This window comes from Cornus florida, unplaced genomic scaffold (genome assembly GCF_030987335.1).
Source record: "Cornus florida cultivar Cherokee Brave unplaced genomic scaffold, ASM3098733v1 CherokeeBrave_3.0.0_Hap2_Chr03, whole genome shotgun sequence".
Classification (NCBI taxonomy): domain Eukaryota; kingdom Viridiplantae; phylum Streptophyta; class Magnoliopsida; order Cornales; family Cornaceae; genus Cornus; species Cornus florida.
In genome coordinates this window covers 6,029,662-6,084,164 of record NW_026775573.1, presented here as the reverse complement: position 1 = coordinate 6,084,164, position 54,503 = coordinate 6,029,662, and the positions used below count along the sequence as shown (strand labels likewise).

At 34.3% G+C, this 54,503-nt stretch overlaps 5 protein-coding genes and 1 long non-coding RNA gene across 9 annotated transcripts; 2 read left to right on the top strand and 4 right to left on the bottom strand.

Moving 5' to 3' along the window:
- Positions 1 to 4,070: 4,070 nt before the first annotated feature.
- LOC132299196 (putative casein kinase II subunit beta-4) lies at positions 4,071 to 9,273 on the bottom strand. 3 transcript variants are annotated; one of them, XR_009480036.1, is made up of 6 exons: positions 8,707 to 9,273; positions 6,673 to 6,891; positions 5,644 to 5,753; positions 5,375 to 5,540; positions 4,701 to 5,123; positions 4,319 to 4,457 (listed from the first exon to the last, which is right to left on the bottom strand). XR_009480036.1 is itself a non-coding variant. In XM_059795683.1 (5 exons), exons 1-5 carry the CDS (start codon positions 8,957 to 8,959, stop codon positions 4,327 to 4,329), a joined length of 879 nt encoding a protein of 292 aa, XP_059651666.1. In that variant the 5' UTR covers positions 8,960 to 9,267; the 3' UTR covers positions 4,071 to 4,326. The 3 variants fall into 3 exon arrangements, 1 of the variants encoding a protein (XP_059651666.1); XR_009480037.1 differs by having other exon boundaries at positions 4,341 to 4,477; XM_059795683.1 differs by lacking the exon at positions 4,701 to 5,123 and having other exon boundaries at positions 4,071 to 4,457; positions 8,707 to 9,267.
- Positions 9,274 to 10,351: 1,078 nt separating this feature from the next.
- On the bottom strand, positions 10,352 to 16,224 carry LOC132299197 (uncharacterized). Its single transcript, XM_059795684.1, has 3 exons — positions 16,047 to 16,224; positions 11,777 to 11,853; positions 10,352 to 10,655 (listed from the first exon to the last, which is right to left on the bottom strand). The coding sequence occupies exons 1-3, from the start codon at positions 16,222 to 16,224 to the stop codon at positions 10,608 to 10,610; spliced, it is 303 nt and encodes a 100-aa protein (XP_059651667.1). The 3' UTR covers positions 10,352 to 10,607.
- Positions 16,225 to 19,665: 3,441 nt separating this feature from the next.
- Positions 19,666 to 24,035, top strand: LOC132299194 (rac-like GTP-binding protein 5). 2 transcript variants are annotated; one of them, XM_059795681.1, is made up of 7 exons: positions 19,666 to 20,058; positions 20,363 to 20,450; positions 21,351 to 21,460; positions 21,606 to 21,669; positions 22,286 to 22,350; positions 22,946 to 23,011; positions 23,692 to 24,035. In XM_059795681.1, the coding sequence occupies exons 1-7, from the start codon at positions 19,957 to 19,959 to the stop codon at positions 23,788 to 23,790; spliced, it is 594 nt and encodes a 197-aa protein (XP_059651664.1). In that variant the 5' UTR covers positions 19,666 to 19,956; the 3' UTR covers positions 23,791 to 24,035. The 2 variants fall into 2 exon arrangements, with proteins under 2 accessions (XP_059651664.1, XP_059651665.1); XM_059795682.1 differs by lacking the exon at positions 22,946 to 23,011.
- A 2,101-nt stretch (positions 24,036 to 26,136) lies between these two features.
- LOC132299193 (uncharacterized) lies at positions 26,137 to 33,445 on the bottom strand. Its single transcript, XR_009480035.1, has 4 exons — positions 33,077 to 33,445; positions 30,922 to 31,034; positions 28,345 to 30,838; positions 26,137 to 26,600 (listed from the first exon to the last, which is right to left on the bottom strand). It is a non-coding gene; the product is annotated as an uncharacterized LOC132299193 (long non-coding RNA).
- A 1,375-nt stretch (positions 33,446 to 34,820) lies between these two features.
- Positions 34,821 to 36,251, bottom strand: LOC132298621 (E3 ubiquitin-protein ligase AIRP1-like). The gene has a single exon (XM_059795023.1). The coding sequence runs from the start codon at positions 35,922 to 35,924 to the stop codon at positions 35,193 to 35,195; it is 732 nt and encodes a 243-aa protein (XP_059651006.1). The 5' UTR covers positions 35,925 to 36,251; the 3' UTR covers positions 34,821 to 35,192.
- Positions 36,252 to 38,284: 2,033 nt separating this feature from the next.
- On the top strand, positions 38,285 to 39,085 carry LOC132300998 (uncharacterized). Its single transcript, XM_059798299.1, has 2 exons — positions 38,285 to 38,492; positions 38,544 to 39,085. The coding sequence occupies exons 1-2, from the start codon at positions 38,285 to 38,287 to the stop codon at positions 39,083 to 39,085; spliced, it is 750 nt and encodes a 249-aa protein (XP_059654282.1).
- The last annotated feature ends 15,418 nt before the right edge of the window (positions 39,086 to 54,503 follow it).

Here is a 54,503-nt window from a genome sequence, read left to right as displayed (position 1 = left end):
TTTTCTTATTGATTCAATCATGGATTATGGTGGATGAATGATGTGAGTCACATACCAAGTTTTAGTATAAGACAAGGGTTCTTGTGTTAGAATTTGCGGGGCGTGACATTTCCTCTTTCTAAATTAATATTCCAGATAAATCTATATTTAAGTAAAATACTACTCAAATATCAGGCAATCGTAAATCAATAAAAATGTTTTCAATTCCAATAGCAATAGTCCATTAATAGAAAGAAAATATGTGAAATAGAGCATTCTAGAGAGAGATTGAGAGAGTAGCATGTAGAAGAAGAAAAAAAAAGAGACTCAGAAAGGGAAAGAGAGAACTAACTGTAAGGTTGATGGAGGTCGACGATTGAGTTAGGTGGAGGCGATGGTGATGGTGGTAGAAGATAAGAGACTGAGGCTATGTTTGGTACGGTGGGTTTGAAATGGGAGGATAAGATTAGTTATGAGGGAAAGGGAAGGATAATTTTAACCCTCCACTGTATTTAGTTGGTTAATGAAGGAAAAGAAAGGGAAGAATAATAATTATATTAGGGAAAAGAAAGGAAAGGAAAGAATAAAAATAAATTTACTATTATACCTTTATTATATTTAAAAAGATATATATATATATATATATATATATATATAATCTCTTATATTTTGCTACAAAAAATAAAAAATAAAATAAAAAATGATTAGGGCAAATCATTTCAGCCTCCATCTCTAATCTCGTTCTCAAATCTGAACTTGCCCTCTCTCTCTCTCTCTCAAATCAAAACTCACATCTTTTAGTTTCCATCGCTGTTCCAGTTCGGGTTCGCCGTCCGCCTCAAAAAATCAAAACCCACATCTTTCAGTTTCCATCCTGTTCCAGTTCGGGTTCGCCGTCGCCGTTCGCATCAAAAAATCAAAACCCACATCTTTCAGTTTCCATCGCTATTCCAGTTCGGGTTCGCCGTCCGCCGTCGCAAACTTCCCGCGCTGAATACATGCCCAATATCAAGTGCAATTTTGAGGGTAAAAGTGGCATGACAAATATTATATGACAAATATTATATGAGCCATTACCTGCCATTGCCTTCCCTTTCCTTCCTTATCCTCCCATTTTTGGAAGGTTAAAAAAATTACTGTACATTGTTATGAAGAACCCCTCCAAACCCTTCCCTCTCATTCCCTTTCCCTCCACTCACTTTACCCGAACACAATTTTTTTATAACCCTCCATCACCTTCCCTTCCCTTTCCCTTCAAACCCACTCTACCAAACTGAGCCTGATTGTGGATCGATGTTGACGCCTTCTTTCAATTCTCTGTCTTAGGTTTCTCTAGAAAGAGAGGTGAGTGTGAGGAATTTAGGGCAACAAAGTTATATATATATATATATATATATATATATATATATATATATATATATATATAATAATGGTCGAGATTGAAGTACAAGAATGGTAGACGGTGGAGATTGAAGCACAAAATGGTGGATTGGAGATTGGTTGATAATTATAGAATATATCGTATTTTCATACATTTTTTAAAATAAATACAAAATTAATATAATATATTTGTAAATAATATATAATATATAAATGATGAAGAAAACATATTTTTTATATTTAATATATATCACCAATTAATCACATAAATTTTGTCCATACTATTATTAAATCTATCTATATTATTTTATTATTAAAGATACAAAATATTTTAAATCATTTCAACTATACACCTCAACATCAATAAAATTAATATATCACATCAACAAAATTAATACACTCATACTAAATTAATAAACTCTTATTTCAACTATATAGTATATACTTATATCAACATTTTCATACTTCAATTAATAAACTTCTATATCAATAGTGGAGATTTGTTTTGTGCCACTAAATTGTGATTTATTTTGCAGCTATGAAGAATTGAGAGATATCTAAAAATGTAATTAGAGTGGTATGTACCTAAGTCATTCAATTATTTTGTATTTAAATTAGGGCAAAGTAATAAAAACACCCTTAATGTTTTAATTTTGGGTAAATAATATCCCTATCATTTATTTTGGGTATATTATTATAGGGCAATGTGAGAATGTATTAAGGAATGTTTTAGTCTTTTCAGCATTCTACTCATTGTTTGCACCAAAATTGAATGTTAAGGAGATTTTAGAACATATAAAGGGTTATATACTCTATATGCATATTATAAGGGTGTTTTTTGCCCACAACCCTATATTATATATATATATAAGAGGGACAATTTAGTTATTTCATATTTAATTAATTTGTTTCCCTATTTTTTTATTCAGTTATAGAATATCACTTTAATCTTTTCAGTATTCAAGTCCTTATTTTTTGCTTTCAACCCTTTTAATTAATAATAATATTTGTATATCAGGAAGTTTGCTAACTTAAACACATTTGCAAGTTCTTATGAAATTAAAATTTTATTATTCCACAATTATATAATAGCCTTTTGTATTTTATAATAGCTAATGAAATCTTTTTGAATTTTATTTGTTTTATAGGATTCAATTTATAAATTTATCTTTCGAAACAAATACCCTTTTAAAACATATCATATAGTTTTCAAATAAATGCATAAATAATACATTTATAAGTAAAATTAATTGTGAATAATATATATGACAATTCACTACCATATTGAGTGATAAAAAATTGTGATAAGAATATTGAGGAGCGTATTGACTGAAAGTTATATAAGATCATCTTTTAATTTTTCATTCAAATAGAAAGTATCTTTTTGTATTCAATATATATCACAATCAAATATTACATTTTTATGAATAGACTTCTATACAAAATATAATCATATATAATGATAGATTATTCTTGAACATTTTAAAAGTAATCACTTTCATTGTATATTTCAGAATCTATTAGCGTGAATGAGTTTTTATTTTATTTTTTCACATTGTCCATCAATATTTAATCATATGTGTCACACTTGATTTTTTTAATATTAATATAAATATATAATATAAAATTTATACATACTTATTTTATTATATTAATTTATTAAATATTAGTATTTTATTGTATTTAAAATTGCCTTTGATAATCTATTTAGTATATATATATATATTAATCAATGTTCTACTCTGAAGACACAAATTGGATTAGTGGGAATGAGCTTGGGTTGGGTTTCGGGCTACATGATATATTATAACCCAAACCCGGATCGAATTGAATTCAGGCTAAATAAACCTAGCCCAGGCCTGGGACCAAAAAAATCATTATCCAAGCCCGTAAAATTTGGACTGGGCTCGGGTAAATTTGGGTTGGGCCCACCCTAGATGCAGCCCTGATATATGACAGTTGCAAGATTTTTATATTTCAATTTTGTGTTTGCAATTTCCATTTATCCGCTTCAAGTAAGTTTACCTTACCCGTCGAGTGAATCATTTTGTCCCGGTTGTCTTTTTTTGCTTGGAATATTTGTCCCAATTTTCGTTGCATTGAGTTTTTAGAAGATAAGGAATCTTCATCAATTTTAATAGTGTAAACTTCGTATCGATTTATGCAAGTTGATCAAAGTGTGTAAAATGTTTAATAAATTAAATTTAAATAACTCATTGTTTATCAATGGTTTTTAAACTTTAAAATTTAAAAGGTTAGTTTATAATTCTGTAGCAAATTAGATTTTCACACATACGTGCAATTTTAATACTTAAAGAAAATATTGAACTACCATATTAACAAATGGATCAAAAGCTAAACTAATCAAACTTTTTGCATATGTTCCAATAAAGTGGAATCCCTAACTAACCAATCACACGCAACCAACACAAATATATATATATATATAGGGTTCAATGTTCGGGCTCCACAAATTTTGTAATTCGGGACAGGCTCGGGTTGGGTTTCAGGTTGCCCGGCACAGTAACCCAAGCCTGGAAAATCACTTTTCAGTCCAAGTCCGAACAGAATTGCAATTTACACTACCTAAGCCCAAAAAATATTTGGGCTGGGCTTGGGTTGTCTTTGTTGGTTCAGCCCGAGTTGCAGCCTGAACAATGACAATTAAAGTACTTGAAGAAAAAAGAGAGGATAAAAGATGAACAAAGAACTACATGGGAACACACTTCAAATGATTCTCAACCCGGGAAAAGAAATAAGCTTACAAACGCTGTGTTAAATTCACCTATAAATTTGAAAGGCAAGTACAGTCCAGAATTGATTTTTCATCAATTGATCAATTTTCACATTTTAGGAACTACTGCACTTTACCTCACTTGTTAGAACCACTCCATCGTCAATGAAAGCAAGACGAGAATCAAGACTGGTTAACGTTTGAGATCCCAACACAACGCTGCAGGAACTGTGTCACGGCTTGTGGATCTTGAAGCCAAATACTCTTGGAATGTAATTCTGTGTTGCTTTCTGCGGTTTGACGTGCCCATAAGTCATCAAGAACAGGTGAGGAAATGTGGTTCCAAAATAAGCTCCATCAATATCTTGCCAAGGTCAAGGAAAACTGTTAACATAGAGCGGTAAATATTATGTACAGAGTGCAGAAAAGAAAATTTGTATCACAGCTCTACAAGTTCAGAAAAAACCTCTCTTCATATTCTATTCCAAAGTGGCTCATAGAAGACCAAATTAGACCACCACTTTATCTTCTTTCTTAAATGTTTAATTGGATTTCAAGGGAATCATTGATTTATTTATGAAACTAGCAGATGGAAGCCCTGACCTACCTCCTTCAATGTTGTCATCTTTCCATAAAACCCGTCAAGCTATAGAGCGTGCTCATTAATCTAGACAGTTGACGCGCAAGCCTAGGAGGCACCATATAACCCAATGTTGAATGGGATGTTTCAAACCGAAAAACTTAACAGCCTTCAGATGTCCTTCAAACTTTGAACAGTCAACAGATGTCCTTCAATCTCTGAATATGTAATTCTTCAGATATTCATGAATATTTCCTGAATTTTTTCTGTTTTTTTTCTTAGCTGGTACTCACACACACGTCTCTTCTGAGACTTGAACCCCTGACCTCCCTTTGGAAAGTAAGAGGCTGATGATGTTTAGGACTATACCACATAAAAAGGTAATTTTTATCTAAGTTCCCAGAATATAACCTGGGAAGTTAACCACAACTAATTTGTTTCCAGAATTACCTATTCAAAGATTAAGGACATCAATTGATTGGTAAGGTTGAAGTGCAACACCCAGATATTGCTGGGATGTGGTTTTGCCTGGTTTATGCTAACCGCAAACCAAAATGCAGACACAATATATATAAGGCCCAAAGCTAGGGAAAAATGGGAAGTGGTTTTGCCTCGTTTATGCCAACCACAAACCAAAATGCAGACACAATATATATAAGGCTCAAAGCTAGAGAAAAAATGGTGATATGTAAGGAGGATACTGCCTTGGTACTTGGATCGGGGATAGTAAATATCTTCGCATTTCGGACAGTAAATTTTTACAGTACTTGAACGGGGAATGTCGGATTGACCGACGGGAAGGCAAGGTTGTCCGCAGCAGTAAACTCGTGGGCATCTCCCGAAGTCGTAGTTTTTGTATTTCTCTAACTGTAGAAGTTCCCACAGCAAAATTTTAATCAATACAACATGAAATATGTAAGGCACAAAATAGAAAACAGAGAACAGAAATAACCTAACCTAAGACTCTTACCATTGCCGCCATACCCTTGCTAGTCAATATGTACCGGACATGAATCAGACCATACAACATCTCTGCCGCCGATTCAACCAACTCATTCTGTTCTTCAGTCAACATATCACCTGCATGTCCATATAGGGATAGAAAATTTTACTAGCAGAACCTAACTCTGTGAGAGAGAAAGAGAGATACTATATTATTTATGTGCAGACTTATCACATAAGGGCTTCAAGGTCACTTAAGACAATTCCTTGATTCAAAAGCTGTGCAGTTCCTAATTCTGGAGACTGTTGACTGATCCCGGCAATTTGAATATCGACTGGTTGGCTTATATACCATACCTAACAATCACATGGCCAGATTGCAAATTTAAGTCAATTCTTGCAGCATCCTTATAAGCCACTGTCATGTTCTTTATTTACGTTCAACATAAGGAAAGAGCATTCTCAATCATCTAACGGCACTTTAGGACTGCTCGCCCAATCAGAACCTAAATAGGTTTGAATTATGAAGTGCCGTTAGATGCTTGAGAATGTTCTTCCCTTATGTTGAAATTAAATAAAGAACACGACAGTGGCTTCAAGGTGTGGATTATAAGGATGCTGCAAGAATTGACTTAAATTTGCAATCTGGTCATGCGATTGTTAGGTATATAAGACACCCATCAATATTCAAATTGCCGGGATTAGTCAAGACTCGGAGTCTGCAGAATTAGCAGGAACCTTCACAAACGCATTTTTCTCCAATTAGGAATTGCACTGCTTTTGATCCAAGAAATTGTGTCTAAATCAAAATGTATAAGGTGTATTTTTTTTGGCTAAGAAGTACGCCTTTATCCGATCAGGCAGCCTCAACACCGAAAAAAAAAAAATTAAGTGACCTTGAAGCCCTTATGTGACGAGTCTGCCCACAATATAGGAATAGTCCGACTTCGTCTTAAGCACGCATTGGCATATCTTTCATAGCCTTCATATATTCAAAAGACTGCACCAAGAAATGTGGCTTTAAAATAATTCAACTTAAGCATAATAAAATGCTTACTGTGAGAGGACTCGACATCCAAAATTAGATCGAGAGCATAATCATAATATGGAACTTGACTGCTTAACCCGCAAAGATTAAAATCATCTTGGATGTATTCATCATCAACTTCACAGAAAAATTCATTTCCTCGCAAATTGCAAAACCATGAGATCCAAGAAGTGTCATCTCCATCAGAACCACTCACGTCCGACTCTTCACTGTCTGTTTCAGATTCCTCTACAAATGAGCAAAGAAGAGCATCATCAATCATGATGAGGTATGAATAACTTTCCAATTTCCAATTAGCGTATTTCACATACCCAAAGATACAAGCATTTTTTGTTTTTCTTAATGAATCAGGAAACATAATTAACAAGTGTGAATGAGAAAAACACTGCACAAGACCAACTGCGTACATTAAAAAAAAAAAATCAAGTGATGTGAAGAGGATCTATTACAAAAAGTAGACAAAACAAACATATAATAAAGTCTATGAGCAACGGATAAGCAGACCCTAAAATCTACTTAATATCAATGGAACGAACAGGATGTAGTCAAAATTAGAAGTGTGCCATATGCATGAACTACAAAAAAGTTGAAATTTGATGTCTAAAAATAACCACTTGAATTTTAGTCACTACTGTGGCGAGTTTGGCGACCTATGTGAGCAGGTGCAAGGCACTGGCAGGCTACCACTGGGAGAGCTACAGGTGCACAATCTCACATCGCCTGGATCTTGAAAGGGCAAGTGCTATATGTAGATTCAACACCCTGAAATAACACGTTTTAAAGCCGTAATGGCCGTAAACCTATCAGAACTCTGGAGTTGAGCGTGCTTAACCTGGAGTAGTACTTGGGATGGGTGACCTCCTGAGAAGTCTTTAGTTCAGGGGAGCCAAAAGCGGACAATATTGTCTGGGTAGAGTGAGGGTCGTTACAAACTATTATCTAAAAGAAACTTATTACTCTTCCTATAAATAAAACGTAAACACTTGACGACAAAAATTATTGTAACATAATTTAGATATATAATTTACAGTCCTTAGTATAATCTACAATTTTGTTACTCAGACACAATTGAGATAACCTACCATGATTGCTCGTAAAAACTATTAAAGGGATCACTACAAATAACATAGTTGAATCAAGTACAATTGTTCAATCCTTACATTACATTCTTTCCCAAATACCCCATCGTGATTGTTCATCATGCCAATGCGCTACCACACACCTCTTCACAACCCCATAATATATTCTCTGCTAAATCCCCCACACTTCTGTCATTTACTCACTTCTTCACAACCCCATAATATATTCTCTGCTAAACCCCCCACACTTCTCTCATTAAATTCCTTCCCAAATCCCCCATCGTGATTGTTCATCGTGCCTATGCGCTACCACACACCTCTTCACAACCCCATAATATATTCTCTGCTAAATCCCCCACACTTCTCTCATTTTCTCACTAGTAATACGTTAATAGCAAAGCACCACTGGTTTTATTCTTATCCGCCCATAAAAAGCAAACGACTATATCCTTCATGATCTCAAGCAGTTTATATATTCAACCAGCATTTTTACTTGCAACTAGAAGTTCACCGCGGTGCAAAATGAACCTATAGGTGGATGGTTAAAAGAACTAATCATAACGAGCATGAGCAATTACAAACAAGCATAATACTCTATATATTAAATATCCATTTATTCCCCACATTTAACAGGGCTCAGAACAACAGACCATCAATTTACAGGGTGAAAAAAAATAATAAAAAAAAAAAAAAAAAAAAAACCAAATACAAAATACCATCATTAGGCTTCAAATTTTAAAAGCACCCATAATAACTAACCAAAAAATAACATAAAATAAAAATAACCAAAGATTATGTATATGAAAAAATTTAAAAAATAATACTAATAATAAATAACATTTCATCATAGTCACTATCAAACCCAGGAAAAAAAAATTATTATTTTTTTTTCGGGAAGTAAAAGAAATTAATTTTAGGCCACAAATAAATCTGCTTAGCTCAAAACTCAGAAAACAAAACTAACCATCTGAGCATTTGTCCTTGGCGGCAAGAGCCGACGATGACCGATGATCGAGCTGCTGCGATTTTCCACCACCAACAGCGGCTGAAGTAGACGGTATAGATAGTCTTTCCTTGTCCTTGCCGTTCAAACCCCTCGACGTCGACGGCGACGACTTCTCCAGGTGCTTATCTAACGCATCGTTGATTCGCTTCCGATCCAACGGTCCACCGACAAGCTCAGACTTGGACGATCCACCACCTCGATCTCTATACATATCCTATATATACACACACCACTCTCTTCAAATTCGATTACAAGAGCTCTTATTGGAGATTTCAAAACCTGTCAATGAACATCATATGAATAGAAACAGTGACAACGCTAAATTTTCAGCGATACTGGATAGGGGAGAGATGGAAATGAAGAATTCATAGATCAAAGAGATGCAGATAGACGGTAAAAACTAGGGTTTCGACTACATAGGGAGAGAGGGAACCGCTAGCTCCACTGAGCCTCTCTCTCTCCTCTCTCTTGTTTTCTTCTTATTGAGTTTTAATTATTTTCTCTCTCCTCTCTCCTCTCTCCTCTCTCCTATGATAAAAATACGATATAAATATCCAAAAATATTAAAATAATATATATGAACCCATATTCATATGCAGTATTTTAATTAATGTTATTAATAATCATAACATTGTCACTGTGTTTACAATTATTGGACTATTATTATTTGAATGCATGTAGATATTCTCTATGATTTATTGGGCTAAGGTTACATTATACTCCGTAGTCAATAATTGTTGGTAGCTGACTAGCTGTAAATTGGTTCATATGTTATATATATATATATACACACACACACACACATAGTTATATACATTGACCCATAAATCCCATCATTCGAATCATTTCCTACGAAGCGCCCTCACAAATCTAAAGAATTTTACATGGTTCGTTTTTAATTTTCTAATTTTTTAAAAATTTTATTTGCAATTTATTTTTATAGTTTTTAAAAAAGAACAATATAATTATATTTTAAAACATTCCAATGCTCCATAATTATTTCAAAAAGTATTTTATATGTTGATAAATATTATTTTAAAGTAATATGTTATGCAAAGGCGTGAGCAGAAAACAATGTGAGTTTTGTTTTTCAAACTCAAAACAAGAATTGAAGTATAAAGATGAGAGTTACAAGAAAATATCTCATCAATGTGTTTCATGAGGTGGAATCACATTTATGTTTGATAAAGACTAGAATTGTAAGGACCACCTTATAGAACTAAATGAATTGACATGCGTTTTTTTTTTTTTTTTTAGGAAGTTACTCAGAAGCAACATGAAATGACATGTTTTGTTTAAAGACCTGGATACTTTGTGTCATTTTTTGTTTTTTCTTTTTTAAAATTTGCTTTTATTTCCAATTGTACAAAATAACAGACTAATTAGATGTAAACAACTCAATCTCCACACACACAACCTATTTTCATTTTAAACCACTCACATCTTACATAAGCGATGTAAGCTCCACATGCATAAAGACGAGAGATTTTAAGTCGCAATGAAAAAACTTTACTGACTTTTATGTCACAATGAAAAAACCTTACCGTATATAGCTTCGAAGAGTGCAATGCATGGCATTTGTTGCAAAAACAGTCCGAATATGTAAAAAGCAAAGACAAAGTCGACCTTGTAATATAGCTTCAAGGAAGAATACAGTACATCTCATTTGCTGCAAGAACATTACTAAATTTATTGACCTTTTCTATGTTCTAACACAGCAAGTTCTCTAATTCATGTCAGAGTTTAGGAAAAAGAAAAAAAAAATTATGCAACATGACTAGGGATCGGCACTCCCTGTAACACACTTCATCGAACTTTCCACTCGTAGGAATGGTAAAAATTTCTTGAAGAGAAGAAATTCATGAGAATAATGACCTATTCTTGTTGCGCTCCAACCGAGCTTCCCTCTGTCAACAAAAAAATTAAACATCGTTCAATACAGATCTGTAGTAGGTAGCATAGTCTAAGCAAGAAAAAGAATCATCTAATCCCATTCCAACGATTTTACCTTAAACCAACAAAGGAGGTGAACTAAAAGTTGCCCATTTGCAATAATCTATGAAGTATGATCTCATATTACATGCTAAGTTTTGGTGAACCAATTCATCCGAACACACAGATATATGATTCTTTCAACAAAACATGGTAATTGCAAAGTAGCATTAACTAGTCTACCTTTATCCTAGTGATTTCGGATCTTTAACTCCCAATCTTTAAATTAAGGTTTCGAGATTGCTAAAGAGAAGACAGAAAAGAAAAATATAAAATTGCAAAGTAGCATTAGGCACATTTTGAGCTGTTTTCCACCTCCAGTCTACAGGTGGTGCAATGTTCTTTTGTAAGAAGTGATACCATTGCGCGGAGAGAGAGAGATTCAATTTGGTCCCATATGTTTGCCAACAATTTATAGAACCATGGTCCAATATGTAATATGTCATAGTTGTGGACTAGAGATTCCCAAACAATCAGCAGACGCTATATGATGTGATCTACCAAACAAATCATACCACATTTGTTGCAAAAGAATTTTTCCGAAACTTCATTTTTTAGCATACAATGCCCACGTGCACACCGGGGTGCTTAAGCTTCTTTGAGGAAGTAGAAAGAAGGAATAAATGCAAGAATAAATCAAGATTTTAAGAGTGAGTTTTAAGCTATCTGCAGAGGGAAAAGACACTAATGTAGCATTTCACAACGTTCAAATAATGGCCCAATCTTGGTAACACTTGACTCTCGGTATAAGTCAAAATTTAAGATTATTAAAAATGCTCTTCTTTTTTCATGGTGGAATTAATTTTCTAAAATTATATAATCAAATATTAACAAAACAAATTTTGAATCAGAAAGCTTCATTGGCTTTCCACTTATACTTTCCCTCAATCTACATCCCATGTAAATTCTAATTCTATGCATAAATATTTCAACGGGCAAGAACATTACAAACATGCAATTAAAATGTTTTGTGTTGAAATTGGGACTATGAAATCTGCAGCATACAAGAGAGAGAGAGAAACAATGAATTTTATACCTCCTTTTTCTTGCATTCCTTGTAAACATCAAATTGTTCTTGGCATTTACTCTTGTCTGAGTTAAATTCTTCTAAACCTGCAAAGTTTTCATACAAAATTAATATTTCTACCAATGTTTTACGGGGAAAAGGGGGATCACATTTCTCAATAACGGGTAAACAAAAGGGTCAACTCCAAAAGGAATAAAGGCATAGATACTAGCCATCCTTCAAATTGACATACAAGCTGTGTAGAGCCTTAAACTGTAATTCTATATATTAATGATAAATTTCAAAAAAATAGCTGCAACTATAATGATGGAAAAGGGGTCGTCGATCAGGAAACCTGACTCAATCTGGACAGGTTTAAGCATCATGTATTTGGGGGTAGGGGCAGGTTTGGGAGAATATTAAAAAAACTTGAGTCTGGCCTGAGGCGGAATCACTTTGTATTCCACCCTGCCCAGCCTCAATCCACCACAATATGCCTCCAATTAGGTTTCAAAGAACCTGCCTCTCCTCCCACTTGTTCTCGTCTTTATATTTCTCTCCTCTTTTTTTTTTTGTCTTTCTTTTTTTAAACTATAGCACTTAAAAGTTAAAACAGTTTTCTATGTGGATTTGTTTAGTGATTGAGCCTTATTATCAGACTTTTTACAGTTTTCTATGTGGATTTGTCCAGTGATGAGCTTTATTATCAGACTTTTCGCTTCCATTCCATTTGCTCACCATGAATCCATGTGGAAAATGCTCAGAAGGCTTGATCTTTCTGCCATACTGAGTTTCGACCTGGCTAAGTTCCTTTTCTCATATTGATAAGCCACAACTCGAGGTTCTGGTGGTTTAGGATGAATTTTTCCCCCATGTGGCGGAGCTAGAGAGGGGCTACCACACGTCCCTTACCAATCCCATTGCGTCCCTTATGAACATATAAGCTAAGATAGCAATTCCCTAGAAAGCCCATGAACAATTCTATCACGGACACATTTGTACAGAATACAAGGAATAAAGTTCATGGCTAAATAAAGCACTGAATTTTGCGGACATGTCGAGAAGTGTGTAGTAGACAAAAGTTCGCAACTAAATAACATGTTTTTCTAGTAGCAGGCTTATGGAAGGAGGAACATTGGAATTAAAAAATTAATTGTCCGGTAACATGTTTTGAGATGATGGCATTAGGTTTGTGCAACAGTGTAAGTAAAAAAGAGGGTCGTATACCATACTAAGGGAAACAAATTACATCTTTAAATGCACAAGAAGGACCACACACAAAAGAGAGTAACATGGAATCTTGGCAGGACTCATTGCGAAATTTCACTGCATTAAGTTTCCTACTGCATTTCTAGTCTTTGGATCAGTTTAGACAGACCTACTGAGCTTTTATTGGAAGTCATACCTCAACCTGGCTTAGGAAAAAAGTTGCCTTCCAAGCTTACTTGAGCCCAAGATTCCTTAACTTTTAAGCTTAACACCTCCATATACAGTAGCAGTATTTTGAAAATGAAGGAATAAAGACATCTTTGAAGCATATTACTAATGATTTTGTGATTACATCCTCTTTTGAGTGTGATGACCGATGAACCCTTGAATAGTTGTGTACATTATTCTTAGATCAAGATGTGTGAATCTTTTCTTTAGTGAGGTATGACACATCAACATATTCCTCCACTGTACAGAAGTGTTTCAACCCATATATTTCAACTTCTTTCTACACAAAAATTCAACCCACCTACTCTTAACACTCACACTAGTTAGGCAATATTTAATTGCTTATGAGCAAATCAAAAGGAACAAAGGTAAAATATATGGAAAAGACATCCCTGGGGAAATGAACGGGACTTTCCTTCTTTTTCTTTGGATTAACAGGAACAAAAGGAGAGAGGCAACAAAACGATGTTACCAATTTTATCATTATACCAAACAAAATAAAGAATTTACCATTCTTGGAAGGGCAAAACGTTGAAAGAGAAAAAAGCCCTCCTCCTCCTCTTTTCCTCCCACTTTTGGGAGGAAAGAATATGGTGAGCCTGGAGAGGCCCAGCCCCATCTTTCTTTCCCTTTCCCTTTCCCTTGTCCTCTCTCTTCTGCCAAAGTACAAAAAACATATTCATCCCTCACATTCCCTCTGTCCCGCCCCTTTCAACCACTATTCTCTACTAGCAAACAGAGCATTAGAGACAGCTACAAACATTAGTTTAAGAGATCTAACATCAAAACCATGACATAGTTAGCCTACTTTTAACCAAAAAAAAACACACATGCTGAAAAGTCACTGAAAAGTTGACCACTGCAAGCTACAATTGGAGTAAACTATGTGAGTGAAAAGCCACTGATCACAGAATCAAAACTTCAATGCTCTAGGATAGTAAGGATATATTTAACAAAAAAACATGATGATGAGGGTTGTAACAACCCACTCCACCACATGGTATGATATTGTCCGCTTTGGGCCTGAGCCCGCACGGTTTTGCTCTTGGGCTTCACCCCAAAAGGCCTCATACCATTTGGAGGTGACACACTTACATATAAGTACTTCACCTTTCCTCTACCCAGGCGATGTGGGACTGTGCACCCGTAGCTCGCCAGTGTGGTAGCCTGACAGTCTTTGGGGCCCAACGTCCTCGTTGGCCACACTTCCGGCTGGGTCAGGCTCTGATACCATTTGTAACAACCCACTCCACCACATGGTATGATATTGTCCGCTTTGGGCCTGAGCCCGCACGGTTTTGCTCTTGGGCTTCACCCCAAAAGGCCTCATACCATTTGGAGGTGACACACTTACATATAAGTACTTCACCTTTCCTCTACCCAGGTGATGTGGGACTGTGCACCCGTAGCTCGCCAGTGTGGTAGCCTGACAGTGTCTCTCGCACCCGCCCACGGCACACCCGCCCACAGGGTCATCACAAGGGTCTTATTCATCACCATTCTGTTGATTCAATGAATCCTTTATAGCTCTTACATAAAGAAGAAAGCGGTCTTAATTCACAAAGGTATAGAAATAATTTAATGTAATGCGGATATGATCACTCAAAAACATTAAAAATAATAAAATAATAAAAATAAAATAAAAAAGGAAGAAGAAGGAGATCAATTGAGAGAGAGGGGGGGGAGAGGGGGAAGGGAGTTGTCTCCCCATTAAAAACATTTGTATTTTCCCCTCCAGTCTTATTCCAAGCACAACATGGGCTTATTTGCCGACCTAATGAAACCAAAACGCAAAATAATCTATTACCCTTATTATAAAGTAGGGGCCATTTTATCATATAAAAAATAATAATACTAATTTAAAAAATAAATAAATTGGAGCCGTATCATAAATAATCACCTATCATAACTTCCATAGATGAACTCCAATAATATAACACCCTTAAAACATTCTAGATGATAGAAGACTATGTCTAATAACTGAACAACATACTTTTAGTGAGATAGGATGATCTACCAAGCTTGATTACAACAAGCATCAGAAAAAAAAAAAAAAAAAAAAAGCTTTGTGAAATAAATTTGTGTCCCCCATTGATGTTTTACATTGAATTTTATAAAATAAATCTACCATCTTAAATGGAGCTATTAGACAGAATAGAAGCCATCCATAAACTATGTCAAAAATGTTTTATTTTTCCTTTTTCAGGCCTAGAAAAAGGTTACAATAATTCCATACCAAGAAATATGATAAATTTAACACCATTTTGTCCAATTTCATTAGGTATGAATGTGTTAGAAACTTGTTACTCTGTTTGTGAAATAATATTTTCGCCCAAAAAGCTTTTTCCCCAACTAACAATGAAGAAATTGCAACAGGACAATTCAACTTCAAGGAAGCATCCAAATGCACCGTTCACAATTTCAAATTTTATGCGGACCCCAAAACAAAACATTTAAGATATTTTCGAAATTTCAAGCATTTGCAGTTATAAATTTTACAAACACAACTCAGCAAATCGATTTCAGACATGCATCTATGAAAAATATACATAAAAATAAATTGAACTATTTTTTGGATCACGATATTAAAGAGAGAAAAAAAAACTTAAAAAACAAAATGAATTAAATCAAACAATCTGATCGAATGCTACACGAGAATCACTTAAGACAACACATGAGAAGAGTAACATATTACATGAAGAAACAATCTCACACAAGAAATGTCGCAATAATACAAATTTCATTTCAAATTAGGATTTTCCAGGGTTATGCATAAAAAATAGAAAAATGGTCAAAGCTGGTTACGATATTATTATATGTATATATAGAGAGAGAGAGAGAGAGAGAGAGAGAGAAAGAGTACATTTGAGAGAAGCAGTATATTGAACGTAGCACGGAGAATCGGCGATCCTGGCGGCACTGGGATAAGGCGGTGATTGAGTATTCGGAGACGCCATTTCTTTCTCCTCTCTCTCTCTTTTCTTCCGGGAAGTAAATGGGTTATGTTGGACCGTCGTTATTTGGATTTCGGGTTTTCTCATGACTTGACGTGGGGATGGCAATTTATTTCGATCCGTTAGATCTTCACCCGCCCGTTTTTAATGGGATCGATTTGATAGTGGAATGATAAAATAATTGAAAACTCTAAACGAATCGGGACAGAGGTGGTTTTAGCAATGAATTCGTCCCGCCCAATTAATTATTATATATGGTCTTTTTAAATTAAAATATGAAAAAATATATTTACTTTTAATTATAGCTTTTGGATCAAACTTAAGAAAATCAATCATTCTTTTCCTACGAAGAAACTTACCATTATTTTTTATTACCATTAAACATAATTAAAATAAAATGACAAAACTACATCATTCATTAAAGGAAACAAATATGAAAGAGACCATTATTTTTTATTACCATTAAACATAATTAAAATAAAATGACAAAACTACATCATTCATTAAAGGAAACAAATATGAAAGAATTTGCAACTCAGTCCCTCAATTACTCAAATCAAAGGATTTGGCAGATGAGTTAAGATTTCATTAAAAATTTATATAGAAAATTTGTATAGAAGAAACAGGGTAAAAAAGAAGAAGAAGAAGAAGAAGAAGAAGAAAAGAACATGACAAAAGAATGTTACTGAAAAGATAGGCTGATAAAAATTTTAGAAATCATAAACAACGAGAAATTTCATAATTTTAATACATACAAAATGAAAGCATAAAAAGAATTAGGCGAGGGCAAGTGTGGGGTAGTTTAAATTTTTTTTATTAATACAAGATGAAAATATAAAAATTATCGAGGAAGAACACCAGCCCCACATAACTTTAGCAATTGGATGGATGCAGAACCAATTGCTGTCATGTCTTTTCATAACGTTTCTCCTGTATAAAATTTGCTCCGTATTCCTTCTCGTGATAATGGAGATGACAAAAAAAAAAAAAACAGGCAAACGAGTAGTCAAATTCTTTCTTTCTTTTCTTTATTTTTATTTAGTAAAGGGTCTAGTTTCGTCATTTTATTTTAATTATATTTAATGATAATGAAAAGAATAAGTAAGTTTCTTAAAATAGAGAAAAAAAAAAAAGGGCTAATTAACTCATTGCCATCGGATTTAATCCCAAGGCTATAATTAAAAGTGATTATACTCTTTTCTGCTCACTAGGGAGTAGTTGAACACTACTAATATTAATACTCATACTTAATAATTTAAAAGTTGGGGCAATTATCTCAATTTGAACACATTGGGCTAGGTTGTTGTTGGCTTTTTTTTATTATTATTATTTTTAACTCGCTCCATCCTGCAATTAAAAATGACATTGAGCTAGTTTATTTATTTTATTTTTGGGTTAATTACAACGACACCCCCTGAGGTTTGCTATATTGACAGCCATATACAATTTAGTCATTTTTTAGACAAAGACACCCCCTAAGTTTACAAACTTGAACAATGACACCCCATTTTAAAAAAACGGAGCCAAACACAGCCTTAAGTGATATGAAATGTCTAATATGCCCTAAGATATATTTTAATCCTCACCTAAAATGACCAAACTACCCTCGCATCTCATCTCTCTCTTTCAACATCTCATCATCTCATCTCATCTCATCATCTTATCTTTTTCTCTCTCTCAACCCAGTTCCTCCTCTTCTCCCACACCCTCCGAATCCATAAATCAAACCCAAATTTCTCTCTATCTAACACACACACACACACACAGAGTATATCTCAAACCCCCAATCTCAATTCTTGCCCGCCAATTCCATGTCGTAGTTCCTCTCATGGCTGAGCCCTCCACCAGTTGAGCCGCCCGCCGTCATCGAGTGTCGTGGAGTTGGGTTTTAGATTCGTGTGATGGGTGACTATCTCAATTAGGAAAGCACTTTTAGGATGACCGTCGGCGAGCAAAATGGAGTGCTCAGCCGGTGGAGAGCTTGACTGTGGATGGCTAAGTCGCGGAGGACTCGCGGCGGCCTGTGAGGGCTCAGCTGTGTTTAAGATGGCCTTGGCTGTGGGCTACGGGAAGACGGCCTCGGTTGTAGGTGACGGGCTGTTAACACTGAACGCCGGTGGATAGCTTGGCTGGATAAAATCGGTAACAGTTGGCTCGGTTAACTTCAGAACGGTGATGACGGGCGCGGTTGACTGACAGCGGCGGTGACGGGCGCTGACTCGTCAAAGTTGGACTCAGTGGTGGCAAAGCTCGGATGAGGTGAGCGAGGTTGGTTCAGCTCAGCGGCGGTGGCGATGGCAGTGAGCAGACGATGGAGGAATGGACTGCGATTATGCATGGCTCGGATAAGGGCGACGGCGGGACGGTGATGGGCTCGGCTGTGGGCCTGTGGCGGCTTGATGGACTGCGGCTACGGATGGCTCGGATGAGGGCGACGACGGGACGGTGATGGGCTCGTGGCGGCTTGATGGACGGCCGGGAAGAAGGGCTCACAGAATGAATGGGAAGATCTAAAAATTAGAAGAAGAAAGGATATTTTGGATGAGGGTAATTTGGTCATTTTACATGGTCAAAGGGTAAACATGTACTTTCATCATTTTTTGGATGTCATTGCTCAAGTTTGTAAACCTATGGGGTGTCTTTGTTCAAAAAATGGCTAAGTTATATATGACTGTCAATATGGCAAACCTGAGAGGGTGTGATTGTAATTAACCCTTTATTTTTTATCTACAAAAGTATGGGCGAAGATGGTATACCAATTATAAATTCGTTCCGGAATAGGAGCATAATTGGTGTGATGAATTTTCTAACGAAGCGAAGTAAGGTTTAGTAAAACACTCTTTACTCCGTTGCATTGCCATCTTGATGGATTGTCGAATTTTTTTTTCATTTTTTTTTTTTTTTTTAAAAGTGAAAATTACCCACAAATCACACTTTTCTTTTCAATCCTATGGAAATTTTTAAAGATCTTTACTTTTGATTTTTTTGTATTTAAAATTTTAATTCGCTAAATCTTCTATTTATGGACTTCTATACAGAAGTAACATTCATTCAGGACTAATAAGGCAGCATAGAATAAAATCCTTTCTTATTTCTTTTTCCAGCGGAGTGCTATCAAGGAAAATTTAAAAACTATATAAGGAAGAAAAAATATATCAGATTAAGTAGTTCGTACATATTTATTTTAACTTGTTTAATAAATAAGTTGAGCCTTAATCATTTATGGTTTGACTTGTTAGACTCGGAAACATGTTTGTTGATAAATATTCACCAAATCGAACATGAATATTATTGTATGAGTTCGAATCAAAACTCAATTTAAAATTTTGAAACTCAACTTTGCTTGTTTGCAGCCATGTCATGGGACAAACTGGATTGGGGGGAGTCCTTGTCATGGAACATATCATATCCCCCACAAGCATGTTCCAATATTGGAGCCCATGTTATAACGCGTGCACGCTACGCGCATGGAATTAACCTCTACCTTTTTGGGGCTGCCTTTTGTTTCCTCCTTTTGCCTCTCTGACAACTCAAAATAAAGGAACCTACAACAACTTTCCTAACCCAGATAAGCTCTACAAATTTTGTTACTTTTCTTGCTCTCTTCCTCCACTCTCCTTATATAAAAAAATAAATAAATAAAAATTGACACATAGAGAAACACAGAGTTCTCACAAAAGGGTTTTTGATTTTCTCTCCATTTATGCAACTTCGTACAAAATTAATAGCAACCCAAGTCTCAATTGATAAAGTTCATTAGTGGGTGTTCTTGCTTTTTGGTACTGCATTTGGGTGGTGTTTGTTAGGGTATATGATGAGATGGCTACCACAACAAAGTTCATTAAATGTGTAACTGTTGGAGATGGAGCTGTTGGGAAGACTTGCCTTCTTATCTCATACACCAGCAACACATTTCCAACTGTATTTATCTTTCTTCCTTCTTTCAATTTTTTATTTTATTTTCTACTTTTATCCAACTCTATGTGTTTGGTGTGTGTGTTTGTGTGTGATATTAATTTTCCCCCTGTGAAGTGCTTTTGATTTCTTATAGTTATATCCTTTTTTTTCTTTGGGTTTATGTTCCAACTGTATTTATCTTCCTTCAAAACGTTTTTATTTTTTATCCAACTCTATGTGTTTAGTGTGTGTGTGTGTGTGTTTTTTTTTTTTTTCCTGTGAAGTAGTGCTTTTGATTTCTTATAGGTATATCCCTTTTGTTTTTCAGGATTATGTTCCAACTGTTTTTGATAACTTCAATGCCAATGTGAAGGCTGATGGGCAGACTGTGAATCTGGCTCTCTGGGATACTGCTGGTATGATTCCTGATTCCCATCCTCCCTCTACATACACATACACGTGTGTGCGTGCGCGCTTTTAGATATTTGATCCTTCACAAATTGCTGTCTCTTTTGATTGTTCAAGGGTGTCACATTAGGCTTTAGCTATTTCTCAATTATGTTGATAAATGATGAATGGATATGAAAGATTTTGTGGTTGAATTCAAATGTTGAGTAAGGGTTTGCTGAAACTAGTAAAACATTGTTTTTTTTTGGGAAAAGTCTGGTTTTTCCATGTGACATTCCTATTTTCTCTTTTCATCTAAGAGAAATTAGTGGACTATTGCTGCTTCAATTTGAAAATCGCATTGGTGCATCCTATTTTCAACTTTTCTTTCTGACTTTTCTTCAACCAAACAAAGCATACAAGTCTTTTATGCTCTCTAGCTGGATTTTGATGGTCATTTGAAACTTGAAATAAATTGGTCAAAGCCCGGTAAGCAACGTCGTTATCTTCCTCTTTTCAAAATTATTGAAGGGTATTACTTGTGGAGTTATTTATCCCCATCTTTGCAGTTAGTGTAGTCTTATTATCAATTGATCATCAATATATGCATTATACACATTTATCCAACACTAGGAATGACAATGGTCATTGGGGTATGGGAGGGTCAAATTTATGCAGCCTTACCTCTACACGTTGTTTGCTGTTTCGGACGTATGACTTCTAGATCATAAGGAGCAACCTTATCATTGCGTCAATGCCCGCCTTCAATGTTGTATAAAACTATTCCCCTGTTTTAAAGAAAAAAGCTAAAGAAATGAAAAGCCATCATTCTTGGAGTAAAGAGTTATTGGTCAAGTTGTCAAGTCTTCTAGATGATGTTAATAAAGTGATTGTCAAGTTATTTTTCAAATTTTCAATTATTGACACAGGTCAGGAAGACTATAACAGGCTGAGGCCTCTTAGTTATAGAGGAGCTGATGTTTTCATCCTTGCCTTCTCTCTCATAAGTAGGCCTAGCTTTGAGAACATAATGAAAAAAGTAACTTCTTTTTCTTTTATCTATCAATTTAATCCATCTTATGGTTTATTCTTTCATTATATAGTCCAGTACACTTATTCACATTTCTAATCATATCTTTGTGTCTTCTTTAATTTTCTTTCTGCTCCTTTTTATGTTGGAGAAGTGGGTCCCAGAGTTAAGGCATTATGCTCCATCAGTGTCCATTGTGCTGGTGGGGACCAAACTAGGTCAGTATTCTTTCTTCATGCACAATTTTGTTACCTCTGTAAATTGTTATTGCTGAAAATGTGCCTTTGCTTTTCAATGACGTTTTCAAAAATGCTTTCAAAAATGTAGTGCATTTTTCTGAAAAGAACTAAAAGGCGAGGTGTGGTAAAATTTTCTTTCTCCTTTTTGAATAGCAATCATTTTTTTTTTTCAAATTTAAGGAAAAGATTTTGAAAGTAGTGCTTGTCAACTTCAGTGATTCTGCATTGCAATAATTATGGGAAGAAAAAGATTCCTGCATGCAATATTTACATATATGTGGGCACATACATACATAAAATACATATTTGTAAATGTGTGTATATATATATTCATGCTTCATGTATTATTGTACATATGTACATAAAATTAACCCCTAATTGTTGGGATCAAGGCTTTTGAATTGAGTTGTAGTCCTTATTGTGTACATTCATATGAACTGAAGTAGGGCGCAAACTAGCTATTACTAAATGATAGGTTTAATAATCACTAGTAATTACAAATGTTAAGTGGAGGCTGATTCTAAGCCCTTTGCTCCTCTTCCCCTCTCTCTCTCTATTACCTTTTTGTGTCCAACAAAGTTCGTTCTTTTTGCAGATTTGAGAGAAGATAAGCAGTTCCAAATGGATTATCCAGGGGCATTTACTATTTCCACTCAACAGGTATGTATTGTATACTGATCCCATTTTCTCTTCTAAGAACAGTCGAGTACTTTAATGTTGTATTTTTACTTCACTGGGGCTATACGAAATGGAACCAACATATCAACTGGAATTTGACTGTGCAAAGCATGTTACTATATGAATGCCCCCTCGCATACTCACATTTTACCTAAAAAAGGAAGAAAGGGTAACTTTGCGGGTGGGAAGAGTAGTTAAAAAACTGAAATTTTGCTTTAATCTCATTCTGTTTTTGTGGTAACCGAAGGTATGAACAAAAATAATCAAGAATTAAATCACAATCTACTCTGAACCACCTCTTATCTCTGCCAGGTTGAAAAGCTAGAAGCTATTAGAAATTGTGTAATGGCAATTGGATTGTTCAAACCTAAGGAAAAGAAAGAAAAATTGAGATCTTACACACCATGCCCTGTCAATAAATATGTTGATTCTGATCTAGACCATATAGCAAAACCAATTTACTCCATTGGTTATACATCTTTCTTTGGTGCTAAAACGACTACATGAAAAGTTCACTTGAAGCACTGCAAAAATTCAGGATTTTTAACTTTTTTTCCCCCTAAATTACTGATTACAGGGTGAAGAACTAAAGAAGCAAATAGGAGCAGTGGCATATATTGAATGCAGCTCCAAGACACGACAGGTTGTCTCACAAATGCATATATTCTCAGAAACTTAAAAAGATTCCTGTTGAAGTAGTTCACTATTTACGTAATTTCTATTAACATGAGGAGGCCAATTAAAACATTGAATGTTGCCAAGTAACTTCTGGGCTGTGCTTTTTAGGTCCATTATGTGTTATGAGCATCATATAGTCTCTAATTTGTGGCAACATCAATGAAGCAAATGACTCTTGATGGGGGCAATGCTCGCTTTGTTTGAGAAACCCTTCATCGAATAATGTGCATTGAAATTGTCAAACTAAAACATGACCAAGAAACTAAAGTTAAAAGACTCTCAAAGTAGTTTTCAGTTGCACCCTTTGCTTGAACCCGACAAATTCGAACAGAAGACAGGAGCTAGCTGACGATTAGTTAAAAGGTCACAAATATGAAAGGCAGTATAAATGAATCTAGACTCTGAAAAAATCAATATATCCTTTGCAATATATACATATTTTTGCATTTAAGAATTAAACCATCAGTTTCAACAAGAGAATCTTTGAAATTTAAACATTTGCATATATATATATTGTTGTATTCAGTTTAAGTAGTAAAAGCACTGTCCAGATCACTAAAAAATCATAGGATAGGAGCCACTATAAGCCATCCTTTCATGTATTTTGAATTACAGCCAATTAAAGTAACTCAATTTGAAATGCAGAATGTTAAGGCTGTGTTTGATGCTGCAATCAAGGTGGTTCTCCAGCCTCCAAAGCTGAAGAAACAGAAGAAAAAAAGGAAAGGCTGCCTCATACTTTAACGGAATCCATTGAAGTGATGCTGATGTTCTGTTGATGATGACTTCCTTCGTGCCTCAGACTTTAACTGAATCCATTGAAGTGATGCTGATGCTCTGTTGATGATGACTTCCTTCTTGATTGCTCTATCCGTAATCTTATCTGCCCTTCCTTCTCTTCTTTGTGGGATATGTTTTTGTTTTTACTTTTGTTAAATGAAATACTTTTGTGCTACTTTTCTCATGTGATATATAGCAAGCTTGATTCATGTGCCAGTTGCATTTCATGACTACTATTTGAAAATAGGAAAGCAGCACACAACTTGAATTATGCTCATTATCCTCACAGACAAGCCAAGCTTGTGCTCGCGTGAAGTCCTATGTGGCCTGGGAGAGAGGCTGTTGGCAAGGACTTCTTTAATTGTGTAGATGTGTTTTGAAAACCGTGAACACATATCTACATAAACATACATAGCGGACCAATGTAGATTAGTTCCCATAAAAAGGTGCTCAGGCTCCTCTCATGGATGCCTTTGAACATAATTTTTTGGGCATAGTTCTCTAAATGCTCAATTAAGGCATTATAAGTTTTCATCCAATGAGATATATAAGCTATTAATAATACATTCATTCCTGAAGAAACAAAATCAGGCCTCCATAGTCCAAACTCCAGTATTAACCATAGACACAAGTCCAGAAACTGAAGTCCTAGAATTGAATTTAGCGGGAGTGACATTGAACAATTTCAAGTAAATTTATTTTATCAAAATAATGAATACAAAAACTTAGATTGTGATTGAAAACATTTTTATAAACACATTTATAATTTTCCTCAACCAAGTTTCATGTTTTGAAAGCGTTGACAGCCCCACTCTCATTCTCCAGAATAACGAGGGCAAAGGGTCTTCACTTGTACTGTGAGTTGCCTATGGACTCGTACGAGAGAGCATCTCATCAATCATACTCTCATCGTGCAGAATTCTCCTAGCAAGAAACGATGATTAATACTCGTCTTTACCATATCTCCTTCTCCTTCATTTAAACTTGTTTATTCATGCTAGTTCAATGCTATTAATTCCTGTATTCTATTGTTAATTTCTAAAATAAGGAAGTTTATTCATGCTAGTTCAATGCTATTGATTCCTGTATTCTATTGTTAATTTCTAAAATAAGGAATCAAAAGTAAAAATCATGTTCAATTAAGTAATTTCACTTTTTGACTTCAAAAAAGTACTTACTCTTTTAACGAAGAAAAGAGAAAGTGACAATTTGATACTTTCTTTAGTTTCTCCATTATAGACAAAAATTACTTTCTCCACTTTAGTATTAACTGATAAAATCAAATAGAGAATACAACTTGTAAGATTGGTTTTCTGAGCCAATTCTTTTTCTTTCTTTGATTAATTCTACCCCAAAATAAATAGTCCCTTTCTTATTACTTGACTTAATTATTTGACTTAACTTTCTAAAAATAAAAATCCACCTCAATTGTGATAAAATCATGAAAATTCTTTCGTGAAGTATAGCACTTAACCATACTGTAATTTATTGTGTAATATGCACAAAAATATAAGTGTATATATATATATATATATATATATTCTCACGGAAGACATGGAGGTATTGTAATTTAACAAGGACTGAGAAATACACATACACACACAAATATGTACAAAACAATACTCTCAATATCAATGTGATAGAATGCCGTGTGTTTGTTTTAAATTTTAAATATAAGAAAGTGAGTTAAAGATTTTTGTTTTTTCTCTTTACAAGTTTTAAATTCAAAATACACACATAATATTATCCGATCAATGTGGAGAGGAGTCTTGTTCAAATGTATATTCTAATAACAAGAAAAAACGACAAAAGATTAAAAAAATAAATAAAATTGATTCTGGTAAGCCAGTGGAAGGGTTCCTTGAAAAGTGACTAGCAATCACACTACGGTGGAGTCAGAAATTTTAAATTGAGGCTAAATGGTGATATAAAGTTAAATTTAATAAAAAAATAAAATAATTATAAATTTTTTTTTTTCAGTCCATTAATAAAATTGTCATTGTCCAGTATATATATATTTTTCTTTTGTCTCTCTTTAAATCATAACAAATAATTTATATGCTATATATATATGTATATAGTACTAACACATTTTAGCAAGACTTGTAAAATAATAAACACTAATATTATTAAGTTTGAATTTTTAAAGGCAAGATAGGTTCAAAAGAGTTATAAATAATTTATTTCGCAAACTATCTTTAATTTCCATAGACAAGTAACTATAAATGAGAACTTTATAAAATTTTGGGAGGTCAACTTTAATTTTCTTATACAAAATTACCATTAATAATCATGAATAATTACTGTAAATAGAATTCTGAAAAATATTTGGGAAACCAAATTTAATATTCACTACAAAATTACCATTAATAATCATTAATAACCATACATTATTATTATTAATAATTTTTTTTAAAAAATTTGGGGGTAGGCTCCGCCCCTAGGTTGGACATCATTGGGGGCTTCCCTCTCCAAAATGAACTGCATTCTCGGGTGAACTTCTTCTTCAAGGTACACATAAGGGGAGCCGTTGCTTTCCTCTGTTACCATCTCCTCCTCACTGTAGATAGGGAAAGCACTCACCACAAACACCTTCCGGGATCCGGTCAGCTCTGCTGGCTGAATTCTTTTCCTCTGAGAAAATGAACTGCATTCTCGGGTGACCTTCTCTTCTTTAAGGTCTCTGTGCACAGGTACACATAAGGAGAGCAGTTGCTTTGGTCAAATGAGTATATGACTAACTTTTTCCAGCACATGGACTACAATTAAGTAAACTGAAAAGGAGGAAATTCTATACATCAACTCAATGTTTGGAGAAAAAGAAAAGTAAAATAAACGAGAAAAGCCAAATTAATGTTATGCCTACAATAAATGACCGGGAAAAAAAATACCAAACATGAAGCAGAAGCAGCAGAAACAGTGAACTGAGAGTGGAGGAGTCCATAGTTGTTGTAATTACACAAAAATGGTAGGCATATGACAAATTATAATGATTTTTTGTTTTATTATTTCTAGATAAGATAGTTATATCAATTGATTATGATCCAACTAGTTAAGAGGGGGGAGAGATTAAAATTAAAAAAAGAATTGAAGAACCCACTAAAATATTCTGCTAAAAACGGAGGCAGCATTCTAAAGATGCTTTCCTCCTAATTTCCCCAACTCAATCCCCCCCTCCTCTTTATGGCCTCTGGCTTTCCGGATGAATAACCTAATTTTGGCCTCAGTAAAATGACCGGGACAACACAAAGTAGAAAGCTTCTTTCCCTGAAGTGATATCAACAGCTTAGTATTTCATGTGATGTATGAAATACGACACTTCAGCTGAAAAAGGCCCAAATAATAAAATGAAACGAAATTGTCCTGCCACTACCCTATCACCATCATTTAAGTTTTTCCTTCTGCTGCCACTATCACTATCTCTACCTTTTCCTTGATCCCTGCCATCAACACCCTCACCACATTCAACATTCACTACCACCAAACTTTCATCAATGGTGCCACTCCACAATACTGCAACAACTACGACTGCATGGTACCCGCCAGTTGCCACCCCTACCAACAACACACCTCACATGCATCCCAACCCCAATCCCAACCCCAACTCCGACCTCCTTCATAACCATTGTCTGTAAGTTTTTACAAAGAGCATAACAAAATAAGGACTAGAACAGTGCACTAGGCTACCGCCACTGCAGAGTTTGAGGAGAGTCTTACCTCCACATGTAGAGAGGTGGTTTTCTGTTTCAAACTCATGACCTCCAAGTCACAATGGAGCGACCTTACCGAGAGGTGGTGGAAGGGGTGGTGCTGGCTGGACCTGCATGCTGTTCTAGCTTCTAACCGAACAAGGGCGGATTCCCAAGCCCAAAGTTTCAGTCGAGAGCAAAGTTTCAGTAGCTCCCACAGTTCCAATCATTTCGGTCTTTAGCTAAACCAAAACCCCCCTCTAACGTAACGGGCGTCAGGCCATGGCCGGCTCTCAAAGAACATACCGAAACAGTGACGCAAATTTTTTTATTTTTTTATTTTGGATCCTCATTTGAGTTTCAGAAAATATTATTGTGACAATCGCTTCTTCACTATAGATATGCCTCCTAGATCATGTTGATAACTTTATATGCCCCTGTACAATTTGTCTTTATTCTATCAATTTGTAGTTCCCACACTCTACCAACAAAATGAAGAAATATATAATAATAGACAAGAAGAAGAAGAAGAAAATTCATTCTACAAATACAATTCACAGCCCCAAAAGATACATAGGAGTACTTGTGTCGTTTTCGTTCTCTTTTCGTTTTTATATTTATAGCAGTTAATCGGACCTTTTAACTTTTCCACTAAATTGGCACAGGGCTTTAAACTGCTAGACATGCAGATGGTACACTAGTTTATTAAAGAAAAGAAACCAGTTTGAATTGGCCCTACCTAAAATACTCACATCAACACTGAATACAATCACGAAAAGTAAATAGAAAATATTACACAAGAAAGTTAAAAGAGTTCATGAGATTTTACTTGCTCAAACTTAAAAGTTTTGTCCATAATTAATATTTGGGCTCATCAACCTCACCAACCGGAATATCAACAGGGCCTCTGGAAAAAGATCCATCCTGTAAAATAAACTGAATGAATCATTCATTAGAAAAGAAATCAAGGTGAACATGATAAAACAAAAATTTATCTGTTACTCCATAGACTACCTAAAGGAGATCCTATCATCATAATATATCATCCATTAAATGAAATTCATTATAATATTTTTCGAAAATATTATGATGACTACTCAAATTTCTTTTATATACTTCTTATCATATTTCAGAGTTAATCTTTCAATGTCTTAGTTTGTTACCATAATTTTTTGCTAATATTTTTTTAAAATAAAACTTAAATAGAAGAAAATCCAAGACCGCACTATACTCCTGATTAATAACAATGACATAAATTACCTGAAGTTTTGTCCATAATTGTAAATTAACTAAATTAACTGATCAAGACTTGCTCAAAAATAAATAAATACGTAAAATGCCCAAGCAAGCAAATATATATTATATATATACATATTAAAATGAAAAAATTTCAAAGGAAATCATGAACAAGATGTAAAAGATGCACAATATGCTCATAGCACATAACTTAAGAAAAACAAGACCAGCATCTACAAGACTAAAATAATGTGTCCTCTACAACGGAATGCAAGAAGACCAAAATGTTACTTAAGTAGTTTAGACCCCATAATATTAAACCCTCTAAATACTAATTAGGGACTCGCCTATTATTTTCTTTTCAAATAAAGCATTAAATCAAAAAGAATAAAGTTTTACAAAGCACGGGATCCTTTGTAACATCAGATCTATTAGACCACTAGACAAAAGCAATTTCTACTCACAGCATTTTCTCTCTCTTTTCTTTTCTTTCATTTTTTTTTTTTTTTTTTTTTTTTTTTCTATAAATAAATCCCTTTCATTTCTGTAAGAATTGAAGAGTATATATTACTTGAAGAAATCCCCACTACAATATTAATGAGTCAAAGTGTTATTAGGACTTCTGCGTTGTTACCAACTGAATCAGACACTCCTGTCAAGGGTGGAAACTGGCAATGGCTAAACCTCTAGGAAATCTTATAGTATGAATTTCGGCTATGTGTTTCAAGTTCGGCAAACTCTAATTGTTATCATCAACCCCATCATGCTAAGCTAGGCACTGCAAAAGTTACCAATTTAGAACATATCAAGAAAATGTGATGCAAGCTTAACAAACTCTTTTGCTTTTTTGCTGAATCAAAATGGTTTTCATTGATGAAATAGAAGAAGACAAGGCAACGGATGACGTCTCTTTCACAATGAAGGAAAAAGGGGAAAAGGAAAACCCACACAAACACACCAACATTCCCCAAATTCCCTAATACAGTGCCAAAGTTTCCAAGAGACTTGACTCCCCATCCTAGCATCTAAAATAACGGTAAAGTTGTGAACCAACCTGCATTACTCATTTAATATGCATATGTGTGGTTTTGTTTTTTTTAATTATTAATTTTCAAGCTTAAATATTGGAAACAGACTCTTCATTTTTGGGTTGAGGGGGTTATTATTTGGTAATTCATCAAAGAAATTCACCTAATCCTACCTCGAAGTAAACAAGACCAGGCTCCATGGCCATGAGATCTTCTTCCATCACATCACTTCTCCCGAAGTCAGAAGACTCGTATTTTGGCAAAACGTGATTCGTCAAACTTCCATGAAATGTCTCCTTTGCATCTACATCTATAGAATTTCCTTCACTTCTACTGCTACTGCTGTTCAGCCGTTTTCAACTTTTCACCATAAGGATTCAATGTGACCCAATTAATTCTTCGTTGGATTTGAGATTTCTGCTCTCCAAGGGGGGAAGGAACTGCTCAATGCGTGAAAGAGTACAAGAGTCATATAAGTTTTTGTTCTTGTTTCCAATCTCAATTGGCTCTATTTCAGCAGTAATGGGAGAAAATACCGCTCCCATTCCCTTTCATGTTCCACTGAGTCACTGACACTGCTTGCAATGTATTCCGTAGTGGACGGATTACAGGTTGCCGAAAAAGAAAATCCTTGTCATTAGGCTAAGGTACAAGACACCAAGACAAAGCCCTATAACACAAAACTATAACTTTTCTTATGCCCAAAGCTGACTTGGTTTCGGTTTTAAATTTTGCGGGATCTTTGGACAACCCCAATGTATTCAAAACTTTAATTTTACCTTACTTTCAAAATTGAGATCAACTTTATTTAGAATACCTGCCAGAATACAAATCCGACCAATCCATGCCTAGGCTCCTAGCCACAACAAATCTCCAAATTTGAAGGCTCGTGAAGAGGCCGTAAAGTGGATTTTCAAAGTCAAAGCCCATTACGGGGTTCACACCTCTTACCGCTATTCTTGCCATCAATTATCTGGATAGGATCCTTTTTAGCCTTCATTTCCAGAAAGATAAGCCATGGATGATCCAACTTGTAGCTGTGACAGGTCTCTCTTTTGGCTGCAAAGGTTGAAGAAAGCATGCAAAAATATGCTTAAAGTTTCTATTTGAAATCAACCAGATCGATTGATAAGTTCACTCACCACAAATCAGCCTCTCAAATTCTCAATCAATTGCTTTGCACAGGCATAGGACCTCTGCTTCCAAACAGAGCCAAAAATGCAGGGGGAGGCATCTTCATTTAAGACATCTTCATCTTCATTTAAGCAGGATCATATTTCAATATAACAAACAGAACATTTGCAACAGTAAGGAAAATAGACTTGTAGGAAGAAGCAAATACGGTATGCCAACTCAATACAATTTGTAAATTTCTCCTCTTTCTGATAAAAATAAATAAATAAATAAATAAATTTTCAGAAATCCATAACTCATGGAGATGAATGATACTCAAAGTTCAAGTCACAGAAGAAACACTATTTACATATGCAGAAACAATATTTCAAAAACCACCTGCCAAAACATAATTTGCATAATAAAACCAAAACCATCAAGCAGCATATGTATGCATGCGTGTATGTAACACTCCTGACCCAACCAACACGTGTATCCTGCACCTCACCTTCAGGAAGTGACAGGAGATAATGGATACCACTCTCAAGCAAACTTTACATAATTAAATAACGGACAGAGAGCTCCAATAAAACCATCCTCAAAACAGCTTCCACAACAACAACAGAATTAGGCAATTTACATGGCCAATCCCATGCATCCGCATGAAAACTAAAAGTTACGTCGCCCCACAATACCACTAGACTGCTAGACTATGCATATACAGGCAAAAACTGAATTATTTTAATTCGATTCCAATCCAAATTGTGTTCTATTTTTTGTAGGATATATTTGTTTGGGTTATTTGTAGATATAACCACTTGGTAAGAACCAACTCATGAATTCAAATACAAATTTGACGCTCAACATTAGGTACAAAAATGAACTGGAAATTGCTTCAGATTCACTTGATTTGACGGTCTAATGGTACCTGACCAAGAGAAAGATGATCCATCACTTGGAGTCACATCAGCCAATGTCTTATACTAATTAGCTATGAAGTACCATAAGATCTTGTCCAAATAAACAAAATTCAGGATGGCAAAAAACTATGGCAAATCCAACCATTAGTGGAACGATTTGACTTTAAAGTAAAATGGGAATCTCTCTCCAAACATTTTCTAGCTGACCTCATTCCCACTGAAACCGACTTAGAGACAATGATCTTCAGTTGAGGATGACATGGTGAGCCCAAGCAGAATAATAAGGACCATGGAAAAGATTTTGGGACTAAAATGCGATGGTGTGTACTAAAATGACAAATCTAAGTACCAATCTTAGAGTTCTTCAGCAAATCATACATTCCCAACTTAAAAACATAATCAATTGGAATTGAATCATCAAGCATATATCAAATGCTAAACATTTCCTGCACACACACACACACACTAACACACATATATATATATACACATAGAGAGAGAAAGAGAGTAACTACAAAAAGGTTGACGCTATGTTAAGAGTACAGATGCAAAACAATTATAAGCACAGGAGCAAAGTAGTTAAAGTTGAAAAAACATTTTGAAATGGGCATTCATTCAAACACATTACGTACAACCCAAACCATGCAATGATAAATTACAAAAATATCAAAAACAACATCCAAAATTATACTATCATCATCATCATCCTTGCCTTATTCCCATATGAATGGGGTCAGACACATGAATACTCTGTCTCCCGTTGCCTATCACCTTAGCAGCTGGATTTTTAAGCTCAGAAGCATGTTCCAGAGACAAATTTTTTAATTAAGCTACAAACACATCCTTAAACAGAAAAACAAAGAATCTAAACTTTTGAGAGCAGATTTCAGATCAGTTTCTTCTTTATAGTATGCATCATCAAAAGCAAGCTTCGCTTTAAGGAACTCTACCTAAAATTCGATTTAAAAACAAACTCATGGTTGAGGATTTATGATTCTGTGAAATACTAAAATGTCAAAAACCAACCAGCTAATAATTATCACAGTATTGATCTAATGAATCAAACAGCAGCTAGGATTGGGCAATCATAAGTGTGTTTGATAATGTGCTCACAAATGCATATACATACACATATACTTGTTGATTTAATAGATCTAAAACTAGCAATGCATGGATATAAAAGAAGAAATTTCAAGCAAAGTGACTGAACCTATGGCAAAAACAAAGGAAACAAATAGTAAAGTAATTGGGAAACAATACCAACCAACTCATTGATGATCGATAATTCGATGGTCAATAAATTTCAAGCCAAGTGATTGATTCAATGATCAATGCCATTAGAATCGAAGAGGATGAATTTGATATCGGGTTGGGGCAGAACAGATTTTGGATGAGCGAGAGAGAGATAAGTTTCCCAATTCTCACAAGAGGAGACAGAGAAATGAAAGGGGCTGTTAAAAAAGAATATAGACCACACGAATTCAGGTTAAGAAAAGGTTTTAGGTGGCAGCTAACCTTTGGCCTCTGTAACCTTTTCTGTGTGTGAGGTACAATTAACGTATGAATATTCACTTTGTCCAGCCCCTAACAATAATTTTATTCCAAAGGAAACAAAATCTCAGTGTGCCTTTACTTGTCCCATAGAAGCATGCAAATTTGTAAACAAAACTGTAAAAGAATATATGTTTTTTCTATCATTAATAGGACATTGAAAAGTGAATTATCTTTCCTATTTTGTTATCTGAAAAATGTATTTCAAAAATAATTGAAAAGAAAACATAACATTGCCTTTTCTTTTAGCTTTATTTTCAGATAATTGTTTTTATAAAGAATTCAACACAACAATTGTTCTTGTAGAACACATGTATCTTTATTTTGTTTTCCTTCCACCGGTAAGGAGAACGAGAACGAGGAAGGATCCTCTGCGGTACATTATATCTGACTTTATAGGCCCCGGGGGGAAACCAACGTATACGTAAGAGAGTCTTGTTATAAGCCCCTCATTTAAGTATTCAACCTCAAACAAAATTTTAAGGTCAATGCAAAAGATGATCCACTAAAAGAACTTTCCTTGTTTAAAAATCAACTATAGACAATGGTAATGAAGGTGTGATTGATGGGGCTTTGTATGGTGGAGAGAAGAGAGAGTTGGGGGGTTTTGGTGGTGCTGTAGATTTTTTTTCCCTAAATGGCATTTTTTTTTTCCAACAAAAGACAAAGCTTACAAACAGATTAATAGAATATCTACACATAACAGGCCACACCACATGGAGGGCTTTATAAACCAAGAAAAGACCAAACCAATGATACAAGGCACACATACAGAAGGAACAGAAGATACAAAAACACACGAGACAGAACCATAGAACCATAATAAAACCATCGCAACGAAACAACAGCTGCCTGCCACTCGAATATTAACCATAGACACCGAGTCCTGAAACTGAAGTCCCAGTAAATCCACCACATTCCAGATGATCTGCTTGGTGCTGTAGATTTGACCAAAAGGTGTGTATGGTGACAGAGCCAATAATTTAATTTAGAGGTAGTGAATTACAAAAACTTAGATTGTGAAGTGGTGAAGGTTTGGTGGTAGTGGATTAGTTAAGTTGACTGGTGAGGGTGTTGATGGCAGGGACAAAGGACCAGGTAAAGATAGTGATAGTGGGCAGTAGAAGGAAAAAAATTAATAGACGGTGATAAAGGGCAATGGAGGTGGTGTCAAGACAATTTTGTTTCATTTTATTACTTGGGCCTTTTCAGCTGAAGTATCATCTTTTATATATCACATGAAATACTAAGCAGATGATATCACTTTGGGGAAAAAGCTTTCTGCTTTGTGTTGATCTGGTCATTTTATTGAAGCCAAGATTAGGTTGTTCAGCTGGAAAGTTCACGCGGACAGAGACCCGGGGAGAGAGGAAGGGATCAAGTTGGGGGAATTAGAAGTGCAGCGTCCATAGATTGCCTCCCCCTTTTTGAGCAGATTATTTTATTGGGTTCTTCGATTTTTTTTTTTTTTTTTTTTTTTTTTTCTTTTATTGTTTTATCTTTCTCCCTCTTAGCAAACTGGTTCATAATCAGTTGATATAACTATCTACCACAAAAGAACAAAAAAAAAAAAAAAAACCAAACCAGAAATATCATTATAATTTGTCATATGCCTACTATTATTTATGTAATTCATAATTGTGATGAGTACTTAAAGAATAAGAAAGTGTGTTTTGCCTCATTAATCCAACTATAAAACACAAAAAAAAAAAAAAAAAATCCCGAATAAGAATAATTTTTCATTGAAAGATTGATACTTTTTACATTTATGCAGCCTCCTTCAATCAACTATGAATACTGCCCAAAAATAAAAAATAAAAAAATAATCTTCAAGTTGGCATTTGAAAACGACACACCGGACACAACTGACTTCTCCGCAGCCAGTTAACAATGCAGTCCCCATGATAAACATGAGAACATGGTAGACGAGTGAGCACCTCGGACCCTAACCGAAACTCCTCCAAACATATGACACACTGATCAGCAGAAGAACCATCATTATCAATTGCCACCACCTTCTCCAATGCCTCGATAGATGCTTTCCTTGTTGGCCGAGGCAGCGGCACCCTCGGATTGACTGTATTGGCTTCTTCCAAACTCGGCATCCAAGGACGGAATGCATTGAGCACTTCTTCCAAATCAAAACCCCAAGCCCTAGCGCTAGCCCTGTTGCCCGAAGCCCTGTTGTTGTTGGAGATATAGACCTCTACAACCGTTGATGGTACGGGTGCCGATAGGAGGCTACTGCGATTTCCACTTGTCTGACAAATAACCCTAGCAAGAGAGACCATCTCGTCAATCATACCCTCATCTTCCGGAATTTGCTCGGCGGAAAGGATGCAAGAGAAGAATGTGCGTGCCTTCCGATCAAAATCAGCTTCATCATCGTCATGGTCCGGTTGTATCTGGCTGTAAGGAACAGGGTACCAACATGAATTCACAGTCTGACGATTTCGATCAATCCTAATTTCCATGGCTAGGGATTGCATTCCCAATTGGAACAACTCATCCCATGAGAAGGTTTGAGCAGGAACAGATCGATGAACCAAGCTCCAATCCATGTTAGCTGAAGCTGGAGCGAGAGAATGAAAGCGGAACGCACGTGAAGAGAGAGCACGCTTTAGACCAGACCAATTTTAGATCAAGCAGCCTTTATGTATAGGCAACAGTAGCTTTTAATTCAAGCTAACGGTAGCGGCTTTTAATTTAAGCTAAAGTAGCGTTTAATTCAAGCTTCCTAAATCATATGGAGTATTATTTTGTAATATATTGTATATTTAATTATTATTTTTATATAATATTTAAAATTCATATTTTTTGTTAAAGGTGTCCATATAAAATATATGCTACCTAATATATAACTTTTTTTGTGTTTTAAATTTTTTTAATTTTTTTATTTTTAAGTTTTAGAAGTTCACTTTATGTTTTCATACGAAATAAAATAAATTTAGTAAGATTAAGTTGGTCAAATCAAGTGTTAAGAAATAAATTTTTTTTCACAAGATCAAATGATATAAAAGAGAGAGCACGTAGGGGTGCACACGGTTCGGTTATTTACGGTTCCGGTCGGAACTGGAACCGGAACCGTTCAAACCGGAACCGTTCATAACGGTTCCTTGAAAACGGAACCGGAACCGTATAGTATGGAACCAAAACCGGTTCGATTCCGGTTCGGTTCCATGAGAACCGTTTGTTTGGGTTTTTTCCTGTATATATTGCGAACGATTAAATGGATCAGAAAAGAAAACCTAAAGCCATGAACAGATGCATAGTAGGCAAAAATATATGAGCCCTAGATCTGAAAAACGAGAGAGAAAGCAACAAAGGTGAGAGGGCTGACCTTAGATTTAATCTAGAAATTGGGAAAAGATAGAAAATGTGTGGGGGAGTTGGGAGGTGGACCAGCTGGAATCTGATGATGGCGAATCAGAGCCGTTGATTGGATTTCTGTTGACGAAGGCCGATGATGTCTGGGTGGACCTCCATGAGAGAGAGGTTAACCTCCTACCCGCAACTCTTAGCATCGTCTTCTACCTTTTGCTTGCTCAGATAGCTTGATTAGGGTCTGCTCTTTCAAAGTGAAGAGCCAAAGGAGAGAGAGAGAATCTCAGAGATTGAGAGAAGGCTAGGACTGAGACTGAGAGAGTGAGAGATCTGAGAGAGAGGGCAAGTTCAGAGTCGAGAGAATAGAGATGGAGGCGATTGGGGAGGCTGCGACTGAAATGATTTGCCCTAAAAATAAAAAAATATAATCAAATATATATATATATATATATATATATATATATATTACGGTTCCAGTTCCAGAAGTGAGACTGGAACCGGAACCGAATCGAAACTAACGGTTCCTCATTTTAGAAACTGAAATCGGAACCGGAACCGTAACCGTGATAATCTAAATTTCGGTTCCAATTCCGGTTCCACAGTTCTTTTGTGTACCCCTAAGAGCACGTATGAGAGTGGGAGCATGCTTAAACCAAACCTTTTAAATCAAGGTAGCCTTTATGTATAGACAGTAGCGTTTAATTCAAGTCTCAAAGTAGCATTTAATTCAAACCTCAAGTTGACATTTAATTCAAGGCTCGAGGCAGCATCTACTAAGTTCTAAGGCCATCTGCACCAGCTTTTCTAGATTTTGGCTCTCTAAAAACACCACATCAGCTTTTCCAAGAGCCACATCAGCAATTCCAAGAGCCACGTCAGCAGTTTTCGCTCTACTCCATCAGGCTCTCTGAATTTTAGCTCTCCAAAAAAAATAATAATAATAAATTAAAATTAATTTTATTATTATTATTATTATTATTATTATTATTATTATTATTATTATTAACTTTTCCTAAACGGCTATATTCGTAACGGCTGTATTTTTAACGGCTATATTTGTAACGGCTATATTTTTAACAGCTATATTTTTCATCTTATATAATGAAACTCATTTGCTCATCTGAAAATCATCACTATATTCATCTATTTCCATTGTAGCAACATATCATCATCCATCTTTTTCAATTTCGAAATTCGAATGGCTTCGTCATCACAAGCTTTTCCTTTGGCAAACTCTAATTCTTCATCTTTCTCGTCATCCTCTTCAGAAGATGATCCTTTTGGGGCGTTGATTCATCAGGATCAAGACAAATTCTATGAGATTATGAATTCAATGAGGCGAGAGATAGTTGAGCAAGTATTTCAATTCTGTAAAAAGAAGCAGTATATTCATCATGACCGAGAGGGAAGCCACTATCAGCTAATGAAAGGCCACTTCAACGAGAATTGCACATATCCAACGAAGTACTTTCACAGGCGATTCAGGATGCGACGAGAACTTTTTCTTCGTATCCTTAATGATGTTAAAGCTTATGATGACTACTTTGTCCAAAAAAAAGATGCGACTAGTCGTCTGGGATTGTCTTCTATATAGAAGATGACAACAGCTATTCGTATACTCGCATATGATTGTGCAGCCGATCACTATGATAAGTATATTAAAATCGGCGAGAGCACTGCCATTAAATGCTTAAAGGCATTTTGTAATGCTATTGTTGTTGTGTATGCAGAAGAGTATATGCGCCCACCCAACGAAGCAGACATAGCATGGCTGCTTGAAGAAGGGGAGCAGAGAGGATTTCTGGGTATGCTTGGTTTTATCGACTGTATGCATTAGGAGTGGAAGAATTGCCCAGTGGAGTGGCAAGGCACACATAGGGGACGATCTGGCAAGAATACTCTCATATTGGAAGCAGTTGCCTCACAAGATTTGTGGATCTGGCATGCATTCTTCAGAATGTCGGGTTCACACAATGATATAAATGTGTTGGATCATTCCTCGGTATTTAACAATATCGTCAATAGCCAATTACCTTTGGTTAATTATGTCGTGAATGGACATCACAATAGAATGGGGTATTACCTGTCTGATGGTATATATCCTAAGTGGGCAACTTTGATGCAGACCATCCCGCACCTAACCACTACAAAAGAAAATTTATTTGCTCATCGACAAGAAGCAGTAAGGAAAGACGTGGAACGGGTTTTTGGGGTATTGCAAATCAAGTGGGCAATAATGCAAGGACCAGTACGTTACTGGGAGAAAGATGACTTGCGCCTCATAATGAAAACGTGCATCATCCTTCACAATATGATCATTGAAGATGAGCGTCACACAAATGTTGGGAGATGGACTCCGCCACCGGAGGATGCAATCCCGATTCCCACTTTAAGTTGATGCCCATCAGTTTTAGCGGCACACATATCCTCTCGCCAACTTTAGATTCGCAACAGAGAGACAAATACGCGGTTGAGGAATGATTTAATGAAAAATTTGTGGAATCGTTATGCTGATGAAGATGTTTAATTTATGTTATATTTTGTTTGCTTTTAAGATGTTATGACATTTCGTGTACTAAAATTTTTATTATGTAATGGTTTTTTAAGATTAAAAATAATGAATTGGAATAAGAAAATAAGTATTAGAAAATTCTATCGGAATAAGTAGATGAATTTGTAATTTTAATTATTTTTTTTACAAAAAGTGTTAACAAAAAAAAGCTTTTTTTTAATTTATTTTTTGCCCAAATAAATAAGGATTACAAAATAAGGATTAAAAATAATGAATTGGAATAAGAAAATAAGGATTACAATTTAAAGCAAAAAAAAAAAAAAATTAAGGAGAAAAAACAAAAGCTTTTTGAATTTATTTTTGGCCCAAATAAATATTTTTTTTGATAAATAGTGCCTAAACAATATATTTTTTGTTTAATGAATTTTATTTTAATTTTTTTTTTTTCTAAAAGGAGCTAAAAATAACCTATTTTTAGGTTTAAAAAAAAAAAAATTGCCAAATAGTGCCTCACTGTGCATAAGCTGGAGAATAGGACAAAATAGGGGCGGCCCAAAACGGCGCCGTTTTGAAGCAAGAAAGAAAAAAAAAAAAAAAGGTAGCGATCGCGGGCCGGCTCGCTGAATATTGCGAACCGGCCTGCGAGCGAAAATGGGCCCTACCAATTATAGGTAGCCCGCTGCAGCTGATATAGTCCATTGGCTCATCCAAAATGGGTTTTAAAAAGCCCGTTGCGGATGGCCTAAAGGTCAAAGGGTATTTCATATGGAGTATTTATTTTGTAATATATTGTATATTTAATTATTTTTTCATATAATATTTAAAATCCATGTTTTTCCCTAAATGTGTCTATATAAAATATATATATTAAGTAGTACGTAATTTTATAATTTTTTTGTGTTTTAAATTTTTATTTTTTATTTTTATTTTTTATTTTTTTTTAAGTTTTACAAGTTCACTTTACGTTTTCATACCGAAATAAAATTGATTTAGTAAGACTAAATTGGTCAAATGAAGAGTTAAGAAATGATTTATTTTCACAAAGTCAAATGATATAAAGAGAGAGCACGTAAGCTTAGACCAGACCAATTGTGTGACACGATTTTATTAGATAAAGGCAGCCTTTATGTAGACAGTAACGTTTAATTCAAGCCTCAAGATAATGTTTAATTCAAGCCTCAAGGCAGGTCTTCTAAGTTCTAGAGGTCAAAGGGTATTTCATATGGACTATTTATTTTGTAATATATTGTACATTTAATTATTTTTTCATATTATACTTAAAATCCATGTTTTTCCCTAAATGTGTCTATATAAAATATATACTACGTAATTTATAATTTTTTTTGTGTTTTTATTATTATTATTTTTTTAAGTTTTAGAAGTTCACTTTATGTTTTCATATTGAAATAATATTGATTTAGTAAGACTAAGTTGGTCAGATCAAGTGTTAAGAAATGATTTTTTTTCACAAAGTCAAATGATATAAAGAGGGAGCACGCACGAAAGCGGGAGCACGCTTAGACCAGACCAATTGTGGGACACGATTTTAGATCAAAGCAATCTTTATGTAATTAGTAACGTTTAATTCAAGCTAAAGGTAGCGTTTAATTAAAGTTTCCTAAAAGAGTTTGGATTTTATTGGCAGATCACTCGCTTACTGGTAACCTTTCCGCCCACTCTCTCTCTCTCTCTCTCTCTCTCTGATGTTGTCATTGTAATTCGTAAATTCAACATTAGAGTTATAATTTTAGATTTAAATACTTTTTATTAAATATTTTATTTTACATGTAGTTGTAATATAATGGATATATTTTATTTTATATGTAGTTGTAATATAATGGAAATAAAAATATATTAGTAGTCTATCATTTATAGATGTGCAAAAAAAATTAAAAAAATAAAAAATTATAGATTTCTCATATTAATTGCTATCTCATTGTATTTAATGTATGCCAATACAAGTAAATTTTAAGTAGAAAATCTTGGAAAAGGATGGGAATACATATGTTATTTTGATGCAACACTGTTACATGGTACATTGGTAATAAAAATTGGTCTTAATGTGAAATGAACAAGGCTTGCTTTGGTGCTATTTGTACTTGATGGGCAAATGGTCATATTGTATACTTGTATTTGATTTTTCCTGAAACGTATTTCCCTATCAAGCCATACAATAATTTGAAGGGTGCAATTTTGCTTACTTAACATATTTAACTTTTCAAAGTATTTTGTACAAAGTGATTGTCTGCTTACCAGTTTGAGCTTGTCTTATTGTAATATTACAAAGGTTTTTGCTTGATTAATTTCATATTTACAATTCAAAACCTGGGTTGAACAAGATATCCAAAGATATGAACCACAAAGTTTTTCTTCATATTTATTTATTTTTATTATTATTTTTTTTCTGTGTGAACAAAGTCATCCCAAGTCTGGATTTAAAACCTCTCCCTCCTCTTTGAAAATAGGGAGGTTAGACCCTCTCCAATCTAATGCCATTTGGGCTGCTATTTTTAAAATATAGCAGGTGGGCTTCAAAATGGACTCTCCAATGCAATGTCAATTGGGCTGCCAATTTTTGCCTTTGTCAATTCTTACGCCAATTGTGGCAAAAGAAACGTCAATTTCTTTGGGGCTAGACATATAGAAGGGGCCGGCTCTTCTTTCGCTAAGGCAATAGAGAGAGAAGAGAACGGCGGCAAGGGGGAACCAGCAACACAGAGAAACTACGGTGCCATCTCCCACCTCTCTCTCTCTCATTTTCTTTTTCCCTTCTCCCACTCTCTCTTCGTTTTTGTCGTTCCTCGATTCTGGCTTTTTCCGTCTTTCTCCTTCTTTTTCTCTTTGATTTCACATTTCTCCACATATAAGCCCTAATATTCTCCGGCCTATTCTGCTATTTGTGGACATGCTTTTAAATTTTTTAGGGTATTTTCTTGTTTGTGCTCAATGATTTTAGTTACTTGAATTTCTTCTTGAAATTTAATTATTACTGTGTTTGCAACTTTTCTACTGGCTTGGGCCTCTGAATACTGTAGTCAAGCAACATAAACCTAGGTACTATTTTATAATTTCTCTTTCATCCCTGCCTTCCCCTATAAAATTGTAGAGTCTTTCTGTAAATGTTACTATGTGGTGATAATTTCAATCAATTAAGTTGTCATTAGTTTATGGTGAGATGATTTCAATTCACGTGTTCTTTACATATTCAGTTGTTTACATATTCCCCAATTATTTCACTCAATTGTTAGTTCTGATATTCATCTATTTGGAAATTCATTTTCTCATGTGAATGGAAAATTCATTCCCGGAATTGTTGGTGCATATTTTAATTTTAATTGATATTTGGATCTTGTGATCTGGGAAACAAATTGGGAATACATAATCAATAAATTGATTTTAAAATATTCAGTTCCCTTACTTTTGCATCACTAGAAGGTAAATTACTAATCACAATATAAACTCGTGATAATTCTTCCTCACTTATACAATTATTGGTCTTTTCTCCTGTATCATAAATCATTCCTCTCATTTTATCTCCAATAAAACATTTAGGTGTATCATAGAACTATTGGTCTCTACACAATTAACTCTACCTTCCAATAAGTACATCTATAAAGAAAGAACTTTTGAGTTTGACAGCTTCCTTAGTTTAGTATTTATGGAAATATAGTAACTACCTAGTTTTTAATAACAACAAGTGGTCTGAATTGAAATAGACGTTGAAGTATGAATGTAATCTTTGAGTTTTGGGTAATGGCATATAACCCCTGAACTATGCCAACACTTCAATCCCTTGAACTATAGTACTATTGGCAGTTAACATTCTAAACTATTGTATGCATGTGTGTATGTGTGTTTGAAACTATTTTGATTAATATAATGAGTAACTTTTTTTAATAGAAAAAAAATGGTACAATTTCTAGAATTATAGAATTTTCAAACTTCAATATTTTTGTTTAGATGAGACATAGAAAAAGTTGGTTTAGGTTACAATGTTATATGTTGTTATGGACTATTTTCCTACTATATAAAATATTAGTAGGTTCATAGCCAAATTGAAATAGTTATCATAGCCACATTAGGTTTAATTCTAGCTTCATTTTTATTCACAGACCCTTGCTTTGATTTGGCATATTGATAACTATCAATGGAAGTTTCTCAATCATCAACAAAGCGGAGAAAGACATTCATGCTGAATCAAGATATAGCAATTTGCAATACTTGGTTGAGAATCACCCAAGATCCAATTGTTGTTAACTCGCAATCACAAAGTAAGTTTTGGAGTCGGATATTCCAAAATTATCTTGATCAAAGCAACGACGAAAATGGTAGAACACAAGTTTCTATCCAATCTCGTTGGGGCATAATCATGAAGTTTTGCGGTAAATATAGTGGGTGTCTCAGACAAATTGAAAATAGGTAACAAAGTGGAATCAATGAAACAGATAAGGTGAGTTTCTACTTTTCTTGTTAGTTGTAATTTTAATTTTTATACATGTAATTTTGTTTCATATCATTTTCTATGTTTTTTCAAGCAAAAAGTTTGTATTATGCAAATGAGAAGAAACATTTTTCTTTGGATCACTGTTGGGCGATCTTGGAACATGCCATTAAGTGGGAAGATTGGGGAAAGCCAAAGTCTCCTGCAATGACCCCATATTCCTCTTCCCCATTTTCCTCTTCCACATCCCAAATTCCTGAAACGCCTATTTCTCTCGATTCCGATCAAGATCGAACCGAAAAATCTGTTAAATCCCCAAGAACCAAAAGGCCTAGTGGAAGGAAAGCTGCAAAAGAAGCACGTAGGAAAAGCAAGATAGCAGATACTTCAGACACTCGTTTTTGTGATTTGATGGAAAAATTTAACGAAAATACAATTGAGAGTAGAATGAAGAAGTTTGAAATAGAATAAAGAAAAGTTAAAGTAACGGAGCTAATGAATCAAAAGGAACAAGAAGAGAAAGAAGCCAAGGAAAAAGAGAGAGATGATAAGATTATGATGATGAACCTTTCCAACATGGACCCTCAGGCGAAAGTTTATTACCAACTGTGCAAGGATGAGATTCTTGCTGTAATACCCCTAATTTTAAAAGGATAGTCTCGGTATTTATTTATTTATTTTTATTGTATTTTTTTTAATTGTTTAATTGATCATTTGACTAATTGTTTATATATTTAATTGAATTAAGTGTTTTGATTAATTCTAAATTAAATGTTTTCCTTTCTTTTATTATTTTATTTTATTTTATTTTTCTTTTATGGTTATGGTTAGTAGTAATGGGTTAACCAATTTGGTCCCATGGACTACTTGGATAGGAGGTTGGATGTGTATGGATTATTACCCATGAATAGTTGTGTGTATATATATATATTATATACACATATATAAAAAGGAACGTAATTTATTAATTACTTTTATGGTAACTTGAGTAGTAATATTTAATCTGATGTATATATTTTATATTTAAATAATAAAAATATACATAGATTTTATACGTGTTATATTTTAAGTTACTTTATAATATTATGGTAACTTAAGTATTATTGGATAATCCATTAATAAATAATGGAATGTGTATAATTTATTTATTTAATAAACATATACATAAATTATATACGTAACATATTTTACTTACCTTTTTAATATATATAAAAGGGAAAGTAATTTATTACTTACTTTTATGGTAACTTGGATAGTAATATTCAATCTGATGTATATGTTTTATATTTAAATAATAAAAATATACATAGATTTGATATTTTAAGTTACTTTATAATATTATGGTAACTTAAGTATTATTGGATAATCCATTAATAAATAATGGGATGTGTATAATTTATTTATTTAATAAAGATATACATAAATTATATACGTAACATATTTTACTTACCTTTTTAATATTTTAATATTTATTTTTTTAAGTTGACTTGGATTGGGAAAAGGGTTAGGGTTATTTTATTTAGCCTATAAATATATAGCTATAGGTTGTAAAAGGGGGTTAGAAATATTCACGTGATATATTCTAGAGAGAGAAATAGTTAGAGAGGGAAGGAAGAAAATGAAAGAAGGATGAGAAAAAACCCTGTAGAGAGAAGATCAAGGAAGAAGAAGTTTAACTTTCGATCTGAAAGTTTAAGGCAAGTTCTTTTTCTATCTCTTTCCCTTTGATTCGTGTTTCTGTACATGCCTAGGAAATTCCAGGATTTATTAAACAGATAAAATTAAATAATTATGCATGTTTAATTGGATTAGAATATAGGTTTTATGAATTTTGTTCAAATCTGTTCTTGTGTTATGAATTGATAAATGCATGATTTTGATTTGATTTCCGGTGTGAATTTTTACATGTTTAAATTATGTATTTTTCATATCTGTGGAATGATGGAACGTAGAAACATGCCTAGGATTCCTGAATATTAAATAGGAACTAAGTTTGGGTTTAAATAAATTTAAATAAACTCAATCATAATGATGCTTGCTATTTGAATATTTTAAACAAACGAATGGATTTAATCTTTTAAAATATTTTAGCAATGAGATTAAATGTGTAGGATGAATTGGATATAGAGAATCCTTAGTTAACGGTATAATAAAATATCATCATGTATAAGATTCAGTTTGTGTAGGAAATATGATATAGGAAGTTTAAAGAAATAATAAGTCATTCCTATTATGTGATAACTTTATCATAGTTATTTATGGAATGTTTGATGTATTTCCTTAATTGTTACATCAATTGTTGGATTGTGTGGTTTAATGCACCGGTATGGGACGATGGCATTCTAGGGATGGATTAACTTATCAGTTAAGTCCTACCTATTTTATATAAGGGATTGGATTAACTAAAATGTTAAGTCCTACTTATATTTAAGTAAGGTCAGCTGAACAAGTTGAATGACTTATGGAGGATTAATTTATTATATAAGGGAATTGATTAACTAAAATGTTAAGTCCTACTTATATTCAAGTCAGGTCAGCTGAACAAGTTGAATGACTTATGGAGGATTAATTTATACTGGATAGGATGGTTACTAGATTATATATATATAAGTATGGTGCCATGATATGAGCTTGAGTCTCAGGATCAATGGTTAGGGCGCGTATATCGCCAGGAATGTGTAGCTAGAAATAGTGTAGTTGTGTACCCTGGTAGGTCTAGGTACTCATGCCAACTATATGTGCGTTTTGCATGTTGCCTACTATTCAGGTTGAGACAACCCTATAGTCTAGTGAGGTTCCTTTAGTGTATGTATATATATATACGGACTACTAGTTACTGTTGGATTGACTAGGATGTATACGTGTATCGGATCTCTGCTTGAATTGTAGTAGAGTAGAACTTGTTTGTGGGCCTGACCCACCATTATTTTTCAGGTGCTCGTCACGGTAGAGGTTGTTCGTGCTGAGCGGGGATCAGTCTACTTCATTCTTCCGATGCTACATATGAGTTCCTTTATGATTCAGTTTCCTGTTTTAGATTACTGTCATTTGTTTAGTTTGGATTTTCTAGGGGTCCACACAGTATGGATTCCCGAGTTGTATTTTGGAGGATCAGTTGTATCAGAAGAGTTTGTTAATTAATGGAAATATATTATGAGGTTTATTATTAGATTATCATTTTAGTTTCTTGTCAGCATTTTATTTATTCTTTTGTACTCTGTGTTCGTTTATTATCAATTTGTTTTGATATCCTCGGGTATTTGGGCGTGGGCCTGGCCAACCCGCATTCGAAAATCCGGGGGTATCACAGTTGGTATCAGAGCACTCCAGGTTCAAGTGTCCTTAGGAGTGTCTTTCGTTATGTGACTTCCGCGTTGCGTCTCTTAAAACTTAGAGCCCATATTAGGATTCGTTGTACTTTATTTACGGTTTGTTAGGAGGAGCTGATGTCAATTATATTCTGTAGTCATAGAATGGTTGGCACTAGAAAAAGGATGGGTTCAAGGCGAAAGCAATAAAGACCTAAAGGAGTAAAAAAGTACGTTATCGATTTCGTTGCCAGAAGGCAGAGTTAGGGATCGATAGTTTAGGTTCATTTGGCGTTAATTTAAAAGTATAAGCCAAGGAATGATTTAAGTGTACGTGATAGGTCACCGCATATCGGGGCCAACACGACTTCAGTTGATCTCAAAAAGGAGACAAGCGAAGAGTAAGAGCCGAAGAGGATCCTAATGGAGGAGATTTATGTGCATCTAATAGATATGGTACTAAATCTTGAAAATGGATGATCGCGCGAGGTGATCTGAATTGCTAGTAGTATAGCAAATGTTATTAGTAGAATTAGGGTTGATCAATCTACAAATAATTAAACTGTCTTATCATCTCTAAAAGAGATATATAATAAGTGCTTTTCAGAAGATTGGGGATTTGATGGAGTTCTTATCAGAACGAAATGTATGATTTTGTTTCACATTTAGGAAGGTATTGGTATTATGTTGTGACGTTCTAATTCGCTTTAAAAAGCCAAGTTAGACAGTTTACATTCCACATATAAGAAAGATGAGGGTTAAGCCCTTGGTATTTTCCTAGGCAAATATTTGTGTTTTTAAGCTATGTTTTAAAGGATATGTTTTGAGATTGGATGATTATTTATGAAACTATAAAAGGAAATTTTGAAAAAAATCTAGTAAGGTTGATTTCAAATGAGACTTTTTTTTTTTTTTTTTTTTTATAGAAAAAACGATATCCTAAGTAGGAGTATATCTTGTTTTATTGTACGTGTTTCAATTTATTTATTTTTATTTTTTTAATTTTTTTTAATTACTCGGAATTTGGTAGGTGGTTTAGTTGGGGACACAAGTGTATGATCACCTAATTATTGTATTAATAACATGGTGTAATAGCGTTATTTACGCTAGATTTGTGAGCATACGGTCATAGGATTTGGTAGATACACATAAATCTAGCCAATCTATTGGACCTGGACATGTATCATTATGGTGTGTTTTGGGATGGGATAATTAAACCATCACTACGAGTCAAACAATCTAGAACGATTAGTTTGATATACTTTACGTTAGCTCTTGCTTGGAAATTGATGACTTATGTGGAGGATAGAAAGATTTCATATTCTTTTGAAGTTAAACAAATAAGTCGGATTGACACTAACTTGTCTTAAAGAAGCAGGGTGTGTCAAAGACAAGATGGTGAGACCAAACACCTATATAAAGATGAGGTGCATGGTATATGTGGAAAGGTTGTAGTTTGTTGACTTTTGTTAAGTTAAAGTCATAGTTGACTATTGATAAATGGAATTACTGATTAATTTTCAATATAAGTAAGTTTATCATAGATCAGTGGTGGATAGATTTAGTTGCAGAATTCGTTTGTGAAGATGCTCCAATTTAAACAATGAGTACAGACGAAAACTGGTGGTACCGGATTAACGGTATTTTCTGCAGACAAATTGGATAGAGGATGCAAGGACTGAGTTTCACACCTCTTTGTTCTTTATTTATCCCAGTGGAAACATGATAGTTCATGTTATGAAGCAGACGTTTGAAGGACAGGCAGGAGAGGGGACATAGTTATTTTGTCTCCCAGTGTAATATTTATTAGATAGTCGAGATGGACATAGTTATTTTGTCTCCCAGTGTAATATTTATTAGATAGTCGAGATGGACCATCAGAGATCACTAGATCATTTGCAGCAATTCCCTATATTGAAGTGGAAATGAGAGAGCATTTTCTACGGATTTAGTTGAAGGATTGCTGACTTCGCACAAGGGTTATGATGGGATATTGGTTGACTGATAAGTTAGGTCAGCTTAGTTTTTGTATATTTCGAACTGGTAAGACTTCAGTTCATACGAATATAATAGATCACGAGATAGTTTAAATGGATAGAAGTGGTGATTCATACTTTATATCAAGTTCCGTCTAGTGGAAACAATTATGGAAGTGGATGCTCTCAACAACCGATAAGATATTTAAATCTTTCGGTTGGTTGATGAGTTATCAGTTGAATTTATAGCATGTGTAATAACAACACTTGTTATTACCAAGATAATTTAGGAGGTCAACTTTGAATATCGGAGCTGACCTTGGAGAAGGTGTTACCTTACTCATTTGGAATTTAAGGTACTGGAGAAGGATTTAATAGTTTTTGTAAATAGTGTTATGATAGTCGGGCGACTGAAATGGACAGTTTATAATTTTTCTCGGTGTGCTCAGGCGGTTAGAAGGTACATCATGACATCAAATGTCGATTTTGGTGAACAGATACGGATAAGGATGCATATATAATTTCCTTAAGTGTAAAACCTGCTACAATGGTGGAAAGTTGATCATCAGATATCGTAGGAATCTTTAGCCGCTTCCTAAAACAAATATGGAAGTTGAACTAAACAGGAGTGACGGTCGGTGGGAAGGATCGACATTGATTTGGAATTTCAATTTTCCATATAGAATCCGAGTGGTGGATTGAGAAAGATCGCTTGAGGACATAAATTTGAGTGATGCATATTTTAGAACTTCATAGTAGTTCTATAGTTCAGTGATAGTGGTGTTATAGCATGTGGATGTCCATATTAGTGGAAGTAAAGTGTTATTTCGAAGGAGCTTTATGAAGATTTTAGAGCAGTAGCTCTACTTCATATCTATAGACTGAGGAATTAATCCAGAGATTAAATTAGACGATAAAGGATATGTTTGAGGCGTATATCCTAGATTTTCATAGACAGTTGGAAGTGTTTACTTCACTTGTCGGAATTTTGTCTGTGACATTGTTGGCACAAGGAAGTTAGTGTGACAACTTTGGAGGTTTTGTATCTTTCACAATGCATACCTCTCATTTGTCGGTTGGAAATGGAAGTAAGGGTTGTATAATCAGACCTCGACTTCATTTAAAAATATGTCGGAAAGAGATACTTCCCTTTGTAATGGACTGCGCACAATTTGGAGGCAGCAGTGGGATGTTGTAAATAGTCGACCTCATATACTAGATTTTCTACCAGGGTTTAGTTTGCTCGTTATGTCTTCTATGTAGGAAGAAAGGCGAATTTTAGAAAAAGGTCAATTTTACTTATTATATTGACTTTTAGAGGATTGTGTTTCACAATTGAGGCAGTCGCCTCTGGATTAACGTTACCAAATTATTAGCGCTGGGTGTATAGGAGTTTGTGCGTATATTCTATGGCACTCGGAGGTATGTAGATCATTCCCTTGTCGACATGGGAGGATTACGTTGTTATTTGATACAACCTACGCATCGTATGATTATTGTGTTTCTTAAAATATAAGAACCCTGTCTACCACTTGATATATTGGAGTTAAGTGGAGCCCTTATAGTGAGGTTGCGTCTACTTGGGAATAGGAGGATGTTTTTCGCTCACAGTTTCCAAGCATAATGGAAGGAAGTAAAGGCGAATTCCGAGGACGGAATTCCTTTTGTTAGGGGGGAAGAATGTAATACCCCTAATTTTAAAAGGATAGTTTCGGTATTTATTTATTTATTTATATTGTATTTTTTTTAATTGTTTAATTGATTATTTGACTAATTGTTTATATATTTAATTGAATTAAGTGTTTTGATTAATTCTAAATTAAATGTTTTCCTTTCTTTTATTATTTTATTTTATTTTATTTTTCTTTTATGGTTATGGTTAGTAGTAATGGGTTAACCAATTGGGTCCCATGGACTACTTGGATAGGAGGTTGGATGTGTATGGATTATTACCCATGAATAGTTGTGTGTATATATATATATTATATACACATAAATAAAAAGGAACGTAATTTATTAATTACTTTTATGGTAACTTGAGTAGTAATATTTAATCTGATGTATATATTTTATATTTAAATAATAAAAATATACATAGATTTTATACGTGTTATATTTTAAGTTACTTTATAATATTATGGTAACTTAAGTATTATTGGATAATCCATTAATAAATAATGGAATGTGTATAATTTATTTATTTAATAAACATATACATAAATTATATACGTAACATATTTTACTTACCTTTTTAATATATATAAAAGGGAAAGTAATTTATTAATTACTTTTATGGTAACTTGGGTAGTAATATTCAATCTGATGTATATGTTTTATATTTAAATAATAAAAATATACATAGATTTGATATTTTAAGTTACTTTATAATATTATGGTAACTTAAGTATTATTGGATAATCCATTAATAAATAATGGGATGTGTATAATTTATTTATTTAATAAAGATATACATAAATTATATACGTAACATATTTTACTTACCTTTTTAATATTTTAATATTTATTTTTTCAAGTTGACTTGGATTGGGAAAAGGGTTAGGGTTATTTTATTTAGCCTATAAATATATAGCTATATGTTGTAAAAGGGGGTTAGAAATATTCACGTGATATATTCTAGAGAGAGAAATAGTTAGAGAGGGAAGGAGGAAAAGGAAAGAAGGATGAGAAAAAACCCTGTAGAGAGAAGATCAAGGAAGAAGAAGTTTAACTTTCGATCCGAAAGTTTAAGGCAAGTTCTTTTTCTATCTCTTTCCCTTTGATTCGTGTTTCTGTACATGCCTAGGAAATTCCAGGATTTATTAAACAGATAAAATTAAATAATTATGCATGTTTAATTGGATTAGAACATAGGTTTTATGAATTTTGTTCAAATCTGTTCTTGTGTTATGAATTGATAAATACATGATTTTGATTTGATTTCCGGTGTGAATTTTTACATGTTTAAATTATGTATTTTTCATATCTGTGGAATGATGGAACGTAGAAACATGCCTAGGATTCCTGAATATTAAATAGGAACTAAGTTTGGGTTTAAATAAATTTAAATAGACTCAATCATAATGATGCTTGCTATTTGAATATTTTAAACAAACGAATGGATTTAATCTTTTAAAATATTTTAGCAATGAGATTAAATGTGTAGGATGAATTGGATATAGAGAATCCTTATTTAACGGTATAATAAAATATCATCATGTATAAGATTCAGTTTGTGTAGGACATATGATATAGGAAGTTTAAAGAAATAATAAGTCATTCCTATTATGTGATAACTTTATCATAGTTATTTATGGAATGTTTGATGTATTTCCTTAATTGTTACATCAATTGTTGGATTGTGTGGTTTAATGCACCGGTATGGGACGATGGCATTCTAGGGATGGATTAACTTATCAGTTAAGTCCTACCTATTTTATATAAGGGAATAGATTAACTAAAATGTTAAGTCCTACTTATATTTAAGTCAGGTCAGCTGAATAAGTTGAATGACTTATGGAGGATTAATTTATTATATAAGGGAATTGATTAACTAAAATGTTAAGTCCTACTTATATTCAAGTCAGGTCAGCTGAACAAGTTGAATGACTTATGGAGGATTAATTTATACTGGATAGGATGGTTACTAGATTATATATATATAAGTATGGTGCCATGATATGAGCTTGAGTCTCAGGATCAATGGTTAAGGCGCGTATATCGCCAGGAATGTGTAGCTAGATATAGTGTAGTTGTGTACCCTGGTAGGTCTAGGTACTCATGCCCACTATATGTGCGTTTTGCATATTGCCTACTATTCAGGGTGAGACAACCCTATAGTCTAGTGAGGTTCCTTTAGTGTATGTATATATATATACGGACTACTAGTTACTGTTGGATTGACTAGGATGTATACGTGTATCGGATCTCTGCTTGGATTGTAGTAGAGTAGAACTTGTTTGTGGGCCTGACCCACCATTATTTTTCAGGTGCTCGTCACGAGTAGAGGTTGTTCGTGCTGAGCGGGGATCAGTCTACTTCATTCTTCCGATGCTACATATGAGTTCCTTTATGATTCAGTTTCCTGTTTTAGATTACTGTCATTTGTTTAATTTGGATTTTCTAGGGGTCCACACAGTATGGATTCCCGAGTTGTATTTTGGAGGATCAGTTGTATCAGAAGAGTTTGTTAATTAATGGAAATATATTATGAGGTTTATTATTAGATTATCATTTTAATTTCTTGTCAGCATTTTATTTATTCTTTTGTACTCTGTGTTCGTTTATTATCAATTTGTTTTGATATCCTCGGGTATTTGGGCGTGGGCCTGGCCAACCCGCATTCGGAAATCCGGGGGTATCACACTTGCCAAACTACAAGCATGCTCAACAAACTTTGATTATTATGTTCCTCTTCCCCCATCTCAACCATGAAGGATACTCAATGTTTTAAGGCAGCTCAATTTTTGAATGATGAATGCTGTAATCAGTTCAAAAGCTTTGAATGCTGTAATGTCATTGTACATATTACTTGTTATTTCTGACTGTTAACAGGGTAAGCAGTAGTAAGGAATTTTTAGTAATGGATGAAACCACAATGAAGCAAAACAAGGGTCTGAACATGACATGCAAATTCATTAGGTTTAATTTTTGTTTCTTTTTAATTAAGTTTAATTTCAGTTTCCTTCTAGTGTCTACAATTTGACTTGGAATGTGCCTAATATTAATATTACTGATGCAAATATGAATGGTAGGAATGGTAGTTGAAAAAGAATGGTGATTGTGTCAAAAAATAGCATTTTGCATGAAATGCACCTGAAGATGCAAAGAATTTTCTCTTTCTATTTGGACAGAACCTCATTACATTTTCAATTAAAAATAAAATCTCCCATTCTTTCACTCTCTTCACTGCCCTTTTATAGGCAATTACAAGTGCTGCTGGACTATTAGTTTTGGGCCTTCTTTCCAATGGGCTTGGTCTTCTTCGGTGCATCCTCCGAGCTCGGCCCATTCTGTGGTGATCTTGTATGGGCTGTATTTCAATTGTTTGCCCCGATGCCACGTCCGCGGACTATAACCGGCCCATATCACTTATTGTATCCTCAGCACCATTGGAGCTGAATTGCTAAAATGTAGCATTTTGACACTGTAGCACATGTCAAAATATAGATTTGGCATCCGAATTTAGTTTTTAGCATTAGAGATGCTCTTACACCATTGGGCCAACGGCTCTTATTGTGTTCGGTAGGAAGGAAAGAAGAGGCGTGGAGAGAAAATAGGAAGGAAGGAACGAATTTCCTTTGTTCCGTATAGATGATATAAGGAAAGAAAGGAGAATAGGATGGATAACCCATCTTTCCTCTTTTACAAATTTTCAGCCCCCAAAAATGGGCGGAAGAAATGAAGAAAGACAAGTAGAATATTATAAAAGTTTTAAATTACAATATTATCCTTTATAAATTATATTATTATAAATATTATTGGATATAATGGTAAAAATAATTAAAACTTTCTCTTTCATTATCTCCTAATGAAAATAATTAATTATTAGCTTATTCTCTTCTTTTCTATCCAACCGAACA

What these genes read in the sequence shown, in the direction of transcription:
- LOC132299196 (XM_059795683.1), bottom strand. Translation starts at nt 8,959, where the DNA reads ATGTATAGAGATCGAGGTGGTGGATCGTCCAAGTCTGAGCTTGTCGGT. An exon ending in GGATGTCGAGTCCTCTCACA is followed by an intron (nt 5,754 to 6,672) that starts GTAAGCATTTTA and finishes ATGGACATGCAG; the next exon opens with GTGATATGTTGACTGAAGAA. An exon ending in GCAAGGGTATGGCGGCAATG is followed by an intron (nt 5,541 to 5,643) that starts GTAAGAGTCTTA and finishes GAACTTCTACAG; the next exon opens with TTAGAGAAATACAAAAACTA.
- LOC132299197 (XM_059795684.1), bottom strand. Translation starts at nt 16,224, where the DNA reads ATGAGAAAACCCGAAATCCAAATAACGACGGTCCAACATAACCCATTT. An exon ending in ATATACTGCTTCTCTCAAAT is followed by an intron (nt 11,854 to 16,046) that starts GTACTCTTTCTC and finishes AAAACTTTGCAG; the next exon opens with GTTTAGAAGAATTTAACTCA. An exon ending in AGGAATGCAAGAAAAAGGAG is followed by an intron (nt 10,656 to 11,776) that starts GTATAAAATTCA and finishes TTTTGTTGACAG; the next exon opens with AGGGAAGCTCGGTTGGAGCG.
- LOC132299194 (XM_059795681.1), top strand. Translation starts at nt 19,957, where the DNA reads ATGGCTACCACAACAAAGTTCATTAAATGTGTAACTGTTGGAGATGGA. An exon ending in CCAGCAACACATTTCCAACT is followed by an intron (nt 20,059 to 20,362) that starts GTATTTATCTTT and finishes TTTGTTTTTCAG; the next exon opens with GATTATGTTCCAACTGTTTT. An exon ending in GGCTCTCTGGGATACTGCTG is followed by an intron (nt 20,451 to 21,350) that starts GTATGATTCCTG and finishes TTATTGACACAG; the next exon opens with GTCAGGAAGACTATAACAGG.
- LOC132298621 (XM_059795023.1), bottom strand. Translation starts at nt 35,924, where the DNA reads ATGGATTGGAGCTTGGTTCATCGATCTGTTCCTGCTCAAACCTTCTCA.
- LOC132300998 (XM_059798299.1), top strand. Translation starts at nt 38,285, where the DNA reads ATGACAACAGCTATTCGTATACTCGCATATGATTGTGCAGCCGATCAC. An exon ending in GGAGCAGAGAGGATTTCTGG is followed by an intron (nt 38,493 to 38,543) that starts GTATGCTTGGTT and finishes AGAATTGCCCAG; the next exon opens with TGGAGTGGCAAGGCACACAT.